Source organism: Trichechus manatus, unplaced genomic scaffold (genome assembly GCF_000243295.1).
Source record: "Trichechus manatus latirostris isolate Lorelei unplaced genomic scaffold, TriManLat1.0 scaffold00113, whole genome shotgun sequence".
Taxonomy (NCBI): Eukaryota; Metazoa; Chordata; class Mammalia; order Sirenia; family Trichechidae; genus Trichechus; species Trichechus manatus.
Genome location: NW_004444049.1, coordinates 6630290 through 6701734, shown reverse-complemented (window position 1 = coordinate 6701734; position 71445 = coordinate 6630290). Strand labels below are relative to the sequence as shown.

General features: G+C 48.1%; 1 protein-coding gene and 1 non-coding gene across 2 annotated transcripts; one reads left to right on the top strand and one right to left on the bottom strand.

Moving 5' to 3' along the window:
• Nucleotides 1-4649: 4649 nt before the first annotated feature.
• Nucleotides 4650-4852, bottom strand: LOC111821897 (small nucleolar RNA SNORA73 family). The gene has a single exon (XR_002825242.1). It is a non-coding gene; the product is annotated as a small nucleolar RNA SNORA73 family (small nucleolar RNA).
• Nucleotides 4853-52246: 47394 nt separating this feature from the next.
• Nucleotides 52247-69516, top strand: SLC22A11 (solute carrier family 22 member 11). The gene is made up of 10 exons (XM_004383924.1): nt 52247-52639; nt 54943-55046; nt 57412-57566; nt 57639-57807; nt 59532-59655; nt 61126-61241; nt 66212-66426; nt 67603-67711; nt 68119-68322; nt 69450-69516. The coding sequence occupies exons 1-10, from the start codon at nt 52247-52249 to the stop codon at nt 69514-69516; spliced, it is 1656 nt and encodes a 551-aa protein (XP_004383981.1).
• Nucleotides 69517-71445: the final 1929 nt, after the last annotated feature.

Genomic DNA, 71445 nt, shown 5'->3' with positions numbered 1-71445 from the left:
TGTATTTTAAGTAACATCGTTTTCTATATATCTTTATATTTATCTCTTTATATATTTGAATAAATATATGTATAGATATTTAATTAGGATTTTCTTCATGTGTGTGGAGTGAGGTAGATATCTAACTTTGTTTTCTCCCAAATGGATAAAAAACCTGTTGTGTTGAGTCAAAGCCAACCTTTAGTGACCCTATAGGACAGAGTAGAACTGCCCCATAGGGTTTCCAAGGAGCACCTGGTGGATTCAAACTGTTGACCTTTTGGTTAGCAGCCAGAGTACTTAACCACTACGCCACCAGGGTTTCCTTCCAAATGGATAGCTAATTATAACACCAAATTTTTTTTGCTGAATAATGCATTCTTTTACTAGTGAATTGAAATTTTATTATAAATTAAACCAGCTTGTTTCCTTGGTGTTGCTTGGGAGAATTAGTAACTGTAAAAATGGCAAGGTGGCATCTGGCTTCCTCTAACTCACAAGGGAGAGGAGAGAGAATCACCATCATCAACATCAACCCAAGGCTGATTCCTACAAGGTGTAGAAGTCAGACATCTCCTCTCTCCAAACTTTTTACCAAATTCTGACACCAGCCGTCCCTCCCACAGCACTCTCTACTTCTCTGCTGGATTCAATAATTTGTTGCAATGGCCACACAGAACTCACAGACAATACTCATGATTATGGGGTTTATTAGGGAAGTAACAGTTTACAATTCAGGCTCAGGAATGACTCAGGATACAGTTCTTCAATCAGGACAGCTTCTTCTCAGCTGTGCCCACCTGTAGGCTTCTCTCTAGGCCCCTTGGCCCCTCGGCCCCTCGGGCCTGGCCTCTGCATTGCTCAGGCAATTGTTACAAAGCTCTTTAGCTCTGCCAATAAGTGTCCAGACACACCCCACTCCACTGGTAAGCCTCAGCCCGAAGGCACTCAGCTCTCTCCATATGTTTGCACATCCACTGCAGCTACCTTGCTCCATGGGCTGGGAAGCCCACTGTTGTCTTGCGCTGATCTCCTGGTTCTGAAACATTGTTGTTTCTCCACTGCACTTGCTGCTGCTTCTTACCATCTTGTGCCTTCTCTGGTGTTACAGCTCTCCTGGGTATAGGAGGCTTTCAGTGTAGGGACCCCAGGTCCAAAAGACATGCTCCATTCCTGGCTCTTCTTCTTCTCGATGGTGGTGAGGTCCCCCCTTTCCACCTCTGGGATGGCTCATTTTAAGCCTAGTGGGATGGCAAAACTGACCAATCCCCTCATTAGGGCTCCATATACCTTATTTGCATGGTCCCACTCCCCCACAAGGGTGCCATGTACCTTATTTGCCTTATTAGCAAGTTGTCCAATCTCCTGGGTGGGCCACAAGCACCTTATTTGCATAGTGTCACCCAATTATTTCGTTGGAGTCACAAAACCATGCATGGCTGTTGTTGTTAGGTGCCCTCAAGTCTGTTCTGACTCATAGCAACCCTACGTACAACAGAATGAAACACTGCCCAGTCCTGCGCCATCCTCACAATCATTGTTATGCTTGAGCCCATTGTTGCATCCACTGTGTCGATCCATCTCGTTGAGGGTCTTCCTCTTTTTTGCTGACCCTCTACCTTACCAAGCATGCTGTCCTTCTTCAGGGACTGGTTCATCCTGATAACATGTCTAAAGTACGTGAGACAAACTCTCACCATCCTTGTTTCTAAGGATCATGCTGGCTGTACTTCTTCTGAGACAGATTTGTTTGTTCTTCGGGCAGTCCATGGTATATTAAATATTCTTCGCCAACACTGTAATTCAAAGGCATCAATTCTTCTTCAGTCTTCCTTATTTACTGTCCAGCTTTTGCATGCATAGGAGGCGATTGAAAATATCATGGGTTGGGTCAGGCGCACCTCAGTCCTCAAAATGACATCTTTGCTTTTTAGCACTTGAAAGGGGTCTTTTGCAGCAGATTTGCCCAATGCAACACGTTATTTGATTTCCTGACCACTGCTCGCATGAGTCGAAATTGACTCTACGGCAACGGGTTTGGTTTTGGTTTGGCTCCCATGGGCATTGATTGTGGATCCAAGTAAAATGAAATCCTTGACAACTTTAGTATTTTCTCTGTTTATCATGATCTTGCTTATTGGTCCAGTTGTGAGGATTTTTGTTTTCTTTTTGTTGAGGTACAATCCATACTGCAGGCTGTAGTCTTTGGTCTTCATCAGTAAGTGCTTCAAATCCTCTTCATTTTCTGCAAGCAATGCATGGCTAGAAGGGCCACATTAAGTAATTCACTGAGCCACAGTAACTATCGTTAAATAGATAAGTTCCCTGCTCAGCATCCCCTGCTCAGCAGTCTATAAAATGTACCCATGTGAGAAGCAACTTACTTGGCATCAAATTTAGGTCTTCAGTTTGGAGTGCCTTTCCTTGGCATTTTTTATTTGAGGTTCATTTTTGTTTCTCAGTCCATGGGGTCAGTATATATGTTGTGTCCTTCCTGCTTAGCAGTCCCACAGGCACTGGACTGGACCTCAGGTTCAGCTGCTCTGAGCGGTGACTGCCTATCTCTTTGAGGTCTCCCCAGTCCCTGCCCCAAGTGAATTTTATGCATGCCACACAGTCTTTTAAGTCAGATGATCCCAAACATACCCTTCAATTTTGGTGAAAATTCATCCACTAATTTTTGACTCAGGAGGTAATAGACAATTAGATCAAACATTCAGAAATGTTGCTTTATTCATATAGACTCATGTATAGATTTGGATTTGTTTCTGGACAATCCTGTTCCATTGTTCCATCCCTATGCCAGTACCATACTGGTTTAATTACACTAGTTTTAAATTCTAGTTGAGTACATTTCTTCCATTATTATTGCTTAAAAAATATATTCTTGGCTATTTACCCACACTTATTCTTCCAGAAGGATTCTGTAATCAAATTGTCAGATTTGATTACAGCACTTACCCCAACCAACCAGCCAACCAACCAACCAACCAGCCAACCAACCGACCAACCAACCAGCCAACCAACCAACCAACCAACCAACCAGCCAACCAACCAACCAACCAACCAGCCAACCAACCAACAACAATAACATCCAGTAAACTTCCTCAGAAAACCAACACTATTGCCATTGAGTTTACTATGATATTTAGTATATTCTTGTTAATTTGTGAAGTCTTACATCTTTATGATATTATGTCTTCCTTTGCAGGATCATGATAGCTCTCTCATTTATTTAGGTCTTCTTCAATAAACTTTTGTGTTTTTCTTCCTAGTTTTGTATTTCTTCATAGAGGTCTTATACCTTTCTGAAGGTACTATATAATTTTATTACTGTTAATGGGATCTTTTTATTCCCATTTTATTTTCTAATTATTATTGCTGGGGTAAAGAAAAGTTAAAAAACATTTTTTTAATTATCTTGTATCCAACCACCTTACTACATTCTTTTACTCTTTTTTCTTTATTTCAAGTTAATTTAATTTTTTGGGTATATAGTTGTGATAGGATGGCTTTTCCTTCCTGGAGCCTGGTGCCTAGCCAAGCTGAGGTGATAGAAAGGGGCCTTTTGTAATGTGGCTCAAGGTTAGGATGGAGCTAGGCTAGATAGTCTTCATTTGTCTTTCTGGATCCTCTCGCTACCCTTCTCTGCCCTAGCTTGGGCACCAGGAGCTAACCTCTATGAACTATATGACCTGGGTTCCCTTGCCCTCTGGCTTTTGGTTGGGTTTGGCCAATGGGAGGCACCATCAGGAAGCTGCAGGAGGGAGGAAGAGAGCCAGGGCATTTGTCCTCCTTGCTCCTTCCCTCCTGGGTTGTGGCTGGGTGGTGGCTGTTCCACTGGGCCTGGGAATTGCCTCCTTTCCTTCCCCCCAGGCTGAAGGTGGTAACACAGAGATCACTGCTCCATCTCTTGTTCCGCCTAAACTTATTCATTCTGTAATACTCCATTTTTTGCATTCTCTTTCACCACCACTTTTAGTTGCCATCTGTTTCCATTGGAACCCTGAAGCTTACGGCACTCTTGTTCAGGAGAAACACGGGCAGGAGGTGAGTCTGTGGTGAGAAAGGCCTGCCAGTGACAATGGCACCCATGGACAACATGCTCTTTTTTTAAGACTCCTATTACATCATCAATTTTAAATTTTAGTTGTATTAGACATGTTTCCTGCTTGGTTTGTCTCCTCAGTCATTGTCATGGTTTGAATTATGTCCCCTAAAAAATGTGTGTATCAATTTGGCTGGGCCATGATTCCCAGAATTGTGTGGTTGGCCTCCATTTTGTGATTGTAATTTTATGTTAAAGAGGATTAGGGTGGGCTTGTAACACCACCCTTACCCAGGACATATCCCTGATCCAATGTAAAGGGAGTTTCCTTAGGGTGTGGCCTGTATCACCTTTTACCTTACAAGAGATAAAAGGAAAGGGAAGCAAGCAGAGAACTGGGGGACGTCATACCACCAAGAAAGCAGTGCCAGGAGTAGAGTGCGTCCTTTGGACCTGGGGTCCCTGCGCGGAAAAGCTCCTAGTCCATGGGAACACTGATGAGAAGGCCAACAGAGAGAGAAAGACTTCCCCTGGAGGTGATGCCGTGAATTTGGACTTTTAGCCTACTTTACTGTGAAGAAATAAATTTCTCTTTGTTAAAGCCATCCACTTGTGGTATTTCTGTTATAGCATCACTAGATGACTAAGACAGTCATTGTCCACGGGATTCTGAGAAGCTATAGGAATACGCAGGCACAAACTCAAGGCCTGGCTTCACTTTCAACATTGTGGAAAGGGACTGTACATCACGGGGCAGAGCCCTATGCTCCCCTATGCCACCTGGACAGAGCCTGGGGAGACTGACCTCCTGGGAGTATCCACAGGCAACATACTCTTCACATCTCACGGGTGTTTGCCGCTTTGTGTGTTACAGAGGGCTTTGTGGACTCTACGTTCTTTCAATTCATTAGCAATATAGGGGAGAAAGCGATGAATTTAAGCTGGGTGCCCAGAGGTGTTTTTTTTTTTTTTAATTGTGGTAAATACATATGTAACAAAACATTTGCCATCCCAACATTTTTACATGTACAATTCAGTGACATTAATTGCGTTCATTATGTTGTTTAACTATCACCATTATCCATTTCCAAGTTTTTCCATCACCCTTAACAGAAGCTCAATGTCCCCTAAGCAATGAGTCCCCTTCGCCCGCCTCTCCCACCCACCCCTGGTAATCACGAAGGAACTTTGGGCTCTATGAACTTGCCTAGATATTTCACATAAGTAGGGTCATACAATATTTGTCTTTTTGTGTCTGACATTTCCTTCAGCATATGTTTTCTCGGTTCATCCACGTTGTAGCATGTATCAGCACTTCCTTTCTCTTCATGGCTGAGTACTATTCCATTGTATTTGAGGTTTTTTAAAGTTTGGCTTCCCCAATTTGTTGATGCATGAGCCTCATCTACAAAACGAGGATGGTACTGTTGTCTGGGAGAGCTCTTCATAAGCTGTAAGTAAAAAGCATGATTAATATTAATAATAAAATGAAATAAAATGAGAATGAACTAGACACAGAGTCTAAGTCATTGACATCCACAAAGGAAGTACTGTTAGTACGGGCTGCAAAAAAAAAAGTGCAACCTTCAGACTTTGCTCTGAAATTCAAATTCATTTCTATTTGCTCTGGACACTAGTAATTTGATTGAAAGACAGACTTGTGACTTAGGACGAATTTGTACACAACCCTGACAAGAAGCTATCTCCAGGACCCTAATGAGCTGAGCTGCCCGTGACGTTCCTTGCTGCGGACGTTATGCAGCAATTGCTGGCATTGCTGAGCAGAATTGTTTCTCGGGGAAACCTGGGCCCAAACAGGTAGTTGGAAGAGGCTCCCAGTTGGCTGATTACCTCCGGCAAACTAGCTCTGGAGTTCCAAACACGGGGAAAACAGCACAAATGAATGGAAAAAAAAGCCGGAGACATATTGACCACTGATATGAGAGAGAAGAACGTGGTGTTCAGGAGCCCAAGGAGGAAATTTCCCCGGGGGCAGCCCCAGCTTTGCAGTCGGAGTTATTTTAATTAGATTCAAGGGCTCTTGTTCAAGCCTCGGAGTCTTAGATTTATACCAATCAATGAACTGAATTTAAATATGGAGAGTATCAAGGGACATTTGGGACTGGCTTTTCACAGAGCAAGAGGGGGCGACCATATTAGCGCCGCATCCCTGGCGCATGCGCAGTCACGGAAGCCTGCGGGAAGGTGCAGGTTGTAGAGAATCGCAACGCTGCAGGGAAGAATCCTGGATTTGGTCTCCGCTGGACCAGTTCTATGACTCTTTACTGGCCACTAGCAAAATAACCATGGGCAAGCCATCGAGTCTTCGATTTTTCCTCCAGAGCTGGCCGTAGGACTTCGCAGCTGGGAAGATGAGATGGGAGAACTGAGCTTGGCAGGTTGGCAGAACAAGCACCGGGGGGTGGCACCAGACGCGGGTTTCTGTTTGGATCCACTGCCCCATTTGACTTTATCGAATGGAAGCTGAAAATTTGGATGGTCCTATGACCGGGAGTCCCCGAGTGGTGCAAATGGTTAAGCACTTCACTGCTAACCCAAAGGTTGGAAGTTTGAACCCTACCAGAGGAACCTCGAAAGAAAGGCCTGGCGATCTGTTTTCAAGTTCTACTCTGCACACATGGGGTCTCCAGGAGTTGGAATGACTCCAAGACAACGGTTATGACTTTTCTGATCAGCCCCAGCGGGAAAAAGTCCAAAAGTCCTAAATACAGTCTCAATTTAGAACTTGCAAGTTTCGGGTCCAACTATCAGCCCACGTGCCAATCTTCGTTCCAAGCCAAGGCACCTCAGACTGTGACCTGGAGAGGAGTCTGGCCAGGTCTTCCTCCTCCCTGGCCTCCTCTTCCCCTCCTCAGCTGCAGTTTCTGACCTTTCTGACCCTCCTAGGGCGGAGCTGGTGGGGAGCCGCCAGAGGGCAGGAAAGGCCTGGCCAGGCTGACGCTGTCCTAAGATAGTTGTGTGCTCTGGGGTCAGCCTGGGGTTTAGAGCTGCCCCTTTCTCTCCTGGGGGCTGGCACGGGTTATCTGGAGACCCTCCAGGGCAGGGTCCCTCCGTAGCAGCCTCTTGCTCAGGAATGATGTTCTTTATTCCCATGCCGACTTGCTCTCTCCCCCAAAACCCAAATGAAACCCATTGCCATTGCGTCCATTCCAAGTCTAAGTGACCCTATAGGAAAGAATAGAACTGCCCCATAGGGTTTCCAAGGAGTGGCTGGTAGATTTGAACTGCTGACCTTTTGGTTAGCAGCCGTAGCCTTTAACCAGTGCTCCACCAGGGCTCCTGCCCCCTCCCCAGACCCTAGGAATCCGGGAGCCCACCTGCAGCTCACCTCTGCCAAGTCTGCTCCCAGGTGGCCCCTGACTCCACTAGCTGTGACCTGTGTGGCTGTCAATCTCCTTCTCTCTGGTCAAACTTTGGGCTGTAGACGGGCCCCTGCTTGTAAATGGGCCATGGGAACGGCAAGCCAGCCTCTCGCTCCCGTTACTGTGCCCCTAACTGCCAGGGACCCCCATCCAGCTTTTTGGGAGGTTCAGTCTCTCCATGGTTGAGGCGAGAGGCAGATACCCCCCTTACTCTGGCCCTGCTTACGGGAAGTGGAACTCCAAGCTCCCTCTAAAGAAACCCTCTTTCAGATGTGTTCCTGTCTATCCTTTTATGGTCTAGGTATTGATGAGTTGTGAAATCTCTCCAAGTCCCCCCCTGCTCGGATATTCCTGTAGGGAGGCCCTTCTCACACTTCCTCCACTGTCTGAGATCTGTTGTCTTGGTGCCTCTGGTGGGTTAGGACTTCTGCATGTATTTTTGGGGGCCATAATTCAATCCATAATGCCCCATTACCCCTTGACCCTGGTTCTTAGTTCTCTCTGCCTTCAGATCTCAGCCCTGTCAATTCCTTCCTTGTTGGTAGCCTTGGGTGTTCTTGGTTCCTTGGCGTTCCTTGGCTTGTAGACAATCCTCACATGGCGTCTGTCTTCCCCAGTATGTGTCTTTCTATGTCTATTCTGGTCTTTTTATAAGTCAGAAGTGATTAGGTTTAGGTCCCACCCTACACACTTGTATAGCTTCATTAACATGAACAAAAGGAAAATATTATTTCCAAACAAGCTCCCATCCACAGGTACAAGGGCCAGGAATTCAACACATATTTTCAGGGGACATAATTCAATCCGTAACACTATCAGGTAGCGTACATTCTCCAAATTTCTTCTTCTTCTTTTTTTCCCCCTCAGAATTGCTTTTGCAGTTCTAGGACCTTGTGTTTCATATAAAATTTAGAATCACCTTATAAAATTTTACAGGAAAGCCTGCTGGGTTTTCGATTAGGATTGCGTTAAATCTAAGTTCAATTTGAATGGAACGAACGTCGTAACAATATTGAGTCCTCCAAACAATGAACACGTTGTATCTCTCCATTTATTTAGGTCTTCTTTAATTTCTCTCAGCGATGCTTTATTCTGTAAGGAAAAAGGGGCGTGTGAAGGTTGGAGAGCCCAGGAGGGACAGGAAGAGTTCGGAGGAGCTGCCGTATTTCTTTCGATTGCCTCCCGCCCCCAAGCTCTGAGACCATGAACCACCCCCTTCTTCCTCAACACAATTCTTACCCTTTGCTTTCTCTTGCTCCAGCTTACCAGGGACTGAACAAGGACACGGGCTTTTCAGTGTACAGGTCTTGCGCATATTTTGTTAAATGTACCCTTAACACATTGCCATGGCGTCGATTCCAACTCCTGGCAACCCCAGGTGTTACAGGATTGAACTGCTCCGTGGGGTTTTCTTGGCTGTGATCTTTATGGAAGCAGATCCCCAGGGCTTTCTTCCAGAGTGCCGCTGGGTGCGTTCAAACCACCAATCTTTAGGTTAGTAAATGAACGCAAACCACTTATACCACCTGGGGACCTCTAAGTGTACCCTTAAGTACCTCATATTCTTTAATGGTGTTGGCAGTTGCATTTTTGAAACTTTCATCTCCCAATTGATTTTAGCTAGAATATAGAGATACAGTTGACTTTTGCATATTGACTTTGTATCCTACCACCTTGCTACATGAACTTCTTAGTGAAACAGTCTGAGGCCTGTGTTCACTGTTCGGGTGGATTGCACACGCGCAGCCTGTACGCACACAGCATGCCGGGCAGTGTTGCAGATGTAAGGATGTCCTCAGATCCATCCATAGGTTAATTTCATCTCATTGCACTCGGCAGAGACAAACCAAGATAAATATCCAGGCAGGGCTAGGACTGGGCTGAGGCCAGAGAGGCATAAAATTTAAGGAAGCCCTCACTCTCAAGGCTGTGCAAGTGCAGGGTCGACCTAGAAAGCAGCGAGCGCCGCCTTAAAATTTGCAGCCTCAGCAACCGGCTTCCAAGTTATTTTGAAACCCAAATGGAATTCAACTTCCTGTAAACTCCTTTTTCCATTTCCTCTGTTAGTATTAATTGGAAGACAGAAGTGCATTTGCAGAAAGCAAATAGATAGAACTATTAAAGTTGAAAAGTAATTCTTTATTTTTTAATCTCCTCTGTCCCTACGGGCATCCGTGGCACTCCAGCAGGGCATGTGTGGCCATTCCACTTCTGGGCAGTACTGCTAGAAGCCAAGACTTCTCTGTGGCGTTGTGCCAGGATTCTTGGGCTGCCCCAGACGGCAGGCCTCCCTCTAGGCTCAGCTGAGGGACATGGGCTTTTCGGAACAGCTCCTCGTCTCCACCCGACTCCCCTAATTTTTCCTGAGGCCCCAACATCTGGTGCACCAAATTCCTTCTTGGAGGCCACCACACATTGCTTTTGGGTAGAGGAATAGTCCTCCAGCTCCTTCTGAACCATTAAATAAATACCTGTTGTTAGTTGCTGCTGAGTCGATTCAGACTCATGGCGACCCCACGTGTTACAGAGTAGATCTGCTCCATAGGGTTTTCTTGGCTGTAATCTTAATGGAAGCAGATCTGTGGTTCCACTGGTAGGTTTGAAATGCCAACCTTTAGGTTAATAGTCGAGCGCAAACCGTTAGCACCATCCAGGGACCTATGAAGGCTTTACTACCAAGGATTTCAGGGAAGGAGGGATGGCGGCCGGATTTTAAAGTTGCCATGTGTCAAGTACCAGGCCAGACCCTTTGCATTTAATTCTCATAACAACTCTGTGAAGCAGGTATTCATTCATTCATTCAATTATCTGTTTAGCATTGTAAAAATGATGTGGGGGAAAGAGAATCAAGACCAACAGCCCAAAGCTGTTTCTTATGAGGTGGAGGTCAAACGTGCCTCCTCTCTCTGCCATCTTCACCAACTCTGACACCAACCATCCCTCCCACTGTACTCTCTACTTCTCTGCTGATAATTCATTGCCTTGGCTACACAGAACTCACAGACAATACTCACGATTATGGGGTTTGTTAGGAAGCAACAGGTTACAATTTAGGTTCAGAAATGCTCAGGATACAGTTCTTCCATTAGGACAGCCTGTTTTCAGTTAAGTTAGTGAGGCCATGCAGGGGTAGGTGGGTCCTAATCGCTTCCGAGTTACCATGTCTCATAAAAGGGCAGAAGAGACATATACACAGAGTCACGCAGGGGGAAGGCACCATGAGGATCTGCCTACAAGCCAAGGAATGTCCAGGACTACCAGAAGCTGAAGGAGACAAGGAAGGATCTTCCCCTAGAGCTGACAGAGAATCTGGACTTCTCCAGAAGTGTGAAGAAATAAATTTTTGTTTATTAAAGCCACCCACTTTGTGGTATTTTGTCACTGCAGACCTAGGAAACTAAGACATAGAATGACAAATTAAGGGGAAGACCAGGGCGCTATGCCGTGAGAGTATAAAAGAGAAGGAAGGGTTCAGTGGCCATTTAAAGCTAAGAAGGGAAGGTTGGGAGGCAGCCACTGAAGATCCCATCCACTTCTCAGGGATATTTCCCAAGGTGGGCTGGGCAGGGCCAAGGGTTTTGGAGGGTCCAAGCTGAGCTCACCCTGAGGCTGTTGGTCACCAGCCAACTCTAACAAAGGACACATCACTGGAGCCAAAAGGTGCCAAAAGTCTTTTCACAAAGAGGTTGGGGATTATCATCAGATAGGGTGGAAAAGTAGACTGGGAAGGCTCAGAATGCAGAGGAAGGGAAGAGTGAATTCGCTAATGATGGAAGATATTTAGAAATCTTTGCAAAAGACAGCACTTTAAAAAAAATTTTTTTAATTGTACTTTAGAAGAAATTCTACAGAACAAATTACCTTCTCATTAAACAATTGTACTAATTGTACATATTGTTTTGTGACATTGGTTGCCAACCCCACGACATGTCAACACTCTCCTCTTCTCCACCTTGGGTTCCCTGTTACTGGCTTTCCTATTCCCTCCTGACTTCTAATCCTTGCCCCTAGGCTGGTGTGCCCCTTTAGTCTTGTTTTGTTTAATGGGCCTGTCTAATCTTTCACTGAAGGGTGAACCTCAGGAATGACTTCATTGCTGAGCTAAAGGGTTGTCCGGGGGTCATACTCTAGGGGTTTCTCCAGTCTCAAGATAGAACATTTTTGAAGGAAACCCCCTTAGGGCATCCCCTTTGGTGACATACCATCATGGAAGGAACCAAAGAAGATGTGAGCAATTTAAAGAACTTCTCAACTTTTAATTAGACACAGATGTAGTGACCTCACTCAAATAAAGGCCCAATCTCACCAAGTTCTAACCCCTATTGCAGTAGCAAAGGATGAATTACAGTACTCTCCCAAAATGGCGCCTGGGGCCCAGCCCTTGAATTGGTGGATTCAGGTTACTTGACCCAAAGCAGGTCCTTACTGACAGATCTTTTTGATTGTGAGGCTCCAAAATAGACCCAGAGCCTGGGCCTGCTTGTGGAGTGGGAGAAGGGAGAAGAGGAGCCTGCACAGTCAGGTAAGCTTACACCACATTATCACATACCCTAAGTATCTCAGATGGCAAAATCTTTTTTTCTTTTTTTAATCTACAGATCCTGTCTTTATTATCTGTCAATATTATGTTGTCTACTCTTTAAAAGGACAGTAATTTTTTTGTGTGATAAATATGTATGTAACTAAATATTTGACATTTCAACAATCTTCACATAAACAGCTCAGTGACATAGTGTTCATCGTGTTATTCAACCATCACCCCTATCTGTTCCCCAATTTTTCCATTCAACTCCTTTCTTGACTGTGAGAACTAGAACTAGGGTTCATTACCAGGACAGCCAGGCTCGGGAGTGCTGGACATGATAAGGAAGGAAAAAGACCACACCCCAAAGGAGCTGCAAGAAGTAGCCAGCATGTGGTACCAGCATACCCTGGGATTGAATTTTGAGGGTGCTTAACAGCAACGACCCAACAATCAACAGGACCAGACCAGAACACAAGACAAGAAAAACCAAAAACCTATTGCCATTGAGTCGATTCCAACTGATAGTGACTCTATGGGACAGAGTAGAACTGCGCCATGGTCAGATGGTGAATTCTTGAAAGGGCTAAATAAAAGGAAGATTTTTTGAGGACCCTATAAGTTTTGGGAGCTGGTGGCATAGTGGATAAGAGCTCAACTGCTAATCAAAAGGTCAGCAGTTTGAATCCACCAGCCGCTCCTTGGAAACCCAATGGGGTAGTTCTGCTCTGTCCTTCAGGGTCGCTATGAGTCAGAATCGACTCGACGGCAACGGGTTTATAAGTTTTGCTCCTTCCTTCCTGTCATAGATTGAATTATGTCCCCCCAAAAATGTGTGTATCGATCGGACTGGGCCATGATTCCCAGTATTGGGTGGTTATCCTCCATTCTGTGATTGTAATTTTATGTTAAGGAGGATTAGGGTGGGATTGTAATACCCTTACTAAGGTCACATCCCTGATCCAATGTAAAGGGAGTTTCCCTGGGGTGTGGCCTGCACCACTTTTTATCTTACAAGAGATAAAAGGAAAGGGAAGCAAGCAGAGAGTTGGGGACCTAATACCATCAAGAAAGCAATGCCGGGAACAGAGCGCGTCCTTTGGACCTGGGGTCCCTGCGCAGAGAAGTTCCTAGTCCGGGGGAAGATTGATAAGAAGGCCAATGGAGAGAGTAAGCCCTCCCCTGGAGCTGACACCCTGAATTTGGACTTTCAGCCTACTTTACTGTGAAGAAATAAATTTATCTTTGTTAAAGCCATCCACTTGCGGTATTTCTGTTACAGCAGCACTAGATGACTAAGACACTTCTCCACAGCTTCAGAGCTTCCTTCATTATAAAAATCTTTCTTTTTTCAAGTTTCGATAACTTTTCAAATATATGATTTTAGAAAACAGTAAAAAAATGCCCATTCAAGAAAATTTGGAAAATATACTAAAAAGTAAAGAGCTAACTCTGTTTGCTTCCATTTTATTATCTGTCTGTCCAACTACAGTGTAGACTCCATGATCTCATCTCCTACTAGTGCCCATGACCTTATCACCTCCTATCTGTCTCCTTGCTGTTCATCCACCACACCTCCTGCCACAGGACCTTTGCACTGGCTGTTCTGAACACTCTGAATCCCTCTTAAACTGCTCCATTATGTCTTTCTTCCCCCCATAGTGCTCATCACTTTCTAGCATATTAGATAACTTACTTCTTTATTATATTTATTGTGTGCTGCCTGTTTTCCCCTGCTAGTCTGCCATTATTGAGATGAGGAAGTCTAGGGGAGGATCAAGGACTCGGTTCTGGACTTACTAAGGTTTAGATGCCTGTTAGACACCCCAGAGGCAATGTCAAGTGGGCAGCTGGTAGAAGTCTGAGACCTGGGAGAGGGCGGTGGGCTGGAGAGCTCTCAAGAGTCCTCAGGATACGGCTGGTATCTGAAGTCACAGGACAGTCGGGAGGAGCCAGCTAGATAAATCATGGTGCATCTCCACCCTCCCCCTCATTCTGCTCCAGCCACACTCCTCCTTTGACTCTTGGAATGCCCCATGCTCTGTACTGCCCCAGGGCCTTGGCTTATGCTGTTCCTTCTACTGAGAACACGCTTGCCTCTCCTCTTAGTTTCTAGGCTCAACATCACTTCCTCAGAGGGGCGACTCTGACTTCCCTGGCCACACCAAAGCTCCCCATTACTGCAAGTTAAGGACAATTTCCCGTGCTGGTTACAGCCCTTCTCCTTGGTAACAGGGGCCACAGTTGCCATTTAACTCCTATGCATGTGATGTTGTGGTTTCGTCCCCCGCTGAGACCGGCCCTCTTTTCTCCCACAGCATAGCTCAGACGGCGCTTTCCGACCCCCCAGAAGCACATCCATGGACTCCCATTGTTTCCCAAGTAAAGCCCAGGTGCCTCAACCAGGGAATCCCTGGGTGGTGCAAACCGTTAAGCACTTGACTACTAGGCGAAAGATCGGTGGTTCGAACCCAACCAGAGGCTCCTCGGAAGACAGGCCTGGCAATCTGCTTCCAAAAGGTCACAGCCTTGAAAACCCTATGGTGTAGTTCTACTCTGCACATGGGGTCACCGTGAATTGAACGACTCAACATCTAACAACAACAGCCCCAGCCAGGCATTGGGTCCCTAACCTAGAACTCATCTTTTGCCCAGATTTCTCTCGCCAAGATATCTCTTCCACGCTGCTGGAGCTGCCCGCTCTCCCCGACAGGCTCTGTGCGTCCCTGCCCCACACTGCACAGCTGTGGGCTGACCCAGTTAGCAGCCTCCCCGTGTCCCCAGTGCGGATGCTGTGGCACCAGCAGCCAACTCTAAAGAGTCACTTCAAACGTGCCTCTTCCCTCCCCCCGCCGGGCTTCCCCAGACCTCCCACCTAAAAGCACCGCCTTGCTCCTCTGTGTCCCTTGGGGCTCTGTTTATCTGCCCCTCTGGAGCCCTTAACACAGCCGACCCTTTGTGAATACTTCTTGGCAAATCCACCTTGTGTCCTTTGTTCCTTGAGGACAGCAACTGAAATATGCTGGGTCGGTGCAGATGGAATTGACCCGAGTGATGCTGTGTGGATGTGTGTGTCTTTAACACAGAGCTTATACAGTGAAGGCAAGCTATCACCCAGTGTTCAGAGAAGCCTATAAAAATCTCAGCCTCTGCTTCTGGGCTGCTGGATCCAATGGGTCACGCTGACCTTAGAAGTAAGTCCCACAAACCCCTGTGGTGGTGTTTTTGTAATGAAATATTTCCAGCATGCAAAAAGAAGCATCAGGAATAACATAACGACCAGGGGCTAGGAGGGGGCAACGGAAGTTATTGCTGAAGGGGCACTGAGTTTCTGTTGAGGTGGTGATAAACTTTTAGAGAGGATAGCAGTGATGGTTGTACAACATGGTGGATGTAATTAACGTCACTGAATTGTACACTTGAAAATAGTTACAACGGCAAACTTCTTGTTTTATACTTATGTGTGTGTATATATATATATATATATATATAGTTGTTGTTGTATGCCGTCAAGTTGCTTTCGACTCTTAGCAACCCCATGTGACAGAGTAGAATGCCCCATGGAGCTTTCTAGGCTGTAATATTTATGGAAGCAGATTGCCAGGTCTTTCTCTTGTAGAGCCGCTGGAGGGCTAGGATTCGAACCACCAACCTTTCAGTTAGCAGCTGAGCGTTCAACCTTATTACTGCAATAAAAGAAAAAAAAAAAAAGAATATAATGAAAATCCATGTACCACCACGGGCCTAAGGAGCAAACATTCTGACATTTCCTGAAGCCCCAGTGTGTGCCTTCTATCCTACTGACTGTCTTCTCTCCAAGTGATTCCCTTCCCCCATTGGTGTTTGTGATCCCAGGCAGGCTCGTACGCTTTTATTAAATGAACGTCCTCATAAACAACCTGTAGTACTGTCCTGTGTGTTTCTGAATTTTATACACATGGCATTATATGCTACAGGTCCTTCAGCAGTGTACTTTTTTCATTCAGCGTTATGTTTTTTGAGATTTATCCATGTTGTTACATGTAGCTTTTGTCCATTCCTTTCACCTGGGTGTGTGGTACGCCGTTGTTTGAATATACCATATTTTATGTAGCCATTCTCCTATGCATGAACATTCTGGACGTTTCCAACTCTTTCACTAGAACAGACAATGCTGCAATGAACATTTGTGCGTGTGTGTGTGTGTGTGTGCATCTCTAAGGGACAGACCCAGGAATGGAACAGAGGAACTAGGGTATGTGCATCTTCACTGTAGCAGATGTGGCCAAACTGTTCTCCAATCTGACATACCAATCTGTATCCTGAGCAGCAGGGTGTAAGGCTTCATGTCGAGGCAGAGGAGCTGATTCCCAAGGCTCACATTCACCCCTGCTCCAGATATTCTCTTCTTCACTGCTGTTCTCTCAGGAAAGGCATCCTCTGTGGGTGGCATTGGCACTAGCGGGTGTATTGGTTTCCTATGGCTGCTGTAACAAAGTATCACAAGCTGGGTGGTACAAAACAACAGATTCAGGAGGCTAGAAGTCCAATATCCAGGTGTCAGCAGGGCCATGCTCCCTCTGAAGGCTCGAGGGAAGAAGCCTTCCTTGCCTCTTCCTAGTTTCTGGTGGCTTCCCACAGTCGGTGGTGCTCCTTGGCTTGTAGAGATATCACTTCATCTTTCTGTCGGAGCATCCTCTCCTCTTCTTATAAGGCCCCATCCTAATCCAGGATGACCACATCTTGATCCTTAACTAATTTCATCTTTAAGGACCCAATTTCCAAACGAGGTTACATTCTGAGCTTCTGGGTGGACATGAATTTTTGCAGTAACTAGTTACTATTGAGTTGATGCTGACTTATGGTGACCCATATGTATCAGAGCGGAACTGTTCTCCACAAGGTTTTTAATGGCTGATTTGTCAGAAGTAGATCACCAGGCCTTTCTTCCAAGGTCTCTCTGGCTGTACTCAAACCTCCAACATCTCGGTTAGCAGCCAAGTGTGTTAACCATTTGCACCACCCAAGGGACACTATTCAATCCACTACAGGGGAAAAGTGTTTCCCTGGAACTTCTTTTGACTATGGAGGTGATGTCTTTTGACCAGAATATTCTAGAGGGAAGGCCTTGTTTCTGAGTGCATAAAGGCAGCAGAGGGAGCCTGGCTGACCAGCAAATGGTTCCTGCTTTCAAGAGAGTTTTCAGGGCACCCGCAAGGGCTCTGTGCGCGGTGCAATGGATCACTTTTGTGTGGTCTTGCTAGCCATGGTCTTGTAACTCCCACCCAAGTGATTGGGTGGGACCATGTGATTGGGTGATTGTGGCCCACCAAAGGGATTGGTCAGTTTTCCCAGAGGTGTGAAAGAGAGGAACCCACCACCACCAAGAAAGAACAGCCCGGAGTGGAGAGCGCATCTTTGGACCCAGGATCCCTGCACTGAGAAGCTCCTGGAACCGGGAGACAGAGAGAAAGAGCTGTAACACTGCAGGCAGCGAGAAGTGTTGGCAGCAGAGACTGGCAGAAGAACTCACAGTGGGCTCACACAGCTGGGCAGAGGCTGTCCTGATGGAAACACTGTATCCTGAGCATTCCAGAGCCTGAATTGTAACCTGTTACTTCCCTAATAAACCCCATAATCGTGAGTATTGTCTATGAGTTCTGTGTGGCCACTGCAATGAATTATCAAACCCAGCAGAGAAGTAGAGAGTGCCGTGGGAGGGACGGTTGCTGCCAGAAATGGTAAAGATGGCAGAGAGAGAAGGCATGTCTAACCTCTGCCTCATATGAATCAGCCTGGGGCTGTTGATCTTGATTCTCCTTCCCCCTTGTGAAGTGAGAGGAAGTCAGACACCGCCCCCCACCCCCAACCCCTGCCATTTTTACACAGTGAATGTGCATGCTGACCCCCTACCTGTCCCTGCAAGTGAGACCCCTTGAGGCACACCCCAGCCTGGCTCCGCCCTGGAGTCTTGGTGCCCTGCTGCTCCAGGCAAGAATTGCTCACCAACTGCCGGCAGTCGGGTTTGGCAGATTTACAGGCACCAAACAAAAAAATATTTGCTTAATAACGTGCTTGCTGTGAACTGTTTTTGTGCTCAGGAGCTCTGACAGACAATGCAAAGTGTTTCGGCAAAGAAGAGGCAAGTGCCTTTGAAATTAGTATATTCAAAGTAACTGCTCAGCTCAGGCCTTTTGATATTGCTTTAAGAAATCTGTTTTGCCCATAAAATCATGGTTCTGCTGTTTGTGCCATTCAGCTGACATTTATTCCAATGTTCAGATAGCGACTCCTTCCACTTTACCTTCTGTAATTCAGAATTGGAATCTTTAAGTCCTCGGAAAACTGTTTTTGTAATATTCCAAAGTGAGAACACTTGCACACGTGGGCTTTTTAGAACAGGAGTAAATTTTAAATTCAGGGCAAAAGTAAGTTTTTATGTGCCATCTCGTCTGTACGGTAAATCACGAAGTGTTTATTCTCTCTTCTTTGAGTATGTCTCAATTGCTTTGGTTTTCATGAGAATGAAATTGCTGATTATATGGAGTTGAGATGGGCTCAAAAGCTGCTTTATATACTCTGTATGATTTGAGCATTTACTTGTGTAGCCGACGCTACCCCAGGCCTCCCCAGGCTGTGGGCGCATTGGGGGTCACAGGTCCAGTAACACCCCAGTTCACTGGTTCTTGCCCCCACCCTTGCTTGGAGATGCACCTCTCTGCAAAATTCTGTCCATCTCCCTGTCTCAGTCCGGGGTCTCTAGAGAGACAGAACCAGTGAAATCTGCTGCAAAAGACCTCCTTAAAGTGTTAAAAAGCAAACATGTCACTTCAAAGACTAAGGCACGCCTGACCAAGCCATGGTATTTTCAGTCACCTCATATGCATGTGAAAGCTGGACAATGAATAAGGAAGACTGAAGAACTGACACCTTTGAATTATGATGTCGGCGAAGAATATTGAATATACCGTGGACTTTAAGGAAAAGGAAAAATGTGTTTTGGAAGAAGTACAGCCAGAATGCTCCTTAGAAGCGAGAACAGTGAGACTTCAGCTCACATACTTCGGACAAGTTATCAGGAGGGACTAGTCCCTGGAGAAGGACATTGTCTTAGTCATTTAGTGCTGCTATAACAGAAATACCATAAGTGGGTGGCTTTAACAAAGAGAAATTTATTTTCTCACAGTCTAGTAGGCCAGAAGTCCAAATTCAGGGCGTCCTCTCCAGGGAGAGGCTTTCTCTCTCTGCTGGCTTTGGAGGAAGGTCCTTGTCATCAATCTTCCCCTGGACTAGAAGCTTCTCTGTGCAGGAACCCCAAGTCCAAAGGACACGCTCTGCTCCCAGCACTGCTTTCTTGGTGGTATGAGGTCCCCAACTCTCTGCTTGCTTCCCTTTCCTTTTATCTCTTGTAAGATAATAGGTGGTGCAGGCCACACCCCAGGGAAACTCCCTTTACATTGGATCAGGGATGTGACCTTAGTAAGGGTGTTACAATCCCACCCTGGTCCTCTTTAACATAATCTAATCTTGCCTCATTAACTGCAGGCAGAGATTAGGATTTACAACACATAGGAAAATTACAAACAAAATGGAGGACAACCACACAATACTGAGAATCATGCCCTAATCAAGTTGACACATATTTTGGGGGGACACAGTTCAATCCATGACAAATATCATGCTTGTCAAAGTAGAGGGTCAGCGAAAAAGAGGAAGACTCTAGACAAGAGGGATTGACACAGTGGCTGCAACAATGGGCTCAAGCATAACAACGATCATGAGGATGATGCAGGACAGGGCAGTGTTTCGTTCTGTTGTACACAGGTTCACTATGAGTCGGAACCCACTCGACGGCATCTAATAACAACAGACAGCAACTAACGACAAGAAGCCTGGACACAGAACATGCCTTCAGGAAACTCCCTTTTTGCCCTTAAGGCTTTCAACTGATTGATTGATTGATTACATTATTTTAGATTCCATTATGGAAAGTCATTACAAGTAGTCCACGATCTCAGGACATATTCGAGTTACGACGAACCAAACTTACAGCCATCTGTTTCCTTTCTTGTGTGTGCAATCTTACAATCAGTAATATGTACTACATACAACGTTGCAGCACGTAATTTGCTGAAGTTATCATTCTCAGATGTTCACTTGCAGATGTTCAATGTTATGATTTACTGTTCAAAACACTGCTGTATAGCAGGCAATAATGAAGACAAAAAAAAAAAAAAAAGGTATTTGACTTACTTCAGAACCGACTCAACAGAGTCTTTGGAACGGAATCCCCTCATAAGTTAGAGACTACCTGTACATTAAATTGCGGAAGGTAATCTGCTTTACCTAAGACCAGCTGATTTAACCACATGTAACTACTCCATGCCACCACCTGTCCGTCAGTTTTTCATACTGTGGTGGCTTGTGTGTTGCTGTGATGCTGGAAGCTATGCCACCAGTATTTCAAATACTAGCAGGGTCACCCATGGTGGACAGATTTCAGAGGAGCTTCCAGACTAAGATAGACTAGGAAGAAAGCTGTGGCAATCTACTTTCGAAAATTAGCTAATGAAAACCTTATGGATCACAACAGAACACTGTCCAACTCGCTCGCTTTGGTCACGTCATTAGGAGGGATCAATCACTGGAGAAGGACATCATGTTTGGTGGCGTAGAGGGCCAGCAAGGGCATGAGAGACTCTTGGTGAGAAGGATCGGCACGAAAGCAAGGGACTGGAACATGCCAGCAATTGTAAGGATGACACAGGACCACGCAATGCTTAGTTCTATTGTACATAAGGTCATAGTTAACTAGACGGCAGCTATCTATCTATAACTACTTCCTAACAACACGTGTAACTACTCCATAACAGCAACTAGACTAGTGTTTGGCCAAACACCTGGGACCATAGCCTCACCAAGCTGACACAAAATTAACCATCACACTCCCCAGATATTCCTGGTTGGCCCAGGATGCTACCACCTGGCATCTGCTGAGCACCCACCCCACTGAGACTTGGTGCTACAGTGCCTGCTTCTGTTGGGCAAGGCAGTGCCTTCTCTTGGTCCAGCCTCCTGTCTTCTGCCCTCTGGGTGCTCCAGGCTGCAAGCTGGGGAGAAGATCCCTCTCCCTGTCTGGGGCAGGCATTAGGCCGTACCATTGACCCTCCAAGCCCAGCAGGGTTTCTAAGAACAGCTCTTTCAGGGTCTGCTCACGGCCCTCTCTAGGGCCCAGGGGACTTGGCTGAGGCACCTGGTTGAACCCTTGCGCTCTTGCCCCCTGCAGGGCACTGGCTAATGGGTGGGATTCTTCTGCTTGTTCCTACTTCCTGATTCTCCAGTAAACAGACATCCCAGAGCCACCTTACCATTTGCCAGAAGCTGCTCCATCCCAGCCCAAGATCAAGGTACTTGGAATACAAAGTTCCCTCATGCCTGGAAATGCAGATCATCTCATTAACTGTCTTCCTAAATGCTGAGCATCTCAGAGTCTTTCCACGGAGCATCATTCTGATGCTATTTACTGCTGGGTGCAGCTTAGCACAAGGTGTACCATGTAGAACACCTTCTGAGGGCTCGCAGCGAGGATGAGATGGCAGGAATCTGAGACAGGAGGCCTCTCCTGTCTTAGTTCTCCAACTAATGGGTGAGTTGTGCTAGTTGACCCCTCTTTGTAGTTGTTGTTGTGAGCTGCTATCAAGTTGCCCCCAACTCTTGGTGACCCCATACTCTGCCCCCAACTCTTGGTGACCCCATACACAGCAGAAAGAAACACTGCCCAGTCCTGGGCCATCACCAAGATGGGTTGGGGGTTGGACCTTTGTGCTCCATAGGGTTTTCATTGGTTAATTTTCAGATGTAGATCACCAGGCCTTTCTCCCTAGTCTTAATCTGGAAGCTCCACTGAAACCTGTTCAGCATCATGGCAACACACAAGCCTCACTGATAGACAGTGGTGGCTGTGCATGAGGTGCACTGGCCAGGAATCGAACCCAGGTCTCCCGCATGGAAGGTGAGAATTCTACCACTGAACCACCAACGCTCCTCTCCCCCCCTTGGTGCTAATGAATTGCAGAAACCCAGTGAAGAAGTGAAGCTAGTCAACTCCCACCTTTGTGGAGGTAGAAGGCATCCATCAGTTGAAAAGAACTGGGCAATAGTATGAGGTGGACCTGGACACAGGCCCCATGAAGACCTGTTTTAAGTGATGGAGCCCCCAGTCACAGCCAAGGACCCCATCTGGCCTGGCCAGGGCTCTCTTCAGTTAAGAAGGAGAAGTAATGTGCTTGAGAAGGAAATCCCAAAACTGTTTGAGATGACATAACTGTTTTGTTGGTTGAGAACGAGTTTTAACCCAGCAAAAATTTAGAATTAAGTATAGTGGTGATGAAGTATATAGATCAAAATGTATAGCATTTATACTTTTGTGTTAAGCTCAGAAATACACTTTTTATACTTGGCATTTTAAGAATTTAGGAAGTTTGAGAGAATTTGGCATATCTGAGCATTCACATCAGGCTTATGGTTCTAACTTAAAATGTGCTCTTGAGTCACTGATTTCGACCTGTGATTGTAAGTTGAAATCTTATTAAGTTGGTAAACAGTTTTTGAATAGTTAAAAATCACCATAATTGTAAGTTTAATGTATTTGAGTTATCAGAATCACTTTAGGACTTGGGAAGATTTGTAGTCAGATAATTGAAAAACTTAGAAAATGGAATATAATAAACTTTGATTGCAGCTTAAAATGTTTAAAGGAGTTTAATTAACTAAGTAGGTAAATGGTACAAACATTAATCAAAGTTCTTCTTGAAAATGATTGTTAAAATGTGTTAGAGCTATTCATAGAATAAGATTTGTGAGTTGTGTTTAAAAGCTCAAGGAAGCATTAGGGCTTAAAAACTAACTTTAAAAACCCAAGTATTTCTGGAAAGTCTTTTCTCTGCTTAAAAGCTGCTCTCAAGAACACTGAAAAAAATCCCTTGAAGCTGGGCCAGCAAAGGCTCCAATGAAGACGGCTCTGCAGCCATCTGCTTAACTGATGCCCAGGAGGAAAGAAGCAATGGGGCAGCAGGAGGTGCCCTCAGGACAGGGGGATGTGAGCCCCAGGCCTGGGCTCCCCCACCCCCCTAATTCTGTGGCACTAAACAAGTCCCCAAACCCAGGGAAAAGGTGGGCAATCCCAGGGGAAATAGAGGCTTAAACTGTAAATTAAAACGAAGTAAGAACAAGCAACCCACTAAAACCCACTGCGCTGAGTCGATTCCGATTCATAGCGACCCTGTAGGGTTTCTGAGGCTGTAAATCTCTACGGAAGCAGACTGCCACATCTTTCAAACCGCCCACCTTTCAGTTAGTTGATCGCTTTAACCACTGCGCCACCAGGGCTCAAAACAAGCAAAGTAGGTTCTATTTCTTTCTCACTTGAGGTTGTGACCTGAGAATTGTACCTACAACCCGTGTTTCCTCCCAGGGGTCAAGGGGGAAAAGTGAGGTGGCCTTGAAGGTGCTCAGCTGCTGGGGGAGCAGCAAATTCCTTGTTTCTCTCCTCTTCCCCCCCTCCTCTCCTCTCTCCCTTGCCTCTTCCTTTACCTCTTTAGCCTCTTTCTGGAGATGGCTGGGCACCACCAGGACCTCAGGGAGCTTCTGGGAAAGCAAAATAGTCCCACACGGACTCTGGGTTCCAGAATCAGGACTTGTGATGGCAAAGGGGTGTGATATTCCTCAGGCAAGGGACTAACTGGAGGTGCCCTTGATGCCGAGTTCCAGCTCTGGGGTGCCATGGCCTCTGCTGAACTGTTGGACCACGTGAGGAGCCTGAGGAGACTTCAGGTCCTTCTTGTCCTTGTCATCATCTTCCCTAGTTGCTGCAGACACCTCACCATTGGTGGAGAATTTCTGGCAGCTGTCTCTGGTCATTGGTACTGGATTCCCAACCTTGACAATGACACTCTCCTCCCAAACGCCCTTCAGAGTTTTGGTCTCATTGCCCTCCTGAGGGTCTTCATCCCCCTGGACTCACAGCAGAAGCCAGAGTCACCAGAGCAATCAGGAGTGTGCTGGCGAAAGGGGAACCATTGTCATCGAGAAGCTCGGAGGTGCTGATTTCTGCAGGCTTGGGGAGATGCTGCAACAGAACAATGCAGTGTGGGGATGATGGGGATGATGTTGTTAGCTGCTACCGAGTGGATTCCAACTTACGGTGATCCATGTGTGCAGAGCAGAACTGCTCCGTAGGGTTTTCAAGGCTGTGACCTTTCAGAAGCAGATCAACAGGCCTATCTTCCAAGGCAACTCTGGGTGAGTTTGAACGGCTAACCTTTTAGCTGATTTAGGAGATAATATTGGAGCCATTATTCCCTGTCCTTGAGCATAAGTCGTGTGACCCAGCTGGAGCTGGACTCACCAGGACTCACAAGGACACGTCAACTGGGCCTTGAAGTATAAAGACAATAGCTAGGACAATCCTGGAAAACATCTTTCAGGGAACTTTTCAAATAAACTAATCAAACATCACAAAAGACCCGCATACTTTCCACTCACATCTTTTTCTATTAGCATTTAGTGAACAGCAAGATATGTTGGACCAATGAAGACCCTCCTGATGGTCCTTACTGAAACGTGTACCAATGATTATTAGGAAAGATAAAATTCAAAATGTAGAATCACAGTGACTTAACGGTTTTTAGCCAATCTGTGAAAAGGTGAAGCTTTCAATGGTTTTGCCCATTTGTTAGCATATACTGATGATTCTGTAAAGTTCCTCATACTCGGACAGACATGGCTCTGGCAGCATGCCTTGTCCGTTTCCTACTTTTGCCCCTTTGAATATATTCCAAATAAAACCTTTTTGCTTTACTCTAACTTTGTGATGCTTTTATCCTAGAACACAGCTTGTAGTTGAGTGCGTAACTGTTCACATCTCACCTTGAATTGTAGATGAATCACCACCCTCAGCCTTTCTACAATGCATTGGTAACATCCAGCAAAAGCCATCCCAATCCTTATAATTACTAACTAACTGACCAGCTGTAATCCAGTCACTTCTGACCAATAGCAACCCCATGTGTGTCAGAGTAGAACTGTGCTCCATAGGGTTTTCAGTGGCTGATTTTTCAGAAATAGATCATCAGGCTTTTTTTCTGAGGTGCCTCTGGGTAGTCTCAAACATCCAACCTTTTGGTTAGCAGCCAAGTGTGTGATAACGGATAGAATCAAAACAGAGGCACCGGATCTATCTGTAAAATGACTGAGCTAATTCTAAGAGGTCAATGTAACCTTTCCCCAGCCTCTACCTTTGTTGCCTAGGAACCAAGCCCTATTATTGTTAAGGCAATAAGTTTCTTTGCCATCAGGCTAATGAATGTGGAATCTTCATGGAAACTCATTTGTTCCCTCTGAGCAAGGTAACTTTTAACAGACCACTCCTGAAAATTTCCATCATGTCATTGCTTTATTATCAACATGAAGCCCCTCTTGACCCCATGTCTTTCAGCCAATCAATGTATTCATGTAACCAGTAATGTCAAAGATTCTGCTTTACTTTGTCTCGCCTTTACTGACCTCAGTCACTGTAAACCAGTCAGAATATTGTGTTTTTTGTACTTCCTCCTCAAGCCCTAGGAAACCACGTGCTCCCAATTGCTCCGCCTTGGATTCATGTGTTCCCTTTACTGGAACTCCATGTTTCCCCGTTGCAATGTTTTTTTGTGCAGCAGCTGCCTCTATTCCGTCAATAAAAATGTTTACTTTCAATTTTAACCAGGCTTCGTGAATTTGCTTTAAGACACGTGTTAACCGTTTGCACCCCCTAGGGGCTCAGCCTGCATAACATGACCTTAAGGCAAGGTCCCTGGAATCCGTTTGGGTTCAAGTCCTGGCTCTATCACTTACTGACTGTGTGACCTTGGCACGTTTCTTCCCCTCCCTGAGCTTCCGTTTTCCCATGTGTAAAATGAGGATTAAGTTTGGAAGGATGTCTATCTGCCCCCACCTCCCCTCCCCCGCGGCGCTGTTCCGGCCGATGGACGTGCCGGGAAATGAGCCGTCCGAGTTGCAGTGGGTGGCAGCGGCCACCGCGTTGCGCAGGTGCTGTATCTGCGCCCTGGCGGCGACAGGGCGCTCCTCATTACTTTGGTGCCCAGCTGAGGGTGCCCAGGGCCGGCCACCGCCTGAGCAGCCGCACGGTGCTCGGGCGCAGCCCTTCCCCCGCCTTGGAGTTGGTTCTGGGAGAGCGTTGGCAGTCAGTCGGTTTTCGGTTTTCTCCAGTTCCAGAAGCCGATTCATCCCGGCCCATCCGGCTGGGGCGGGGGGATGGGCGGGGGGAGCGGACCAGTCAAAAGCCACGTGGGGAGGCCCGGGCGCCGTGCGCTGGGAGCAGTGGGGAAGTCTCCGTTCCAGGGTCTGCCGACAGAGGCCGAGGCCAAGCGGCTGCAGAGGAACGGCGGGGGAGGGCCGGGGGCCCCCTGGGGGCTCTCGGGTGATTTCATGTCCTGGGGTGCCGGGCAGGTCCAGGGCGCGAGTCCAGGGACGGCGGAGCCCAGCTCTGTTTGGCCAGGTCTTCCTCTGAGGAGCCCATGTGTCCTCTGCCCAAAGGTGGCCCCAAGTTGGACAAACCCAGTCCCCGCTGCTCCCCATCCCTCTCCCCATCGACTTAGCCTCATCTATGGGTAAAAACCCTTCACACACCAAGTGAGGTCACGCAGCTAAAGCGGCCCACACAGGCCTGGCCACAGTGCCGCTCAACAATTGTGTCCTCTCTGCTACTGCTTCTCAGATTATTTGCTCAGCATACAGATGGAATAGCTATGGTGGAAAGATACAACCCTGATGCACACTTTTCCTGACTTTAAACCACTTGGTATCCCCTTGTTCTGTTCCAATGACTGCCTCTTAATCTATGTACAGGTTCCTCATGAGCAAAATTAAGTGTTCTGGAATTCCCATTCTTCACAATGTTGTCCATAATTTGTTATGATCCACACAGTCGAATGCCTTTGCATAGTCAATAAAACACATGTAAGCATCTTTCTGGTATTCTCTGCTTTCAGCCAGGATCCATCTGACATTAGCTATGATATCCCTTGTTCCACATCCTCTTCTGAATCTGGCTTGAATTTCTGGCGGTTCCCTGTTGATGTACTGCTGCAGCCACTTTTGAATGATCTTCAGCAAAAGTTTACTTGTGTGTGATATTAATGACATTGTTCAATAATTCCCACATTTGGTTGAATCACCTTTCTTGGGAATAGGCATAAATATGGATCTCTTCCAGTTGGTTGGCCAGGTAGCTGTCTTCCAAATTTCTTGGCATAGATAAGTGAGCACTTCCAGTGCTGCATCCGTTTGTTGAAACGTCTCAACTGGTATTCTGTCAATTCCTGGAGCCTTGTTTTTTGCCAACGTGCAGCTTGGACTTCTTCCTTCAGTACCATAGGTTCCTGATCATATGCCACCTCCTGAAATGACTGAATGTCAACCAATTCTTTTTGGTATAATGACGCTGTGTATGCCTTCCATCTTCTTTTGATGCTTCCTGTGTCATTCAATACTTTGCCCATAGAATGCTTCAAAATTGCAACTTGAGACTTGAATTTTTTCTTCAGTTCTTTCAGCTTGAGAAATACCAAGTGTGTTCTTCCCTTTTGGTTTTCTATCTCCAGGTCTTTGCACATGTCATTATAATACTTTTCTTTGTCTTCTCGAGCCACCCTTTGAAATCTCCTGTTCAGCTCTTTTACTTCATCATTTCTGCCTTTCGATTTAGCTACTCAGTGTTCAAGAGCAAGTTTCAAAGTCTCTTCCGACATCCATTTTGGTCTTTTCTTTCTTTCTTGTCTTTTTAATGACATTTTCCTTTCTTCATGCATGATATCCTTGATGTCATTCCACAGCTTGTCTGGTCTTCGGTCGTTAGTGTTCAGTGCATCAAATCTATTCTTGAGATGGTCTCTAAATTCAGGTGGGATATACTCAAGGTTGCACTTTGGCTCTCGTGGACGTGTTCTAATTTTCTTCAGTTTCAACTTGAACCTATTCAGTCTGTATGCTGCACAAATAATCTGAGAAGCTGGATGAAGAAGAATGGGCATCAGGATTGGAGGAAGACTCATTAACAACCTGCATTATGCAGATGACACAACCTTGTTTGCTGAAAGTGAAGAGGACTTGAAGCACTTACTGATGAAGATCAAAGACCACAGCCTTCACTATGGATTACACTTCAACGTAAAGAAAACAAAAATACAACTGGACTAATTAGCAACATCGTGATAAACGGAGAAAAGATTGAAGTCAAGGATTTCATTTTACTTGGATCCACAATCAACACTTATGGAAGCAGCTGTTAAGAAATCAAGAGACACATTACATTGGGCAAGTCCGCTGCAAAAGACTTCTTTAAAGTGTTGAAAAGCAAAGATGTCACCTTGAAGACTAAGATGCGCCTGACCCAAGCCATGGTGTTGTCAGTCGTCTCGTATGCATACGAAAGCTGGACAATGAATAAGGAAGACCAAAGAATTGACGCCTTTAAATTGGGATGTTGGTGAAGAATATTGAATATACAATGGACTACCAGAAGAATGAACAAATCTGTCTTGGAAGAAGTAAAACCAGAATGCTCCTTAGTAACGAGGATGGTGAAACTGCATTTTACATACCTTGGACATGTTATCAGGAAGGATCAGTCCCTGGAGAAGGACATCATGCTGGGTAAAGCAGAGGGTCAGCAAAAAAGAAGAAAACCCTCAACAAGATGGATTGACACAGTGGCTGCAACAATGGGCTCAAGCATAACAATTATTGTGAGGATGGCGCAGGCCTGGGCAGTATTTCGTTCTGTTGTGCAGAGGGTCGCTATGAGTCGGAACCAACTCGACAGCACCCAACAACAACAACAACAACAACTCTGCTGGTGGGTTGAAGCCACCAAGGGCCGGGCACACAAGCTGTGGGGCCAGGAGAATTCTAGGTGGTCAAAAAATAACCAAACCCTTCCCTTCCTTTCCCGTCGATTCGATCTCATGGCAAACCCATATGACAGAGCAAAAATGCTCCATATGGTTTTCTAGGCTGTGATCTTTAGGGGAATAGATTGTCAGATCTTCCTCCCCTGGAGCTGCTAGGTGAGTTTAAACCACAAACCTCAGCCGAGTACTAAACTGTTGTGCCACCAGGGGTCGCTATGAGTTGGAATCAACTCTACAGTACCCGACAACAACAGCAGTCTTTCCAGGAACAGATTGCCAGGCCTTTCTTTTGGGTTCAACCCACCATTCTTTAGGTTACTCAAAAAACCAAACCAAACCCATTGCCGTTGAGTCAGTTCTGACTCACAGCAACCCTATAGGACAGAGTACAACTGCCCCATAGAGTTTCCAAGGAGCGCCTGGTGGATCAAACTGTGGACCTTTTGGTTAGCAGCCGTAGCTCTTAACCACTACGCACCAGGGTTTCCTTTAGATTAGTAGTTGAGCCCAAATCGTTGGTACCACCCAGGGACCTTCGGTGGTGTCAAAAAACGGGATTAAATACGTGTGACCACGCTTAAAGTTATTTCCTTTTCTATTCTCTTTCAGCCCCTCTGATTAGCTCCAGGGAAGAGTCTCCTTAACACTTACTAATACCTTACTATTTTCTTAAAAAAACGAAGAGAAAGCCGGCCTCAGGCTCAGAGCCCTCGGCAGCCCGGAGGTCCTTCTGGAATAATAGGATGCTGGCTTTGTTTTCACAGGATACATTTTTACCAATTCCTTCTATCTGTGGCAAGTGATGCTGGGTTTTTCCAGTTATGGTGGCTGATATAAACATTCTACAGAAGATAAACAATTAAATTTAAAAGTTAGTTGACATAAAGAAAAGCATGAATTAAAAAAAAATAATAATAATATTGCAGGTGACCGGAAGGTATGACAAAAGCCGGGAAGAGGTAAATAACAGAAGTTTGGGAAATGCCGTGCTGAGTTAAGACGATTATCACCTGCTGGGTCAGGAACTCGTTATCCCGTTACTGTGTCTTGTTCTTGGGCTTTCCTGATGCCTTGGATCTGGGCCAAGATGATTCTGGAAACCGAGAACATAGATTTATTTATTAAATATGGATGTGATGCTTTCTGTGTGGCCAGACATTGTTCTAAGGAATTAACTAGTATCATCTCATTTCATCTTCACAGACAATGAGATGCGTACTGTTATCCCTGTTTTAAAGAAGACTGAAGAAGAGTTGACACCTTTGAATTGTGGTGTTGGCAAAGAATATTGAATATACCATGGCCTGCCAAAAGAACGAACCAATCTGTGTTGGAAGCAGTCCAGCCAGAATGCTCCTTAGAAGCAAAGATGGAGAGACTACAATTCACATTCTTTGGACATGTTACCAGGAGGGATCAGTCCCTGGAGGAGGACATCATGCTTGGTAAAATAGAGGGTCAGCGAAAAAGAGGAAGACCCTCAACAAGATGGACTGACATAGCGGCTGCAGCAATGGGCTCAAGCACAGCAAGGATTGTGAGGATGGCGCAGGACCAGGCAGTGTTTCATTCTGTTGTATGTAAGGTCGCAGTGAGTTAGAACCGACTTACTGGCACCTAACAATAACAACAACATCCCTGTTTTACAGACAAGGAAACTGAGGCACAGTGAGGTGAGCTAATGGCCTCAAGGTCACCCAGCCATTAGGTAGCAGTGTTGAGATTTGAACCCAGGCCGTCTGGCACAGAGTCTGCTGTGAACTTCCCTGTGGTCCCGGCTTCCTAGCCCTCATGCTCACTGCACAGGGTTGATGCTGCGTTTCCATGGAGCCTTTCTAAGTGTGTTTCTAGAAAGAGGGATGCCGCTGTGGATTGAATTGTGCCCCCCATAGATACGTACTATAAATCCTAACCCCTATACCTGTGGTTATAATCCCATTTGGGAATGGGCTTTGTTTGTTATGTTAATGTGGCCGTATTAGTGTAACTCTTAAATCAATCTCTTTCGAGATATAAAAGAACAGATTAAGCAAGCAAGCAGAGATGGGAAAGAGACAAGTCACATGGTCGCCAAGGCGAAAAGAAACAAGGACATTCCCCTGGAGCTGACACAGAGAGACAGACCTTACCCCTAGAGCCAGCGCCCTGAATTCGAACTTCTAGCCTCCTAAACTGTGAGAAAATAAACTTCTGTTTGTTAAAGCCACCTACTTGTGGTGTGTCTGTTATAGCAGCGCTAGGTAACTGAGACAGATGCTCTGCAGAAGTGCAGGCCTTCCGCACCGCCTTTGGCTTGTCTGGTGCGGGCTGCCTCGTGGTTTACAGCAGAGGCTTAGGGGCCCAGCGCCAAAAGAGGCCCTGCAATTGGGAACTGTTGGGTGGAGATCTCCTTGGCTGGTGTCTCCGGGTGGGGGAAGATGACAGCTCTGAGAAGGAGTATGGCAGTCAGTGTCCTTCCAGCAGAGTAAGGGGAATGCTGGCCAGTGAGGCATGAAACGGCACTGCCAGTCTCCCCCCAGGAGGGGGGTGCTTGGAGAATGTTCTAACCCTTTGAGACACAACCGTGGAGGGGGTGGGGGGAATGGGAGAGCTATACATTGGCCTGGGAGCCCCCTGACCTGTTCTGAAGCTCACAGAAGAGCCCTTCACCTCCTCCCAACATCATTTACAGCACCCTCTGTCATTGCCAGCCTGGGGACTGTTCTCCTTTTCCCTGAAGCTAAGGGCCTTCTGCTGCTGAGGACACCCAGGACTTGGAGGTCCATGAGCGTCCTTGAGGGGATAGAGGGCTGCTGATGAGGGAAATGGAGGACCAAGTTCCTGGTGACAAAATCACGGTGGGGAGGGGCTCCCTGGTGACCACAGAGAAAGCCACCCAGTGTCCTGAGGTGGGATGTCCTGTCCTCCGTCTCCTGGGAGGCTCTTGGAGTCTAGCTCTTCCCCAGCCTCCGGGTTCTGGTCTGTCTGGCATTTGCAAGCTGCGGGAGGCCCTAACCCACTGGGAACCCTGGAGGGCTGCAGAGCCATTGGCGCTCGGGTATGAACTCAGTGACCCAAGACCACCTTGGGAGACCTGACTGGGTGGCCTCGGTCATCCTACGCTTGATGGGACCCGCCTGCCCCTATACTGACCCGAGCCTCACAGCCTGGGCTGTATGTCCCCCAACCACTTACCCAGCCCCTCGAGACTCACATTTGTCTTTGGATTCATTGCTCCAGAAGCAGGAAGAAGTTAAGAAGCAGAAGCCCTCAAGAGAAGAATATCATCAAGTCAACCCGACTTTAGTTCTCCTCCCGGGGGCCTCAGGAGAATCCAGATTCAAGCCTCCCACCTCCTGGGGTGGCACTTCTCTCTTCACCTCGTGTCCTTGAGCACAGGCCCCTGAGGAGAGAACACGGCTGGAACCCCTTCTCCCGGCGCAGGTACCGGGATGCCTTGCCTCTTGGTTTCCGCTGAGCATCTGTGGGGCAGCCGTGGCCCCACCCACCCTATCTCACAGCCATCTCCGTCACTACCCTTCCAGAAGGCTGTTAACAGTCTCCCATACCCCACTCCCTTCATCTACCAGGGCCCTCCCTGCCCGCTAATCTGCCCTGGCCTGCAGCCTTGTGGACCAAAGAAGTGTGATATGCTGAAAAGAAATCAGGTTGTGGATGAGTAAAAATATCTAATAAGATATGAAACATCTAGAGTGCCACCGTGGCTTCCTCCAGGCACTGGTGACAATGCAATACTCATCAGCATCACCCAGACAGGGTGTGACACACCGAGGGCCCTGGGCGGCAGGCCTGATGTACCTTATACGAGCTGTGTGGACAGCAGAGGCCCTGTCCCGGGGAAGATGTGTTGGCGCTCACTTAAGTGACTGAGGATCTGAAACCTTTCTACAGTAAGGTCATCCCCAGCCCTGTCAGGAAAACTGCCACCTGCCTTCAGATCCCCGGGACCCACAGAAGGGTTCAGGCACCTCTTGTATACTCCCATATCCCTGATCCTTGGCAATCATTGTTGTCTTTACGTTTTTATCAAATATACAGTAAAACCTGTGAAAGCCAAAACCTGTGTAAGACAGAAACCTGTCAGAGAAGGAAAACGCAAATATTTTCTACTAAAATGAGCGATAGAAACGTGGTAAGACAGCACCCTGTCAAAGGCAGAAACTTGAGAGACCCAGAAAAACAAGGCAGTCTGGTTGAGTTCCGGCTCTCACAGGATTCACTGTATGTTGTTGTTGGTAGGTGCCGTCAAGTTGGTTCTGACTCATAGTGACCCTAAGCGCCACAGAACAAAACACCACCCGGTCCTACGCCATGCTCACAATCGTTGTTATGCTTGAGCTCATTGTTGCAGCCACTGTGTCAATCCATCTCGTTGAGGGTCTTCCTCTTTTTCACTGACCTTGCACTTTACCAAGCATGAAGTCCTTCTCCAGGGACTGATCCCTCCTGACAACATGTCCAAACTATGTTTAAGACGTAGTCTCGCCATCGTTACTTCTAAGGAGCATTCTGGTTGTAATTCTGTGTTCACTGTATAGTTTGCTTTTATTTTATGCCAGTCATTGTTCCAAGTGCTTTACTTATCAGTGCAGTGAATCCTCACAACAACTCCATAAGACAGAAACTATTATTATAATTGTTATATTACAGAGAAGGAAACCGAGGCATAGAGAGGTTAAGTCACTTGCCCAAGGGCCCTGGGCTGGTAAGAGTTAGAACTGGATTCCAACCTGGGCAACCTTGCTCCAGAGCCCATGCTTTTTTTTTTTTTTCATTTAATTATACTTTAGATGAAGGTTTACAGAAAAACCTAGTGTCTCATTAAACAATTAGTACACATATTATTTTGTGACATTGGCTGCCAACCCCACGACATGTCAACACTTTCGCCTTCTCGATCTTGGGTTCCCTATTACCAGCTTTCTTGTCCCCTCCTGCCTTCTAGTCCTTGCCCCTGGGCTGGTGTGCCCATTTAGTCTCATTTTTGTTTTATGGGCCTGTCTCATCTTTGGCTGAAGGGTGAACCTCAGGAGTGACTTCACTACTAAGTTAAAAGGGTGTCTGGGGGCCATATTTTGGGAGTATCTCCAGTCTCTGTCAGACCAGTAAGTCTGGTCTTTTTTTGTGAGTTAGAATTTTGTTCTACATTTTTCTCCAGCTCTGCCCGGGACCCTGTATTGTGATCCCTGTCAGAGCGGTCAGTGGTGGTAGCCGAGCACCATCTAGTTGTGCTGGACTCAGTCTGGTGGAGGCTGTGGTAGTTATGGTCCATTAGTCCTTTGGACTAATCTTTCCTTTGTGTCTTTGGTTTTCTTCATTCTCCCTTCAGAGCCTGTGTTCTTAACCACTCTGCTGTGCTGCTCCCTCTGTGTTGTAGTTGTCTGTTTTCTTATCTGTTCCTCCCTAGACTGTAAGCCTTGTGATATCAGGGTCTGTGTCTGTTTTATTCAGCTTTACATCCACAGACAGTGGCACAGTGCCCAGGTGTTCAATAAAGATGTACTGATTGAAATAATGAGGGGATGAATGAATGAAGGCCAAGGTCACCTGTATATCTCAAGAGTCAGGGTGGGAACTTAATACAGAAACGCATCTCAGTTCTTGGAGTTTACACATTTCTAGTGAATGTGTATGTCTTTTTTTCATTATTCTTGCTCAGCAATTGTTGAGACCTTTCATCCTAAAGACTTAAGTCTTTCTTCAGCTCAGAGAAATTTTCTTCTCTTATTTCTTCTATTATTTCAACCCCTATGTTCACTGTTTTCTCTGACTCCTGTTAGACAGATGTTGAAAACTCTGGATCTAACTTCCAGCTCTTTTAACTTTTTGTTCATATATTTTTTATCTCTTTGTCCTTTTGCACTGTGTTTTAGGAAACTCCCTTAGTACAAACTTCCAGTTCACTGTGTCCACGTCATTATTCAATCCATTAATTTATGGGCTTAGAATTTGTCGGTCACATTTTCTCTTTCTTAAATAATTTATTTCATTTTGTTACTATTGTTGAGAATATGCACAGCAGAACATACACCAGTTCAACAATTTCTACATGTACAATTCAGTGACATTGATCACATTCTTCGAGTTGTGCAACCATTCTCACCCTCCTTTTCTGAGCTGTTCCTCTCCCATTAACATAAACTCACTACCCCCTAAGGTTCCTGTAGACCATTCAAAAGGGGCTGCAGCAGTACATTGACAGGGAACTGCCAGAAATTCAAGCCGGATTAAGCAGAGGACGTGGTCTAAGCACAGTTTCCTCATGAGCACAATTAAGTGTTCTGGAATTCCCATTCTTTGCAATGTTATCCATAATTTGTTATGATCCACAAAGTTGAAGCCTTTGCATAGTCAATGAAACACAGGTAAACATCTTTCTGGTATTCTCTGCTTTCAGCCAGGATCCATCTGACATCAGCAGTGATATCCCTCATTCCACGTCTTGATTACAGCTAGGTGCACCTCAGTCACAATCTTTATATCTTACACGTATCCCTTTTCTAGTTTGCCTTTGGATTTTTCAGACTATTTCCTTTCTCAATTCAGTGGGATTTGGGGAGGGAGGAGAGATAAATACGAGTACCCCATGAGCCCTCCTGAGCCCCATACGCTCCTTCATACCCCTGGGGAGCCAGATCACAGCCTCCTGTGAACCAGGCCTCCATCCGCCTGTCTCCCTCAGACAGTGTCTCCGGGCAGATTCTTTAAAGCCAAGATCGTTAGCAAAGAAGTGGCTGAGGGAGTCTGTCTGTAGCTGGGACTGAGATCAATGAGGTGGAGAGTTTTAAATGAAATCTACCTGCTGCCAAGAAGAGAGGGAAGGCAGGAAGCAGGAGAGGGGGGCGGTGGAGACCATGTCCCCCCAGGCATCTGTCTATATGGCCTCTACAAAGTCTATAAGAGATTACAAAAAACAAATACAAATCCTCTGCCCATCCATGGGCTGGTGGATTCCAACTACCAATCTTTTTTGGTTAGCAGCTGAGCTCTTAACCACTGCACCACCAGGGCTCCCTTTAAGAGACTAATCTTTGTAAATTCTGGTGTGGCACTGGCAGGGCCAACACCTTTCATTGCCTCGTGTGCAATTTAGCCTGAGGTTTGAACTCACCAACTACTCTGAAAGAGAAAGATGTGGCAATCTGCTTCTGTGAAGATTACATCCTTGGAAACCCTATGGGGCACTTCTGCTCTGTCTATAGGGTCACTGTGAGTCAGAATTGCCTCAACAGCACACAACAACTCCAATGCCTGACGATGCAGAGAATAAACATCTACGTGGCCGTGGCACTCCGCAAGCATGCTCTCTGACACACCGTCCTTCATGTATTCAGCAAACACCCATTAGGCCCCATCAGTGTACAAGCTGGGTGGGGCAGTTTAAGGATGAGACGTTTTCCATCCTTCAGGGGGTTATTGAAGTAGCCTAGAAACCTCTTCTGAGAAGGTAGAAGAAGTTGTCCAGTGCTTCTCCAACTTCACTACAAATCTCACAGGATCTTGTTGATTTGGGGGGTCTGGGGTGGGGCCTGAGATCCTGCATTTCTAAAGAACTCGTGGATACTGGCTGTTGCTAATGGTCCGGGTACCACACTTTGAGAAGGGTAGAGGGAGGCCAAAGATATCAAGGGCTTCCTACTACACTCTTGCTGTCATGCTGTGGGTGATGTGGGGACTTGTGGGGACCCCACCAGGAACAGAGTTGCCTCTGTGGCCTTTGAGGGAGGCCTTGTGTCCACCCCCAGGCCACAGCAGGCCTGAGGCTCTTTTGCAGGTCAGCCTGGCCTGCAGGTTCCCTACTGCCTGTCACCTCCCCACCCAGGGGTTCGTGTCGCCCCAGAGGGAAAGTGCTGGGGGATGGGTTTGCCCGGATGGGACACCCACCCATCAGCTTGTGGGCTTAGGAGGGAAGACCATCTTCAGAACCTCAGGCCTGCCCTGTCCTGCGGACGGTGGAGGCTAGGGGTCTGGGTCAGACACCGTCCGGTGGCAGTCTGCGTGTCCCTCTGATTTCACAGCCTGCAGTTGGGTCCTTATAAGGAGGGCTAAGGGGGACCCTGTGTGGAGCGTGCACACAGGGTAGGTGCCCAGAGCTGTCACTTATCTTTTTTGTGCCGATGGCTCAGCAGTCTTCAGCCACCACCTGGTGCACCGGGCTCCGCCACTTTGCTCTGGATCAACGCCAAGGCTCTGGGGTGGCTGTGAGGTCACACTGTGCTGGAAGTAGACTGTGACACAGGCACGGGGGATGAGGGCAGCTTGGGGCCAGGACAGGTGTGGCCCTCCTCAGAACCAGGCTGGGGACCCTCCCTAACCCAGGAGCTCCAGGGCCTCTTTCCAAGCAGGGACTATGGAGGGGGGCGGGGGGGTGGTGCTGACCCAGGTTAGTTAGCTTAAAGGTTAACCCAGCATATGACCAGCACAGGTCCAGGCTCTGCAGGGGCTGGAGGTCAGTACCCTACCATGAGGGGAGGTGGGGCTACCCCATTACAAAAAGATACTGCAAAGCTCTGAAATACTTTACAGGCCATTAAGGTTTTTTAAATTTTTTTAATTGTAGTTTAGATGAAGGTTTACAGAGCAAACTAGCTTCTCATTAAACAATTAGTACACATATTGTTTTGTGACATTGGTTGCCAATCCCACAACCCTTTTCGATCCTGGGTTCCTCATTACCAGCTTCCCTGTCTCCTCCTGCCTTCTTGTCCTTGCTCCTGGGCTAGTGTGCCTATTTAGTTTTGTTTTATGGGCCTGTCTCATCTTTGGCTGAAGGGTGAACCTCAGGAGTGACCTCATTACTGAGCTAAAAGTGTGTCCAGGGGTCATATTCTAGAGGTTTCTCCAGTGTCTGTCAGACCAGTAAGTCTGGTCTTTATTTGTTATTTTTTTGTGAGTTAGAATTTTGTTCTACATTTTTCTCCAGCTCTGCCCAGGACCCTCTATTGTGATCCCCGTCAGAGGTGGTGGTGGTAGCCGGGCACCATCTGGTTGTACTGGACTCAGTCTGGTGGAGGCCGTGGTACTTGTGGTCCGTTAGTCCTTTGGACTAATCTTTCCTTTGTGTCTTTTGTTTTCTTCATTCTCCCTTGCTCCAGACGAGGTAAGACCAATGGAGTATCTTAGATGGCCGCTCACAAGCTTTTAAGACCCTGGACACTACTCACCAAAGTAGAATGTAGAACATTTTCTTTATAAACTGTGTTATGCCAGTTGAGCTAGATGTTCGCAGAGACCATGGTCCCCACAGCCCTCAGCCCAGTAATTTGGTCCCTCAGGGAGTTTGGATGTGTCTATGGAGCTTCCATGACCTTGCCTTGGACAAGTTGTGTTGGCTTCCCCAGTATTGTGTACTGTCTTACCCTTCAGCAAAGTTAACACTTACTTATTGCCTATTTGGAAACCCTGGTGGTGAAGTGGTTAAGTGCTACTGCTGCTAACCAAAAGGTTGGCAGCTTGAATCCACCAGGCGCTCCTTGGAAACTCTACGGGGCAGTTCTACTCTGTCCTATAGGGTCACTATGAGTCGGAATCGAATCAGCGGCAACAGGTTTTGTTTTGTTTTGATTGTCTCGTTAGTGTTTTTCCCTCCCCATCCTTCCCCTCCCTTGTAGCCATCAAAGATTGTTTCTTTTTGTGTGTAATCTTTTTCACAAGTTTTTATAGTAGTGATCTCATACAGTATTTGTCCTTTTGTGACTGACTTATTTCACTCAGCATAATGCCCTCCAGATTCATCCATGTTGTGAGATGCTTTGCAGTTTCATCATTGTTCTTTATTGTTGCATGGTATTCCATTGTGTGTCTGTACCATAGTTTGTTTATCCATTCATCTGTTGATGGGCACTTAGGTTGTTTCCTTCTTTTTGCTATTGTGAACAATGCTGCAGTGAACATGGGTGTGCATGTGTCTATTTGTATGACGGCACTTGTTTCTCTAGCATATATTCCTAGGAGCGGAATTGCTGTATCATATGGTATTTCTATTTCTAGCTTTTTAAGGAAATGCCATATCATTTTCCAAAATGGATGTACTATTTTGCATTCCCACCAGTAGTGCATAAGAGTTCCAATCTCCTCGCAGCCTCTCCAACATTTGCTATTTTTTGATGCGTGCCGGTAATGTCAGGGTGAGATGTTTTCTCATTGTGGTTTTGATTTGCTTTTCTCTAATGGCTAGTGATCACAAGCATTTCCTCATGTGCCTGTTAGTCACTTGAATGTCTTCTTTGGTGAAGTGTCTGTTCATTTCCTTCGCCCAGTTTTTAATTGGATTATTTGTTTTTTGTTGTAGAAGTGTTGGATTTTCCTGTAGATTTTAGAGATTAGACCTTTGCTGGATTTGTCATAGCCAAAAATTTTTCCCCAGTCTGTAGTTTCTCTTTTAACTCTTTTGGTGAAGTCTTTTGATCAGCAGAAGTGTTTAATTTTTAGAAGATCCCAGTTATTATATGTGGCAAAGTAGAGGGCCAGGAAAAAAGAAGAAGACCCTCAACAAGATGGATTCACGCTGTGGCTGCAACAGTGGCTTCGAGCATAACAACGATTGTGAGGATGGCGCAGGGGCTGGCAGTGTTTTGTTCTGTTGTACGTGAGTCAGAACTGACTTGACGGCACCTAACAACATCAACAACCCAGTTCTCTAGCTTATCTTCTGGAGTTTGTGTGCTGTTAGTTATGGTTTGTATCCTGTTAATGCTATGTATTAAGGCCTCTAGCATTGCTCCTATTTTTTCCTCTATGATCTTTATAGTTTCTGGTTTTATGTTTAAGTCTTTGATCCATTTTAAATTAGTTTTTGTGTATGGTGTGAGGTATGGGTCCTGTGTCTTGTTTTTGCAGATAGACATCCAGTTTTGCCAGGAGCATTTGTTAAAAAGACTATCTTTTCCTCATTTGATACAGGCCATCAAGATCTTGAAGGGTTGCTGTTAGTTGCCATGGAGTAGGTTCTGATCATGGTGATCCCCATGTGTGCACAGTAGAACTCCACTGAGTTGTCAAGGCTGTGACTTTTTGGGAGGAGGTTGCCAAGCCTTTCTTCTGAGGCATCTCTGGGTGAGTTCAAACCACCAACCTTTCCAGCTAGTAGTCCAGAGCTTAACGGTTTGTGCCACCCAGCGACTGCTTATAATACCTATCTGGAGAGATTTTGCTAGGGCACACAACTCATTCTGTGGGTGATTCAAGTCAATTTACTTTTTAAATTTTCTTGAATCCTCACTCTCCCCACAATCCCCACTTCCTGTGCCCTAGTCTGGGCCTGACACTGGGCCTGGCAAAACCGCTTAACTGAATTTCCTCCTTCTAACCCATTTCAGCCAAGTCCATCCCCACACTGTGGCCAACAAGATCTTTGTAAAATGCAAACATCACCAGGTCCCTCGCTGACTGGAAACCCTGCTCATCACCCGAGAGAAGGCTCAAGCATGTGGGCTCTGTGTTCCACCCCTTCCTGAGCTGACCCCCAAACGTGTTCCCATCTTGTTGCCTCCCTCCCCAGACATTTTTCTGGGGCTCAGACCCTCTCCTCCCCCAGTCTCAGGGCCTTTGCACTTGCTCTCCTTCCTGGAACACTCTTCCCCATCCCCCCTACCCAGCTCCCAAGTCTGGACCCTCTCTTGAGTCTTCCTTGAGTCTCCCTGCATTTGTCCTATGTGTGTTGGGGTCAGCTGATACTGATGATCAGACTATCGAAATGATTTTCTACCTCTGTCTCCCCAGTAGACTTGCCTTTTTGCTGATTAATCTTGGGTCCCCAAGGCTCAGCACAGGGCCCGGCACCTGGTAGGTGTTTCATATGTGTTTGTGGAGCTGAAGTAATGAATTCTTTCACAGACTCTGAGAACTGGGTCTTGGGAAGCAGGAAGAAGTGGCTGGGAAACAGTTTCAAGAGCTAAGCTGAGTAAATGTATGTATTAGTTTCCTAGGACGGCCGTAGCAAATGACCACAAACCAGGTGGATGAAGACAGCAAAAACTTATTCTCTCAGAGTTCTCGAGGCCGCAGGTCCAAAATCAAGGTGTCACCAGGGCCACGCTCCCTCCAAAGGCTCTAGGGGAGAATCTTTCCTTGTCTGTTCCAGCTTCTCGTGTCTTGGGGCGTTCCTTGGCTTGTGGCTGCATCAATCCAATCTCTGCCTCCGTCTTCACATGGTCTTCTCCTCTTCCGCCGTCTCTCCTCTGTGTGTCTCTTATAAGGACACTTGTCATTGGATTTAGGGCCTGCCTGGATAATCCAAGATGATCTCATCTTAGATCCTTAACTTAATTACACCAGCGAAGACCCTTTTTCCAAATAGGATCCTATTCATACGTTCTGGAGATTAGATGTGGAAAGATCTTTTTGGGGTCCACCATTCAATCCACTACAATGTGCAATGAAACTGGAATTCCAGACGGTCTTAAAGGAATGCAAACAGTGAGCTTGTTTACACCAGGGGCGGGTCAGTCCAGGCAGAGACAAGCCCAGGAGTAGTTGAGTGCCGTGACCTGCACAGTAATCCTCTGGTTGCCACCGCAGTGTAGCCAGAGCACTGGACTCTGGAGTCCAGACACCGGGATTCTGGCCCCTGTTCCATCACCCCCTCAGGACAGGCACGTCACCTCTCTGAGCCTCGTGGGTTCTTTGGCAAGAAGGAACACATCTCAGGATCCTTCTGTCTCTGCGTCTCCATCCTGGGATCTCTGCAATTTATTGACCAATGCACAAAGGGGAATCCGTAGGCAGCAGACAACCCAGAGAGAGTGTGGAGTTGGGGTTTAGAGTGGATTCTGGTTCAAACTCTGAGGGACCAAATTACTGGGCTGAGGGCTGTGGGGACCATGGTCTCAGGGAACATCTAGCTCAATTGGCAAAACACAGTTTACAAAAAAAATGTTCTACATTCTACTTTGGCGAGTAGTATCTGGGGTCTTAAAAGCTTCTGAGCCACCATCCAAGACACTCCACTGGTCTCACCCCATCTGCAGCAAGGGAGAATGAAGAAAACCAAAGACACAGGGGCAAGATTAGTTTAAAGGACTAATGGATCACAACTACCACAGCCTCCACCAGAGTGAGCTTAGCACAACTAGATGGTACCTGGCTACCACCACCGACTGCTCTGACGGGGATCACAATAGAGGGTGCTGGACAGAGCTGGAGAAAAACGTAGAACAAAATTCCAACTCACAAAAAAAAAAATAAAGACCAGACTTACTGATCTGACAGAGATTGGAGAAACCCCCAGAGTATGGCCCCTGGACACACTTTTAGCTCAGTAATGAAGTCACTCCTGAGGGTCACCCTTCAGCCAAAGATGAGACAGGCCCATAAAACAAAATGGGAGTAAACAGGCACACCAGCCCAGGGGCAAGGATGAGAAGGCAGGTGGGGATAGGAACCTAAGGTCGAGAAGGAGAGAGTGTCGACATGTCGTGGGGCTGGCAACCAATGTCATAAAACAGTATGTGTACTAATTGTTTAACGAGAAGCTGGTTTGTTCTGTAAAACTTCATCTAAAGTACAATTTAAAACATCTCCATATTTGCACTGGATCAGTAAACATTTAAAGCAGTAGTACATAGGTAAACACCTAATAGGGAATATTTTTTTTTTTGTACTAAATCATTTCTCAATAAAGCTATTGAAAAGTGGCTTACATGTTCACTGTAGTTAAAAAAAAAAAAAAAAAAGAGTGGATTCTGGTTGTACACCAGTGTTTATTGCCGAATTATTGACAATAACCTCAAGGTGGAAGCAACCTAAGTGTCCATCAACAGAAGCATGGATAAACAAAATGTGGTCTATGCATACAATGAAATATTACTCTGCTATAAAAAGGAATGACGTTCTGGTACATGCTAACACATGGATGAACCTTGAAAGCATTATGCTGAGTGGAATAAGCCAGACACAAAAGGATAAATATTGTATGATTCCATTTATATGCAATATTTAGAATAGGCAAATGCACAGAGAACAGAAAGATTAGTGGTTACCAGGGACTGGGTGGTGTAGTCCCTGGGTGTCAAAAACGGTTAAGTGCTCAGCTACTAACAGAAAGGCTGGCGGTTCAAATCCACCCAGAGGTACCTAAGGTCACAGCCACTGAAAACGCTTGTGCAGTTCTGCTCTGAAACATATGAGGTTGCCATGAGTTGGAATTAACTTGGGTGGGGGTGGGGGTTGGGCACGGGGAAGGGAGAGTTACTTCTTAATGGGTACGGAGTATCTGTGTGGGGTGATGGAAAAGTTTTGGAAGCAAATAATGGTGGTGATTACTGCCAGGAGATTGGAGACTTGACCATGGTTAAAATGGAAATAAAAAGTGCTTAAAAAAAAAAAGGAAGAGGTGTGTGGCACTGGGCCAGACTGCCGGCTTTTGACCACGTCCCCCTCATATTAGCTATAGGAGATAGGAAAGTCGCTGAACTTCCCTGAGCCTCTGTCCTCATCGGTCACAGGGAGGATGCCAGCACCCACCTCCACAGTTGTCCTAGCGTCACCGAGGCCATGGTGGCGGTCGCCGGCCTGGCACGCTGTCATGGAGGCTGCTGTTCACCTCCTCGCAATGCAGGCTGTGACCGCCTGTCCTAGGTTGAACTCCCCCCAAAGCAGAACATGAAAGATTTGAGTGGAAATAGTTTATTTGGGAGGTAGAAGTGAGACAGGGAAAAGAAGGAAGCCAACCAAGCACCCTATGGGCATCTGGGACTCTCCAGGAGACTGTGCAGATGCCGGGTGTCTGTACAGGGTGAGGGAGCTGGGGCATTGATCCACCTGCCGCTGCCAGTCCTTGGTTGGATGTCCTCCACTGAGCTCCCACTGCCAGAGAAAACCCTCAGGCACTTGCAGTGGGAGAAGTCAGAAGACACCAGAAAAGAAGGTTTATAGACCTCCCCCACTCAAGACCAAAGGAAATAAGAAGTCAAAGAGTAAAAGATCAGCTGAGTGGCTGGAGCAAAGGGAAAAGCCAGCCCCCGGCTGCCTACTCTGAGAAGGGCCAGCCAGAACACAGGGGAGGCTGCCCTGTGAGTCCAGCACAGCTGCCCTATATCACGACTCTGGTCAAAGCTCAGGCAGGCATGCAGGGATGCAGGTGTGCCGGAGACAAAAGGAGCCCTGGCAGCAGACAGGGGCAGCTTGTGCCCATTGAAGGAAATGAAGTCAGCTATGAGGCTGTGGGGTTCAAATCTCACCCCCTGGAAACTACAAGCTCTGCTCGGACCCTCGCTGCCATCTCTCCTCCCCCCATCCCACTCCTAAACCTTGCTTCTCAGCTGTCTTCATTCTTTAGTGCTGCTCTAACACAAACACCACAAAAGAGTGGCTTCAAAGAACAGAAATGTAAGTTGTCTCACGTTCTGGAGGCTGAAAGTCCAAACCAGGGTCTCACCCCTGTTAATTCCTTCCTTGTCGGTAACCCTGGGCGTTCCTTGGTTCCTTGGTTTGTGAGACTACCTCACGTGTCATCTGTCTACCCCAGTTTGCGCTTGCCTCTGTGTCTAATCTGCTCTTTTATTTAAAATTAGTTTTTTTTTATTGTGGTAAATAGATACTCAGGAGACCCAGTGGTGCAGTGGTTAAGTGCTCGGCTGCTAGCCGAAAGATCAGCAGTTCAAAACTACCAGCCACTCCTTGGGAGAAAGATGTGGCAAGTGACTTCCATAAAGATTACAGCTTTGGAAACTCTATGGGGCAGTTCTACTCTGTCCTATAGGGTTGCTATGAGTCGGCCTTGACAGCAACAGGTGGTAGGTGAAATAATATACGTAACAAAATGCTTGTCGTGTGAACATTCTTCACACGTCCAAGTTAGTGAAATTGTGTCCCTCACATCATGCCACTATTGTCATTATCTGTTTCCTAAGAGTCTGCTGTTTTTGTAACTCAGCAGTGGTTAGGGTTAGGGCACACCCTGCACTGGTATGACCTCATAACAAAGAAAACCCTATTCCCAAACAGGCTGACATCCACAGTATGTTGTCGTTGTTAGGTGCCGTCGAGTTGGTTACAACTCACAGCGACCCCACGTACAACAGAACGAAACACTGCCCCGTCCTGCCACATCCTCACTCATTGCTGTGTTTGAACCCATTGTTGCAGCCACTGTGTCAATCCATCTCACTGAGGGTCTTCCTCTTTTTTGTTGACCCTCTATCTTACCAAGCACGATGTCCTTCTCCAGGGACTAGTCCCTCCTGATAACATGTTCAAAGTACGTAAGATGAAGTCTCACCATCCTTGCTTCTAAGGAGCATTCTGGCTGTACTTCTTCCAAGATAGATTTGTTCATTCTTCTGGCAATCCATGGTATATTCAATATTCTTCACCAACACCATCGGATTGCAACACATATTTTTTGCGGGGGGGCACAATTCAATCCATAACACTGAGAGAGACAAGAAAGGATCTTTCCCTAGAGCCTTGGGAGAGGACACAGCCCTGCAGACACCCTGAATTTGGACTACTAGCCCCCAGAACTGGGAGACAATAAATCTCTGTTCTTATAAGCCACTCAGTTTGTGGTATTTTTGATATGGCCACCCTAGGAAACTAATACATAATCCAAATGTCCATTGACAGGAGACTGGTTGTCTTAGTTATCTAGTGCTGCTGTAATAGAAATACCACAAGTGGATGGCTTGAACAACAGAAATTTATTTTCTCATAGTTTAGGAGGCTAGAAGTCTGAATTCAGGGTGCCCGCTCTAGGAGAAGGCTTTCTCTCTCTGTTGGCTCTGAGGAGGGTCCTTGTCACTTTGAGCTTCTACTCTTGGGCGATCTTCATGTGGCTTGGCATCCCTTCCCCCATCTCTGCTTCTCTTGCTTGCTTGTTAAATCTCTTTTATGTCTCAAAAGAGACTGATTTAAGACACACTCTAATTAATCCTGTCTCATTAACTTAACAAAGAAAACCCATTCCCAAATGGGATTATAACCACAGATACAGGGGTTAGGATTTACAACACATATTTTGGGAGGACACAATTCAATCCATAACACTGGATAAATAAATTATGGTTAAGCCATACAGTGGAGTACGACGCAACTGTAAAAATGACTGCAGAAGCTCTCTACTTAGGAAAAGGGAGCCAAGGTGTCCTGTGATGTGAAATTAACTATGAATACAAAACTACCTCTTTTGTAAAGAAGAGTAAAATGAGAATACATGTTTCCCCTTGCTTATATTTTCAGAAAGAAAAGCCGAAAGTTTGCACAAGACATTAAATTATGATGAGGGGTGGCAGGTGTAGGTAGGGGTAGTTAGGGGATACACCTAATCACTTCTGCGTTATGAAAAGAGTAGATTATTTGGAAAGATATACCAGGAAAAGGAGATATAAGAAAGAGCCTTTTCCTGGTATATCTTTTTGAATTTTCTAATTTTGAACCACGAGAATTTACTAGCTATTCAAAAATGTAGGCGTCTTGGAAGAAGTACAGCCAGAATGCTCCTTAGAAGCGAGGATGGTGAGACTTCATCTCACATTCTTTGGACATGTTATCAGGAGGGACCAGTCTCTGGAGAAGGGCATCATGCTTGGTAGAGTAGAAGGTCAGCTAGAAAGAGGAAGACCCTCATGTGATAGATTGACAAAGTGGCTGCAACAATGGGCTCAAACACAGCAAGGATTGTGAGGATGGCGCAGGACTGGGCGGGGATTTGTTCTGTTGTACATAGGATCGCTATGAGTCAGAAGTGATTAGACGTCACCTAACAATGACAACGTTAAAAAATGTAAATACTTAAGGCATATGTTTGAAGATTCATTAAGATTTTTCTAGAAGAATATACACTGTTGGTGGCAGTTGCTTCCGGGCTGTGAAACTGAGGGCAGTGGAGGTAAAGGACTTTCATTTGCCATTTTACACCTTCTAGACCATTTAGATTGTTTTCCATGCATATGTATGACTTCTCAATTAAAAGCACCTCATTATAATGATTTATGTGGACATGTTTGAATACATGAGAAAGGTGTTCACACAGGTTCCTCTGGAGTGGGATTGTTGGAGCCAGGGCTGCAGAGACGAGCTTTCCTTTCGTTCTTTAGGTGAGTCTGATTTTTTTAATGACAGCATGCTATAAGAAAGGAGAATTGAGTTAAGGAGACTCCCTTCATTCCCCACCCCATGAAGACACATGGGGTGAGTTTAGAGGGGGACTTATAAAAATGAGGTCCCTGGGGGGCGCAAATGGTTTGCACTTGACTACTAAAGTTTGGCAGTTGGAACTCTCCCAGTGGTGCTGTGGAAGAAAGGCCTGGTGATCTGCTTCTGTAAAGATTACAGCCAACGGAGCAGTTCGAGTCTGCAACACATGGGGTTGCCATGAGTCGGAGTCAACTTGACGGCAACAGGTTTGGCTTTGGTTTTACAAAAATGAGATTTTAAAACCTGCAGGACCCAGAAGACCTGAGCTTGAAGAGGAATTCAAAAACGAAGAAGTGTCTCAAGCTTGTGGTGTTACTGAAAAAAAGAAAAATCCCGAAGTTATGCTCCTCTAGGAGGAAGTGAGGAACTGCAGAGTTAAGATCTGGTTTTGTCCTGCTGTGGATCGTGAGCATCTCCTCGCACCAATGGGCCTAGCCACGTGAGGCCTGCTCGCCAGAGTGGCATGAAGACAATTTACCATTTTATTGCTACTGTGTATTTGACTTTCTGATGGACACAGCGGTGTAGTGGGAAAAGCCTGGAAACCCCAGTCAGGACCTGAGACCCGTGAACCCTGTCTCCCTCCTCCCACCCCTGTGAGTCTGGCAAAGGTCCTCACCTTCTCTCTGCCCTCAGGTTCTTCCAGGAGGGCGGGCAGGGGCCAAACAAGGGGCCCCAGTGAACCCAGCTGGATCTGAAATACTGTGACTTCAAATGAAAAAGAAAAAAAAAAAGGAACAAGGGGTCAGTTGTGTTGATGATGATGATGATGGTGATTAATGTTGATTTAGTCAGGCTCATTCAATCCCAGCAAAAGGTGGGGGTTCAGGATCTGGGTCAAAATTACGGCCAGTATGGGTGTGTAGGTGGAGTGTGTGTGTGTGTGTGTGTGTGTGTGTGTGTGTGTGTGTGAAGTCACCTCCCTCCCAGGGTTCCAGAAGGAAGCAGCCAAGTCAGTTCCAGAGGGCTGGCTGTCTGAGAGGTGCTGGGAAGGATCAGTTCATGATCTCATTCAATCTTACTACCTTAAGTGGAAGACATCTGAAGAGATGGGGAAACTGGAGTTCAGAGAAGGCAAGTGAACTGACTAGGTCATTTGGCAGCGGAGCCTGGCCTTTGGTTTAATCGATGGTGTCAAAAAATAAACTCAGGACACTGTTAACAGATCACTATGCAGGTTTTGGAGCCCTCGTGGTGCAGTGGTTAAGCACTCAGCTGCTAACAGAAAGGTTGGCGGTTCAAACCCACCAGTTGCTTCTCTGGAGAAAGATGTGGCAGTCTACTCCCTTGAAGATTACAGCCTTGGAAACCCTATGGGGTTTGGACTTTATCCAGGTTTAATAGACAAATATGCAACTGGGCAACACATCGTTCACCCAGTAAACGAGTGCTCCGCTTAATAGGGATTCTTAAAGTGTCTTCTGTACAAAGATATCAGAAACTTTTGAACAAAATTTCAAATTGGTTGACATTTATGTAACTTTGCTAAACAGGTACAGACAATCACGAGATTAGTAAGTCTTGATTACAAGACTCCTAAAGTTTTGAAAACAGAATATTTTTATCAATCTTGAAAACAGGATATATTCATTAGTTTTGAAAACAAGATGTTTATTAATTGTAATTGTCTGAGTTTTAAGCAGAAATCTTAGTGGTGTAGTGGTTAAGAGCTATGGCTGCTAACCAAAAGGTTGGCAGTTCAAATCTACCAGCTGCTCCTTGGAAACCCTATGGGGCAGTTCTACCCTGTCCTATAGGGTCACTATGAGTCAGAATCGACTCGACAGCAACGGGTTTGGAGTTTTAAGCAACAGTTAATGAGTAATGAAACCAGCCTTCCTGGTTTCAGTGGGCCTAGTTACCTAGCTACTTTTAAAGATTAGTCTATAGCATAGCAAAAATATTATTTATTTGCTAGAGTGCATAGATGTTTGATAATATTTAACAAGATGACCTTTACTGTCATGAGTAAGAGAATTCTTTATGTTTTCATAATGCAAAACATACCATTTTTGACAATGGGAACCTTGGCCAAGACAGTCAACCTAACGACAGCTCTGGTTCTATGAAAAACAGGGATTCACTTTACATGAATTAACTTAATGAGACATTCTGGAGGGCTTGTCGGCTATAATCTGAGGCTGCCCGCATGCCCCCTCTAAATCTCATGCCCTGCCCCAACTTCCGCCCCACCCCACCCCGCACCTGGGTACCTTTGGGGGATGGGCAGCTAGGAGGAGGCAAGGATGTGCGTGATGCCAGAAATACTGTAATTCCAGGCATGACCGCCAGGTGGCAGAGCAGCTGCACCAGGCTCTGCCCAGAGCAGTCCCAGAAAAACAGAAAATTACAGAATAAAAATTCATTGGCCTGAAAGCAGAAAGTCAGTTGGAGATTCCGAGAGCCTTCTGGCAAATCCGGGAGGTTTGACCTTCTGCTGTGAGCAAAGCTTAAGGGGATCCATGACAGGCAAAGGGCAGGAAAGAAGAGAAAAATTTCAAAAGCATATGGAGGAAGGAGAAAGATAAATGGATTCCCTCTCACGCCTTGCCTTTCAGCAGCCACCGGTAGCCCAGTAACTCTCAGTGCAGCGGCATCACCCTGGGTGCTTTTAAAATGCACATTCCTGGGCACAGCACAGCCCAAAGGCGGGGCCTGGGAAACTGCATTTTGGCCAGCACATCTGTGGTTTCTGCTACACGTGTAGGTTTGAAAACACCAACAGGATGGCTACAGCCTCATTTCACAGACCTGAAACCAGGGTCTCAGAGAGGGGAGGTCAGTGATCAAGGTCAGGGACCTGGAGCCAGTCCCCCTCTCAGTTCAGGAGTCCCCTTGAGGCACCAACACAGGAATTAAGCGAGGCTCTTCCCAGGTGAAACCCAGCCTCTGGACTGCGCCCGATTCGTCCCCTCCCGAGGTTCCCTTTCTTTGGTTGGAGTCGTTCTCTCTCCCACCTCTGTTTGCCGTTTTAAAATTCATGATGAGTTCCTGCCCAGGGAGGCAGAGTGAGGAAGGCACCCTGGCTTTGAAATCCAGACCCAGAATCCCGACTACGGCTTTCCAGCTGGGTGCCCTCTGCAGAGTTCTGGAAGCTGCGGTCCAGAGGCCCACCACACAGCTCACCCCCGCACAAGACCCCCCCACCCCCAGCACCTCTCAGATGGCCTCCGGAACTGACTCAGCAGCTTCCCACTCTCACCCTAGGAGGGAGGTGACTTCACCCCCAACTCACCCACCCCCGCTGGCCCGAATTCTGACTGGAATCTTGAACTCCAGCCTTTTGCTGGGATTCGGTCCAGGAGGTGAGCGTCCTGGCAGTGGGCTGAGACAGGCTGGAGACCCCAGGGCAGCTGCCCAGGGGCACTGGGGAGAGCTCAGGCTTGGTTGCCTGGTGAGGATCCCAACTCTGCTGTGTGACCTTGGATATGCTGCCTGCCCTCTCTGAGCTTCAGGTTCCTCGTCTGGGAGAATTAGTAGCACCTCTCTCCTGCGCTGCTCTGAGGACAGCAGGAGAGGATGCAGACAGCGTGGCTGGGTCAGCTATCTGGCAGCACAGCCCGGGTGGGGCGGTGGGGTGGGAGCTGGCTGCCCCCCTTCCTCACACTGAGCTCAGCACCACGCTGGGTAAGGGAAGTGTGACTTTTCTCACTTCCTCAACCCACTCTGCTCAGCCCTGGGGCTCATGAGGGGTTTCTAAGAGATGCCAGGATATCGTATCCACTGCTCCTACCCGGGGGAAGCTTACAGTCTAATAAAGGCAACCTGGAACCTCAAAATAGAAGCTTCCTAAAATGGTGCGTCTACAAGCTGGTCTCCCTACGCTGCCTGGTAGGAGGTGAGCATGGCGGAGGTGGGGAGAGCGCAGAAGGAGTCCAGACCGGGCCTCCTCCCTGCTCTGACTCCCCACACCAACTCCCTTCCTCCCGAAGCCTCAGGGCATGGACCCCCTCTAGGGAACGCCCTCCCCAGTTCTCACAGCTGAGCTTCGGTGAGATGGACAAAAATTGTCCAGAATGGGTTAAGGTTATTAGTTGGCGTCCAATCGATTCCGACTCACGGTGACCTCACGTGTTGCAGGGTAGAACTGCGCTTTTCAGGGTTTTCATTCCCGGGTGGCAAAAATGGTTAGCACTCGACTACCAGCTGAAAAAGGAGTCCTGGTGGTGAAATGGTTAAGCACTCGGCTGCTAACCAAAAGGTCGGTAGTTTGAACCCACCAGCTGCTCCTCTGCGAGAGAAAAGACCTGACGATCTACTCTCAGAAAGATTACAGCCTAGAAAACTCCATGAGGCAGTTCTACCCTGTTCTACAGGGTTGCACACAGCAACACTAGCTGAAGGATTGGCAGTTCTAATCTACCCAACAGTTTCTTGGAAGAAAGGCCCGGCAATCTCTTTCTGTAAAGATTATCTCCAAGAAAACCCTATAGAGCAGTTCTACTCTGTAACACATGGGTTCGCCATAAGTTGAATGGACTCAGTGGTAATGGGTTTGCTTTTTGACTTCTGGAAGAAGATCACCAGGCCTTTCTTCCAAGGCACCTCTAGGTGGGTTCAAACCACCAACCTTGTGGTGAGTAGCCCAGTACTTAACTATTTGCACCACCGAGAGATCCTATGGGTTAAGGTAAGACCAATGGTTTCTTGACTTAAAAGAATGAGATCACTGGCCAGCGGAGAGTTACCTGAGGTCTTGAGTCCTGGAACTCTGCTTGCCCGTCACACCCACACCCAGGGGCCCACGCTCAGATTAAACTTTAACGGAGCCAGCGGCCAAATTGCTATTCTTCCACAACTGTAATTCAGTAACATGACAACATGTGTCTTATTAAAAAAAGTCTGCTTAATCTTTCACCCTGGGTGCTGGAGAACCTAGAGAGAGCTCAGCCCTCCCACCGCAGGCCCTAGGTCTTGTGTCACCAGGAGCTCAGACAGCCCAGGCACAGGGGCCTGTGACCTTTGTTTCCTGGACTCCACCCCCACCCCCACCCCCAGAGCATTGGGACATAGCTATAGGAGGAATTTTCTCCAAGCACCTCAGGCCGTCTGAGGACTGACCCCACCGGTTACTGGACAGCTGATCCCACCTCTGTGCCGGCAGGCAAGCGAGGGTGGAGGTCTTGGCGGCCCAGTATCCTGCTCAGGCAGGCGGCCCCAAGCAGCAGGCCAGGCACTTACCTGCTCGCCGTCTCCCAGGGCCCTGCCTGTGGGTCCAGCAGCCCTGTCCATGGCATTCGCTGAGCTCCTGGAGCGAACAGGGGGCATGGGCCTCTTCCAGGCTCTGCAGATCTTGACCTTCTTCCTCCCCTCCGTCTTGCTGCCCCCCCAGCTGCTTCTGGAGAACTTCTCAGCTGCCAACCCTGGCCACCGCTGCTGGACCCCCATGCTGGACAACAGCTCTGAGGTGCCAGCAAACCTCTCCCTTGAGGCGCTGCTGACCATCTCCATCCCGACTGACCCCCAGCACGGGCCTAGCCAGTGTCACCGCTTCCGCCACCCGCAGTGGCAGCTCCTGGAACCCAATGCCACGGCCACCAACTGGAGCAAGGCCACCACGGAGCCGTGCATGGATGGCTGGGTCTACGACCACAGCACCTTCACCTCCACCATCATCACCAAGGTAAGGGCCCTCCCTCCCCCAGAGTGCACAAGTCACTTCCTTCCTTCTCGGAATGATAGCCCATGACTGGCAGGAGTCGTATCGTCTGTATGACCCCTAATAAATGGTGTGACACCCTCAATACACACTTACTGCACGCTCTTGATGCTCCAGATCTGACCTGGGGCTGAGGTTACGAGAGCTGAACCGGGAGCCTTTAAAGAGCTTACATTCTAATGGTGGATTCGGGCTCAGTCAACTTTAAACCAGTAACAAGAGCAGAGGGAACCCTCACCTCGTGACTTCTAAGTGCCAGGCACTGTTCCAGATACTTTTCCTGTAGTCACAATCTCTCCACAGTCTTATGAAGTGGGTAATATTATTATCCCTGAAAGCACAGAGAGGTTAAGTAACTTCCCCCAGGACACACAGCTAAAATGTAGTGGAACCGGATTGAATCCACGTACTCAGCTTGTGGCAGCTAAGCTCCTCATCACTCAGTGGTCTGGCCTCAAGGTGCAGGATCATAAATGAGTGGGAAGGAAAGAGAGCAGTGTTCCTCAGGGTCTGGCTGATGAAGGAAGGTGGCAGGCACATGAAGATGGGGGAGATTGCCCAGCCAAGACAAAGGGGCTCAGTAGGAGCGTGTCTGGGGCACAGGTGGTGAGGGCCCGTGGCTGAGATGGCGGGGAGGGAAGGAGGACCAAATTGTGGTCAGGAGCCTGGGGTTTCTCTTTTTCTTTCTTTATTTTTATTACTATTATTATTTTATTGAACTTTAGATGAGGATTTACGTCAACACTCTCCCTTCTCGACCTTGGGTTCTCTATTATCAGCTTTCCTGTCCCCTCCTGCCTTCTCGTCCTTGTCCCTGGGCTGTTGTGCCCCATTAGTCTCATTTTGTTTTATGGGGCTGTCTAATCTTTGGCTGAACGGTGAACCACGGGAATGACTTCATTACTGACCTAAGAGGGTGTCCGGGGGCCATACTCTCAGGGTTTCTCCAGTCTCTGTCAAGTCAGTAAATCTGATCTTTTTTTTTGTGAGTTAGATTTTGTTCTACATTTTTCTCCAGCTCTGTCCCGGACCCTCCGTTGTGATCCCTGTCAGAGCAGTCAGTGGTGGTAGCCGGGCACCATCTAGCTGTACTGGACTCAGTCTGGTGGAGGCCGTGGGAGCTGTGGTCCGTTAGTCCTTTGGACTAATCTTTCCCTTGTCTCTTGTTCTCTTCACTCTCCCTTGCTCCCGAAGGGGTGAGACCAGTGGAGTATCTTAGGTGGCTGCTCACAGGCTTTTAAGACCCCAGACGCTACTCACCAAGGTAGAATGTAGAACATTTTCTTTATAAACTGTTATGCCAATTAAGCTACATGTTCCCTGAGACCATGGTCCTGGGGTTTGTCTTAAGTGCAAAGGAAAGTCCTTGGAGGGTTTGGGACAGGGAAGGGATGTGATTGATTTGCATTTTCAAGGGGTCCCTTAGCTGGGTGGAGAATGCTCTGTAGGGGCAAGAGGGGACTCAAGGCTACTGCAGTGGCACTGCGAGAGAGAGGGTGGCCGGAGAAGGTGACAGTGGCGGGAACACAGCACCAAGCTGTCAGGTGTCAAAGGACTGACTTGGGGGACAGGGCGTTCAGACACTGGCCAGATGCCCTGGAAAACTCATGGGTGAAACATGCTGAGCCCTCCCTATTCACCTGACAGCCCTGTGAGAGAAGCAGCCTTATTGTTTCCATTTTCTGGATGAGAAAACTGAGGCTCAGCAAGGGGCAATGACTTAGCAAAGTTCACCCAGCTAGTAATCAATGGAGTTAAAATTCAAACTTTGTGGTTTAACCACTGCCCCTCACTGCCCTCCACCGCCCCCCACTGCACACCATTGACCACCACCACTGCCTGCCGCTCCCCACCGCTGCCAGCTACTGTCCTCCACTGTCTGCCACCGCCCTTCATTACCCGCCACTACCCCTCGCTGCCCGCCAAACTTCTTTTAACAAGAGCTTGTTTGTTTCCCCAACATTTCTACTCCTCCGATGCCCTCTGTGTGTCTGCACAGCCAGACCCCACTTGGCAAGGCCATCGCGCTCGCTGTCAGATGCAAGGCTGTGCCGTGTTTCTGGAGCAGCTGGGCTTCAAATCGAGGCCCTGCTGCCAGCAGACCCCCTTCCACCTCTGTGGCCTGGTGCTAGGAACCAGGGATCTCGTTGTCAGTGTCTGGACCCCCAGAACTCAGGTTGACCAGGTGTTCCTGGCCAGAATCTCCTACCTCTGCCACCCTGCCCACTCTCCCACCTCCTGAGCTTTGGGGCTCTCCTCTCTTCCAGTGGGACCTGGTGTGCCACTCCCAGCACCTGAAGCCTATGAGCCAGTCCATCTACATGACCGGGATTCTGCTGGGATCCACCACGTGGGGCCTCCTGTCCGACCGGTGAGTGTCCCCTCCCCGCCTGCCCTGCATTGTGGACACAGGTGCTGACAGCTCAGGAGCACACGGGCCCTGGGAGTCAGAGCCTCCCTGAGTAGTGATAGGCCAGCGTCTGGCAGCTCCCAGGGACACAGCCGATGTGACTCACAAGAGCCCAGCGTCTGAGCCTTGATGCCCAATTCCCACTTAGTACCAGAAACAGTCCGGTCCCCGCCTCCTCTGTCCTCCACATTCTCACTGTCAGGATTTCACTGGTCTTTACTGAACGCCTACTGTATACCAGCAGAGCGCCAGCACTGCAGCAGGCAGACCTCCTCCTTCTTCTTTTTTTTTTATTTTATTTTTGGTGAAAATATACATAATAAAATATATACCCATTCAACAATGTCTACATGTACAGTTCAGTGACACTGGTTACATTCTTCCCATTGTGTCACCATTGTCGCTGTCTCTTCCCATATTGTTTTACCCCCATTAACTTAGACTTTCTGTCCCCTAAACTTCTCCTCTGTGTTTTCCAGTCGCTGTTGTCAATTTGATCTCATACAGATAATTCTCTAACAGAGCACACTACTCAAGGCAAACATTCTTTACTAGTTGAGCTAAACTGTTGTTTAATCTAAAGATGACTTCATGGGATAGTTGCAGTTCAGGGCAATAGATTTGGGGGTTCCCCCATCACAATGGGTCCAGTTAGTCTGGTTTTTATAAGAATTTTAAATTCTGTTGTACGGTTTTCCTCCCTTTGATTAGGATCCATCGACTGGGTCTTTGATCAACACATTCAGTAATGGTAGCTGGGCACCATCTAGTTCTTCCGGTCTCATGGCAATGGAGGTAGTAGTTCATGGAGGCAATTAGACCTGCAGTCCTTTTCCTTCTTCTTCCTGAGCTTCTTTCTTTCTCTGCTGCTCTAGGCAAAGAGAGGCCAATTATTGTACCTTGGATGGCTGCTTGCAAATTTGAAGATCCCAGGCTGTACTCATTGAACTAGGACAGACTTCCTCTTAAGGGCAAGTGCACTTGCCCTATGAAGGAAGAGCCTGGGCCACAGGATCACTGATCCACTCTCCTGGTTTTCCTCCCACTTCCACCTCCCTGCTGTTTCTTTTCAGCTTGGCTGCCTCCTCAACCTCCTTGTCCTCCTCATCCTTCTCCCCAGGACTCAGTCCAGAGCCTCCTTCTCTTCTCTATCTACACTCTCCTCCTTCTCAAGGCATCACTACCTAGTGCTGATAACACCTAAGTTACCACCCCCCTCCCCAGCTTGTAAATCCAAGGAGCCCTGGAGGCACAATGGTTAAGTGCTTGGCTGCTAACAGAAAGGATGGCAGTTGGAACCCACCCACTGGCTACTCAGGAGAAAAACCTGGTAATCTGCTCCTGTAAAGATTACCAAAGGCAGACTTGTTGCCGGTGGAGTCAATTCCGACTCATGGCAACCCTACAGGACAGAGTAGAACTGCCCCTGGTGTCACAGTGGTTAAGCGCTGCGCTGCTAACCTAAAGGTCGGCAATTCAAACCCACCAGCTGTTCCTCCGGAGAAAGATGTGGCAAGCTGCTTCCATAGATTACAGCCTTGGAAACTCTATGGGGGCAGTTCTACTCTGTCCTGTAGGGGCGCTATGAGTTGGAATGGACTCGTAATGACTCCCCCACCACCCCTAGATCCTCCCCCACCTCCCCTACCATCCCTACCCCCAGACTGTCCCCTGTCACCCAGGCCCTCCCCCACCACCGTCAGATCCTCCCCAACCCCTCCACCCCCAGACTCTCCCTTGCCACCCCAGGTCTTCCCTTGCCACCCCAGGTCTTCCCTTGCCACCCCAGGTCTTCCCTTGCCACCTTCCCCCACCACCCCAGTCCCTCCCCCAGCAGTCTCTCCATCCCAGAATATAGCTCCTCCCCAACCCCGTGGCAACAGCTGAACCCTCGGAGCTGCCCCTGGTTCTTCTCCTTCCCTCATCCCCCACATTCACACAGGCTCTTCCTCCAAAGTACACGCCCAGCCCAAGCCCCTGTCCCTCCACGCTGCCCCGTCCAAGCCGCCAGCCATTGTCTCCGCCTCCCAGATTCACAGATGGGGAAACTGCAGCCTGGGGAGGTGGAGTCACGTGCCCAAGGTCAACTAGGAAGGGCAGAACTGGGACTCAAATCCAGCTGTCTGACGCCAAAGCCCATGTTCGTGGCCACAGGGTTTTGCTGCCCCCCTGATTCCCTAACAAAAACATCCTAAGGTGCTCCTGGAAGCTCCAAGAAGGAGGCGCTGGCTGCACTGGGCTCCATCGGCACCACAGCTTTGGGGACCCCTCAGAAGGTGAGCACCTTACCTCGCCAGTGCCCCACCAGGCTTGTCTCCCACCACAGGTTTGGGCGCAAGCCGATGCTGATCTGGTGCTGCCTGCAGGTGGCCGTGACCAGCACCAGCACTATCTTTGCCCCGAGTTTCCTCATCTACTGTGGCCTCCGGTCCATGAGCGCGTTTGCACTGGGCGGCATCATCATGACCTCCTCAATGCTCAGTGAGTGTGTCCCTTGTCTGCTTCTGCCGTGAGGGGGTAGGGAACGGGGCCTCACCTGCATGTGCCTTTCAGTGGTGGAGTGGACCCCGACACCCAGGAGGGCTGTCGCCATGACGATACTGGGATGCTTCTACAGCTTGGGCCAGATGGCCCTGGGCGGACTTGCCTTTGCCCTGCGGGACTGGTGGACGCTCCAGCTGGCCGTGTCTGTACCCTTCTTTGCCATCTTCCTGGCTAACTGGTCGGTACAGAGCCTGGGGCCTTTTCCCTTGGGGCGGGCACCACAGAAAGGGAGGCGACAGGGTGGGAGGCTGCCCCCTCACTCCCACAGCCCTGGCTGGCCACGGGGCTGAGACGTTGAGAGTCACGAAGGGAGGTGGTGTGAGCAGTCCCTCGCTGGGAATTCAGAGTTCTGGGGTGGGCATGGCAGCTGGAGGTCTGTGGTGCTATCCAGCCAGGACCGGCCTTAATTGGTTCGCACAGTGATTTAAAAGAAATGTTTGTAACAACTTGCCAACATTTAAAAATGAGGAGGTTTTTTTTTTTTTTTAATCAACGAAAGAAAGAAAAATAGTATTTCTACCTTTTCTTGAGAACCTGGAAGATCCAGTGACACTGGGCTGAACTTGGGCTGGAGTTGAATGGCAGCTGCACCCTTTGCCCCCAGCCCCCACCCTCCATGTCCTCTGGGCCTCCCCACACTTGCCCCACCCCCACCAGCCTGCTCATCCACAGCTCTCCACACCCACCCCCCGCCACCACCCGTGGTCATCAGTCAATGACCAGCAGCCTAGGATATGCAAATCCATCATTATCATGATTATTTTTGGTGCTCCCCAAATCCCTGAGGTCTGGAAATACTTGCTTAGGTGGGGACTGGAGGAAGAGATACAAGGAAGCAAACACAAATGAATGTCCCCATAAGTGACCTTGTGCCCGTCTGCCACAGCAGAGTTGGCCTGGGCCAGAGGAGTCCTCTGTCGGGCAGACGGGATAACAAGGACTCATTCATTCCCAAATATTCACTGAGCTCAGGCCCCTGCCAGATGATCGGAGGTAAATCCATAAGCAAAACAGACAAGAAGGCCCCGCCCACATGGAGCTATGTTAACAGGATCAGCAGGTGCGGAGGGAGACATCCCATCATTACACTTATTAGGCCTCCCTGGTCACAATTATTGGGTGCATACTGGGTGCTGTTCATAGCACCAGGTGGGTATTAACACATTTTCTAATGAGGAAAGTATTATTATTACTGCCATTTTCAGATGAGGGACTGACTGAGGCCGAGAGAGTAAATAATTTGCCCAAAGTCACACAGCTGGTGAGGGCCAGAGGCAGGACTTGAACCCAGGCAGGCTGACTTTTTTAACCACTATTTCAAACTGCCTCTGGAAGCTCTTCTCAACTTCCCTGCAAATGCGGCTGACCGGCTATGGGCTGGGTAAATCTGGGAGCCTCCCCCTGCCCATCTGCCCCCAAGGAGGCTGGGAAGAAGCAAATGGGTTTGATAAAGCCACTTGGTTCTGGTTGGGAATGTTTTAAATGTACTTCTTTTTTAAAAGTCAGCACCATGTGACCTTTCTGTCACAGAAATGGCCCCAGAATCACTGGAGGACTTGCTGGCTCTAGGGACAGCCCGTGGCCAGGCAGCCTGATGCCCTGGCTGGACGAAAGGCTCAGGCCGGCAGCCTCCTGGCAGCCAGGGAAGCAGATGGGGACGGCCTAGGAAGAAGAGGGGGGCCAGGCGTTAGGACTCATCTTTATTTCAGAGTCGTCAGGGACCGCCAGTCTCCCAGCCTGGCATTAGCAGTGCAGCAGGAGCGGCACCTGCCTTCTCTTTGCTCCCACTGAAGTTAAAAGGTCTGCTGCCCACCACCACCTCCCCACCTCCCTCATCCAGGAGGATCTCACAGTGTGTACAAAGAAAGCCAAGCCCCAGCCAAACACCTGCTTCTTTACCAGGTGGCTGCCAGAATCTGCCCGGTGGCTAATTATCATGGGCAAACCAGACAAAGGGCTTCAGGAACTCAAAAAGGTGGCCAGGATCAATGGCAACAAGGAAGCCAAAAAGACATTGACCATAGAGGTGAGACGTTGCTCATCGTAACCCAGAATGTGGGACTTGACCCAGGAAACGATACATACTAATAACCTGGATTCTCACCAATCTCACCACTGCCCACACCAACACCACCAATACCACCACCACCATCACCATCAACATCTCTACAAAGCACCAGCATCAGCACCACCACCTTCACCCCCATCATTACATCATCGTCACCACTAGTACCACCTCCCGTACACCTACTGTCGCCTACCGTCACCTCCACTATCATCACCCCTACACAAATACCATCAGCAGCAGCACCACCAAATGATGCACCAGTAGCAACACCATCAGCATCAGCATTACAACCATCCATACCCCCACCACTACCATAACCATACTATCACCATCAACGCCATCGTCATTACCATCATCACCACCCCCACCAGCGCTCACCACAATCGTCTTCATCTTCACCACCACCTCCATCAACACTACTGTCACTATCACCAGCCTTGCCATCGTGTGGTGATAATAATCACCATATTACTCGATCACCATCACCACTCCATCATCATCACTTTCACTACCACCACCACCATCATTACCATCATCATCTTCACCAGCACCACCATCTTCATCTTCTTCATCACTACCTCCATCAACACCACCAATACCATCACCAACATCACCATCTGCATCTCTACAAAACACCATCAACACCACCCCCACCACTACCATCACCTTCACCACCATCATTACCTTCCAGCACTACCTCCACCATTCCATCACCACCACCACCACCAATAACCAAATATCATTATCAACACTGTCAGCACCCCGTCACCACTTCTCTGACTCAATATCTCGAGACACCCGCATATATTGCACACTCACCTCAAGGGGCTTCTCAATGTATGTGGGGGAACAGGACATGCTTATCTGAAGATAGTTATTTTGAGGAAGCAGGTGCTTGCGGTCAGAAAGCACAGAGCTCCCTGGGGGCAGGAGGACAGGGGAAGGCTTCCAGGAGGGGGAAAGCTAGAGCAATCAGGACTGAGCTGAGCCCAGTGTGAGCAGGGCCCAGAGGCAGAGGACGGTGCTCCAGTGGGCTCAGGAGGGGGCTGAACAGGCAATTGGGTAGCAGAGAAGAGCTGGCTGGGATGGAGTGGGCGCGCCCTGCAGCCAGCCATGGAAATGAGGAGGATGTGGGGCTCTGTGTGGTACCTGTCAAGGGCATCCCTGCAGCGTGCAGCGAAGAGGGCCGGAGCTGGGACACAAGACCCCTGCTAGGTTCAGGGTTAGTGGGCCAGGTCTGCAGAGGAGAGAGCTCAGCCAGAGGCCCAAGATCAACCTTCCTACCCCACCCCCACCTAGGACTCCTGTCTGCAGAGGCCCAGGCCCAGGACAGCCTCCCCCATCACTCTGCTGGCCTGGACACCAGTTCCCTGGCATGAGGGGAGGGAGTGAGGTGGTCACCCCACACTCACTGGGCTCCTCCCCTAGGTGCTGATGTCCAGCATGCAGGAGGAGCTGGCCTCTACCAAGACCCGCCAGTCATGGCTGGACCTGTTCCACATGCCCAAGCTCCGCTGGAGACTCCTTGGGCTGCTCGTGGTGATGTAAGCCATCTGAGGTTGTCCCTCCCGGGGAGATGGCTGGGGACAGGTCGAGGGGTCTCGGAGGGAAACAGCATCTGCTGGACCCCCAGGGGACATTTCTGGCTGGGACAGTAAAGACCCTAAGAGGCGGGAACGCAGGAGGCAGGGGTGAGGGATGTGTGCACGTGTGGCCAGAGGGTGGCTTTTACAGGAAGCCAGCTAGAGAGGCAGGAATAGGATAGTGACCCTGGGCAGTGTCACTCATAGAGGGACGACCACATGCTAGGCATTCTCACTCTTCACAGCAACCCCATGAGATAAGGACACTCATAGTGCCCGTTTTACGGATGGGGAAACAGAGGCCCAGAGAGGTTAAATTGATGATGGAGCAGGCATTTGGACCCAGGCAGTGCGGCAGAGACTGTGCTCTCAGCCACTTGGTGGAGCCATCTACCAGCTGGGCACTGTCACTGGCCAGCCCCTACGCTGAGCCACGGCTTCTTCACCCTACCCCTAGGAGGTGAATACAGAGGGCATTGCCTTGGCCCCAAGGTTGCCTGGGACCAGGAAAAGGCCCCTTAAAATAAATCCAGTCCAACCTCCATTGCCACGAGACCAGAACAGGATGGTGCCCGGCTACCATTACTGAATGTTTTGATCAAAGACCTAATAGATGGATCCTGATCAAAGGGAGGAAAACTGTAGAACAGAATTTCAAATTCTTATAGAAACTAGACTACCTGGACCCGTTGTGTCTAGGGGATCCCCCAAATCTACTGCCCTGAGATAATCTTTAAGCCTTGAACTGCAACTATCCCATGAAGTCATCTTTAAATTAAACAACAGTTTAGCTCAACTAGTAAAGAATGTTCGTCTTGAGTGGTGTGCTCTTTTAAAGAATTATTTATATAAGATTAAACTGACAACAGCAACTCTAAAACACGGAGAAGTTTAGGGGCAGAGAGTTTAAGTTAATGCTGGTCAAACAGCACACACACAGAAAATCAGTTCAAGTGACACCCAAAAGAGCATATTAAAAGGTGAGGCTCAGATTTGATTGAGACTTCATCTTGAAATAAAACTAAAAGATTAGGAAACCATTTACTTTTTGTTCTATTTAACCACATATGGGTTATAATGGCAAAATTTTGCTGAATCTTGGAACAATGAATGGATCAAATTTTTTTTTTGGCTTAAATTTTTTCGGATAAATTTGGTGGCGTGCCAGGCTTCCTCTGTCTCCCAGGGGCCAAGCGGCAGGCTTTGTTATTCAAATCACAGCCTTTGAAGCGGCTAACCTTGTTGGTTTTCTTTTCTTTGGCTGTTAACCCAGATCCTCGATAGGCAGAGGCTTTGAGCACAAGCCAAACCGCTCTCCTACATCACTTTCATTAACTTCATGAAACACTGAGGTTTCTGCACGAATTGCGGTTTTACTTTGCAGTTGCTTGGCCCTGGGATGTCAGATGTTTGCTGGGGATGCAATTAGTGAGAGACAGTCCAACTAAGATGATGACACTGAAGGGAAGGGCTAGGCTGGGTGCCTAGTTAAGCAGAATCACCTGTTAGAGTGGGGATGGGCTTTTTTTTTTTTTTTTTTTTAATAATTTATTTTATTTTACCTTGTTATTGTTGAGAATAAACACAGCAGAACATATACCAATTCAACAATTTCTACATGAACAATTCAATGACTGGTTACATTCTTCAAGTTGTACAATCATTCTCACTCTCCTTTCAGAGTTGTTCCTACCCCACTAACATAAATTCACTGCCCCCTAAGGTTCCTATCTAATCCTTCTAGTTGTTGTTGTCAATTTGATCCCATATTGTTGTTGTTAGGTGCCTTCTGGTCGGTTCCGATTTATAACAACCTTATGGACAACAGAATGAAACACTGCACGGTCCTGCGCCATCCTCACGATTGTTGTTATGCTTGAGCCCATTGTTGCAGCCACAGTCAATCCTTCTCGTTGATCCTCTGCTTTACCAAGCATGAAGCCCTTCTCCAGGGACTGATCCCTCCTGACAACAAGTCCAAAGTATGTGAGATATAGTCTCACCATCCTTGCTTCTAAGGAGTATTCTGGTTGTACTTCTCTCAAGACAGATTTGTTCGTTCTTTTGACAGTCCATGGTATATTCAATACTCTTCTCCAACACCACAATTCAAAGACGTCAATTCTTCTTCCATCTTCCTTATTCATTGTCCAGCTTTCGCATGCATATGAGGCGACTGAAAACATCATGGCTTGAGTCAGGAAGACCTTAGTCCTTAAAGTGATATCTTTGCTTTTCAACACTTTAAAGAGATCTCTTGCAGCAAATTTGCCCAATGCAATGCGTCATCTGATTTCTTGACTGGATCTTCCCTGGGTGTTGATTGTGGATCCAAGTAAATGAAATTCTTGACAACTTCAATCTTTTCTCGGTTTATCGTGCTGTTGCTTATTGGTTCAGTTGTGAGGATTTTTGTTTTCTTCATGTTGAGGTGTAATCCATACTGAAGCCTGTAGTCTTTGATCTTCATCAGTAAGTGCTTCAAATTTTCTTCATTTTCACAAGCAAGATTGTGTCATCTGCATACCACAGGTCGTTAGTGAGTCTTCCTGCAATTCTGATGCTGCATTCTTCTTCATATAATCCAGCTTCTCGGATTATTTGCTCAGCATACAGACTGAACGCATATGGTGAAAGGATATAATCCTGACGCACACCTTTCCTAACCTTAAACCACGCAGCATACCCTTGATCTGTGCCAATGACTGCTTCTTGATCTATGTACAGGTTCCTCATGAGCACAATTAAGTGTTCTGGAATTCCCATTCTTCTCAATGTTATCCACAATTTGTTAGGATCCACACAGTCGAATGCCTTTGCATAGTCAATAAAACACAGGTAAACATCTTTCTGGTATTCTCTGCTTTCAGCCAGGATCCATCTGACATCAGCAACGATATCCCTTGTTCCACATCCTCTTCTGAATCTGGCTTGAATTTCTGGCAGTTCCCTGTTGATGTACTGCTGCAACTGCTTTTGAATGATCTTCAGCAAAATTTTACTTGTGTGTGATATTAATGATATTGTTCAATAATTTCCGCATTCAGTTGGATCACCTTTCTTGGGAATAGGCATAAACATGGATCTCTTCCAGTTGGTTGGCCAGGCAGTTGTCTTCCAAATTTCTTGGCATAGATGAGTGAGCACTTCCAGCGCTGCATCTGTTTGTTGAAACATCTCAATTGGGATTCCATCAATTCCTGATGTCTTGTTTTTCACCAATGTCTTCAGTGCAGCTTGGACTTCTTCCTTCATTACCATTGGTTCTTGATCATATGCTACCTCCTGAAACGGTTGAACATCGACCAATTCTTTTTTGGTACAGTGACTCTGTGTAGTCCTTCCATCTTCTTTTGATGCTTCCTGCGTCGTTCAGTATTTTCCCCACAGAAGCCTTCACTACTGCAACTCAAGGCTTGAATTTTTTCTTCAGTTCTTTCAGCTTGAGAAATGCCGCGAGTGTTCTTCCCTTTTGGTTTTCTAGCTCCAGGTCTTTGCACATGTCATTATAATACTTTACTTTGTCTTCCCAAGCAGACCTTTGAAATTTTCTGTTTAGCTTTTTTACTTCATCATTTCTTCCTTTCGCTTTAGCCACTGGACGTTCAAGAGCAAGTCTCAGAGTCTCCTCTGACATGCATTTTGGTTTTTTCTTTCTTTCTTGTCTTTTTAATGACCTCTTGCTTTCTTCATGTATGATGCTTTCTTCATGTATATCATTCCCCAGTTTATCTGGTCTTTGGTCATTTGTGTTTAATCCCATACAGATAGTTCTTACAAGAGTGCAATACTCAAGGCAGGCATTCTTTACTAATTAAGCTAAACTACTGTTTGGTTTAAAGAAGACTTCAGAGGACATTTTTGGTTTAAGTTTTAAAGATTACCTCAGGACAATAGTTTCGCAGGTTCATCCAGCCTTAACAGATCCAGAAAGTCTGGATTCCATGAGAATTTGAAATTCTCTTCCGCATTTTCCCCTTTTGATCAGAATTCTTCTACAGACTCTTTGAGGGAATGGACTTTTAAAGTGGTCAAGAATAATTACGAGTTGTGGCCACTTGTGAATCCAAGTTCAACCTCCAATCTGCAGCAATTCACACACTGTAAGTTCAGCCACTCAGAAGGGTGTGGCAGGTGGGGTCCTCCAGGAAGTGGACTCTAAGGTGGAGATTAGGGGGCAGACAGTTTATTGGGGAGAGTTCTCAGGACCTGCTCTGGTGAAAGGAATCAGATGGAGCAGGGGAGAAGTCGGCCACAAACCAGGATGCTGTCATAGCAAAGCCCAGCCACCCCTCGGGAACTTGTGAGCTGGGATGGCCCTTCTGAGTTGTCCCCCTGGCCCGTGTGGATGGCCTGTGTCACCCTGGGAAAGACTGTGCTCTTCCTAGCTGAGGGCCAGCACCCCTAGAGGCTGGGGGAATCAGACTTTCCATCTGAAGGGTGATCTAGGCAGTGCAGCCCAGCCCCATGCAGAGATCCGATCCTAGGACTGTTCCCATTTTCCAAGATGAAGAAGCAGGCATCTAGAGAGGATCAGAGCCTTGCCCAGGTTCATGGCTAACAGAGCAGAGGCCTGGCCATGGTTCTGGGCCAGGGCTGGGTGTGGCAGTCAGAGCTGAAGGGGCAGCTCCTGTTGACCTGCGGAGGTCCCTGAGAGCAGGCTGGGTGCTGAGCCCGAGACTCATGTCTTCTGGCTGGTCAGCCAGCTTCAGCCCTGCCCGGAAGCCCATGAACAAAATGGACTTCCTGCCCTTTCCTGGAATCAGCCTGGCCCTGGGGAGACGCATCCTGCATTCAACAGGTTTCTCAGGGCTCTGGCTGTGACAAGCTCAGGGTGGCCAACCTCCCAGGCTGGTCTATGCTCTGCCAGGACTGCCCCTGTGTGGGGTGATGCTGTGCAGCTGGACCAACTTCCTAACTCTGTCCTGCAGATTCTCTGTAACGTTCTCCTACTATGGGCTGGTCCTGGACCTGCAGAACCTGGGCAGTGACATCTTCCTCCTCCAAGTCCTCTTTGGAGCCATAGACTTCCTGGGCCGGGCCACCACCCCCTTCTTGCTCAAGTTCTTCGGCCGCCGCTTCACCATAGCCAGCTCCCAGTCCACTGCTGGCTTCTTCATCCTGGCCAATGTGCTGGTGCCACAAGGTGAGGTCAGGGCAGTGCAGAGAGGGCAGGCCAGGTGGGCGGCAGCCAGGGACACTGGCTTCCCTCCCCACCCCTGTTGTCTGCACACCCGTGCCCCCTCCCCCTGCTGACCCCACGCATGTGCAGTTTTGCAGCCACGCCCTCTGAGCATCTTTCTGCCCACATGTCAAATCCTGTCATGAACTTTGCTGCGTTATCTCAGGAGTCTCCTCCCCAAGCAGCCCCTGGCCCATTTCCCTGGTGAGAAAATCGAGGCCCAGAGAAGTGAAGCAAGGTGGTCAAGTTACTTAGCTAACACGTGACAGGGCCAGGGCTCACTGCATTAAAAGCCAAAGGAGGGAGCCTGCGGGGGAGGAAGGACCAGGAAGATGGGGGGTGGGGGGCAGCAAAGGCGCCAAGCAGGGAGAGAGTGTTTTTTCACCCTTATCAAAGAAGTGCGGCACCTGTGAGCCAAGTGAGCAGAGCAGAGGGCCGGGAGGCTGCCGCCGGCCACTGGTTCCTCTTGTCTTCTGCGCAGCGGTGGTGCCGGAAGAGCCTCCCCGTGGTTCCTCTCAGTGCCCCATGTCGGAGCCTGGGGGTGGTGCCGGGAGCCAGGAGGAGGGCAGAGGATGCCTAGCGACTGCCTGCCACCAAGAGGACGGAGGGTGGCAGTGTGAACTGCAAACTCTCAGAGAACATTTCCAGAACGTTCCTGTGGGAGCCACACTTGACAGTTTATAAGACTCTTTATAACCAAGAGGGGGATGGGGGAGCTGAGGCCCAGGCCTGTGACGAAACTTCGGTTTCCTGGCTAGGCCTCCTTCCAGCCACCCAGGGTCCCCCATGAAAGCCAGGGTGCCCCAGGCAGGCGGAGGGAACAGTGGGAAGGCTTCAAGACACCTGGTCTCCCCAAGGCCTCTGCTGTGGCCTGGGCAGGGCCTGGCCCCTCCTCTCCTAGGCCGTTGGGAGCAGACCAGGATTGTGGCCCTCAGCTGCCCCATGCCCACCTATCCCAGAGCTGGCCTCGCTCCTCCTGCTCGGCTCCTCCTCAAGCCACCAACTGTGATTTCTAATTCCTCACTGTGGCCCTGCCAGGGATAAGGGTCAGCCCAAGGAAGCTTTGTAGGGGAACCCCACCCTCACCCCCCCCCCCGGCTCCTCTCCGGTGGACCCCATGCTCACCCTCTCCTTGCCCAGATTTTCAGACCCTGCGCGTGGTCTTTGCCGTGCTGGGAAAGGGATGCTTTGGGGTAACCTTAACCTGCCTCGCTGTCTACAGGACTGAACTCTTCCCAACTTCACTGCGGTAGGCTGGGGCTGCAGGCCATGCTGGGGAGGGTCTGCCAGGCCTCAAGATGGGGCAAGAAAGGGAGGGCCAGAGGGGAGGGAAAGGAGGGCCATGTGTCCAGGGGGACACAGCAGAGGATGAGGGGACCCAGCTGCCTACATGGAGCTGGACAGACCAACCCCACCTTCCTTCCCCCAAAGGCCCTAGAGTTCCCTGTGAAGGATTCTGGATGTTCCCAGGAAGAAGACCCTCTCTCTAGATGGGAAAATCTGTGGGGCTCCATGGAGGAAGTGGCTTTAGGGGAGGCTCTGAGCTTAATTATCCCCCCCTGGTATCCCCTGGCCCATCCAAACTGCCCCTCCTCTGGTAAAATTCCTAACAGTGGCAGCCATCACATGGGCTTGGGCTCTCCCCTTCACCCACAGGATGACAGCAGATGGCCTCCTGCAGTCGGCAGGCCGACTGGGGGCTGTGATGGGCCCTTTGATCAGGATGACCCGCCAGGCCCTGCCCCTGCTGCCCCCCCTCTCCTATGGTATCATCCCCATCGCTTCCAGCCTCCTCCTCCTGCTCCTCCCAGAGACCCAAGGACTTCCACTCCCAGACACCGTGCAGAACCTGGAGAGCCAGTGAGTGATCTGCAGCTGCCCTGAGAGTGGGGCTGGGCTTCCTTTTGGGCCATGATGTAGATGGACTGGGGTTACAAATGTGGGGGCAGGCTCACCCATGGCCCTGGTATAGAAGACCCAAGGGGTCAGGGGAACAGCCTGAGTGGAGGAGGCAGGAACTGGGCTGAGCTTGTCATACTGATGACACTAGATAGCAATTAGAGTTTGTTGAGCACTCACAATGTTCCATCAGCACAGAGAGCATCACAGCTTGTTTCTGAAGCCATTTAATGTTCATAACAACCCAGTCAGGAAGGTGCGATCCTCATTTACAGGCAGAAAAACTGAGGCTCAGAGAAGTGAAGTAACTTACCAAAAGTGATTGTACCTTAGGCAGGAAAATGTAATAGTTAAGAGCACAGGTTCTGTAGCCAGATTGCCTAGGACTAAATTCCCTAGCTACTTAGATGACTTAACCCCTCTCACCAAAACTGACACAAGAGGATATAGACAGCCTCAACAGTCCTAGTTAAATCTGCTCACAAAGAATTCCAGACCCAGACAGATTAGCAGGTGAGTTCTTTCAAACCCTCAATAAACAGATTGTTCTACTCTCACATACATTTCTTTGAGAGAATAAAAATGAGAGAACACTTTCCAACTCCATTCTATGAAGCCAGGGTAAATTCCCTAGGCTTTAGCTTCCTCCTCTGTAAAAAAAGGTACGAAAAATATATAGGTATACTTTGGACATGTTACCAGGAGGGATAAGTCCCTGGAGAAGGACATCATGCTTGGTAAAGTAGAAGGTCAGTGAAAAAGAGGAAGACCCTCAATGAGCTGGATTGACACAGTGGCTACAACAATGGGCTGAAGCATGACAATGATTATGAGGATGGTGAAGGAATGGGCAGTGTTTCATTCTGTTGCACACAGACAGGGTCGCTATGAGTTGGAACCAACTCGAGGGCACCTAACAACAAGTATAAACCAGCCACTGTTCTATGCTCTTGGGACACTGCAGTAAATAAAACCCTGATCTCACAGAGTTTACATTCCTAGAAGACTTGACCCCAGGTCTACTCTCCTAAAACCCCAAGCCTGTAACCATTTCACCATGCATTGCTGCTTTCTTCTGATTCTTCTAGAAAAAGATCAGCACCAGCGGGGGGTGACCAACGAGAGGTGGTCAATACAGAAAGCACCTGGTTCTAGAAATGCTGCCTGCGTGGAGTCGGTCTGGACAAAGACCCCTGGGAAAGGAGTTGCTGAAGGTGGAGACGAGTGGGACGAGCTGGAAGGTTCGATGTGGTTGAGTGGGCAGCAAGGTGTACTGCTGCGTCTGAAGGATGCTCTTGCCACGCTCTCCCGCTTTCACCACCCCCCATCTCACCACACCCCCTCTTGCCACACCCCCCTCACCGCGCCCCCTCTCTCACGCCCACTTGCTCTCATCACCCCCTCCTGTCCTTGCCACTGGTGAAGTTGGCTCTGCACAGCCAGGTGCCCTGGTTAGATTCTCCTGGCTGCCCACGGGGCCCCTTCATTAGCAAGACGGGTCCTCTCCCGTCCCCTGCCAGGCTCGCGATTTCACTTGGCCACCTCCTGACTCCCTTCATATGACCTGGCGTTGCAGGATTCTCTCCTCTGGGCTTCCAGAGTGGATTGTCAGACAGACAAGGGCAGGGTATCGATGGGGTTCCAGTCTCCCCCCACCACTCACAGAGTCCTCATCTGTAAAATGGGAGTGACCACGGAACCTGCTTTCCAGGGTGGATATGAGGATCAACTGATGTTAGCACAGGCCAGAGTCTGAGAATTAGAACCCAGCACAGGTAGGTGTTCAGGTTGTGTCCTCCCCATGGCACCCAGCCCAGGGGCACATGGAACTGAAACCACCCCAGGCTCCACTGGCCCAGTCACCCACCTAATGGAGGCTGCGTCCCTCTAAGAAAGGGGTACCCTTTTGTCATTTGCCTGTCTGGAGGGGCACCGTTTCCTGATTCACACAAAGACCCTCTGTGTGCTGGCAGCAGTCCAGGCTGTTAAAACCATATGATCACTGAGGCCAGCCACCTGTCCAGAGCCGAGGAAGCCACAGCGTGAGAGGTGGGGGGGCATGCCCAGAGTGACACAGCTGAGCCCTGGCCTGACTCCCAGGCAGGCCTCTTTCCAGCACACTGGGCTCCTGGCCGCTCATCTCATCCCCACCGTGGTTACTAGTCCCTGTAGCCTTGTCACAAAGTCACCCCCACACCCTTCTCTCCACACCTGAGTTCCCTGGAGATCCAGACTTTTTAGACACCTGCCCACTCAGCACTCCCCTTGGATGACCTGGGGACATCTCTAGCCCTGGGTTCCTCAGCCACATATCCCAAGTCCCCTCTCCCACACCTGATACACACCAGCCCATGAATTTTACACTTCTCAGTAGCTCCCAGATCCATCTACTTCTCCATCATCATGGCCACCTTCATATCTGGTTCCTGAGCTGGTCTCTGATGTCCATTGCTCTCCACACGGCAGTTTCGATGCTTGTTTGGAAACACAATTCAGATCAAATCTCCTCTCTGCTTAAAACCCTCTGGTGGCCCATGATAAAGACCACACTCCTTCCCCGGCCAGCAGGTCAGGCCCCTATGGGTCCCCAGCCTTACCTCCTACCACACACAGCCCCTCAACCTTCCCCAGCTATAGGGAAGTCCTTTCAGTTCTTCCAATGCACAGGGCTCCATCCTGCCTCAGGGCCTTTTCACATGCTGTTCCCACAGTGGACCATTTTCTCTCCTCACCTTCTAGGTTTCCATCAAGCATCACTTCCTCAGGAAAGCCTTCCCTGACCACCTCCCACCCCCAACCCCCAGTCCTCTTCAGCCTCTTCTATCAGACTACTTTTTTCAAGCCCTGGTCCTCTCCTTTGAGGCACTTGTATCAGCAAAGAATTGTACTCTTTTTTGCACTATTGCATTTATGTCTGTCTCCTGGGCTGGGAGCTTTAAGAAGGGAAAGCTCTCTTTTGCCTTCTCCCGCTGTGCCCCAGTGCCTGGCACAGGGCTTGGCATGTAATGGACACTCAATAATATGTGTGGCAGGAATGAATGTCAGTCACCATCCCATGCACCCTGCCCACACCCTGGCCTCCCG

Coding starts and splice junctions, on each gene's coding strand:
- SLC22A11 (XM_004383924.1), top strand. CDS start 52,247: ATGGCATTCGCTGAGCTCCTGGAGCGAACAGGGGGCATGGGCCTCTTC. Junction 57,567..57,638: donor CATGACCTCCTCAATGCTCA/GTGAGTGTGTCC, acceptor TGTGCCTTTCAG/TGGTGGAGTGGACCCCGACA. Junction 57,808..59,531: donor GCCATCTTCCTGGCTAACTG/GTCGGTACAGAG, acceptor CTTCTTTACCAG/GTGGCTGCCAGAATCTGCCC.